At 37.7% G+C, this 68,310-nt stretch overlaps 12 protein-coding genes and 2 long non-coding RNA genes across 21 annotated transcripts in view; 6 read left to right on the forward strand and 8 right to left on the reverse strand.

Annotated features, from left to right (window-relative positions):
• Window positions 1-4,045: 4,045 nt before the first annotated feature.
• LOC126587246 (60S acidic ribosomal protein P1-like) lies at window positions 4,046-4,818 on the forward strand. The gene has a single exon (XM_050252282.1). The coding sequence runs from the start codon at window positions 4,225-4,227 to the stop codon at window positions 4,558-4,560; it is 336 nt and encodes a 111-aa protein (XP_050108239.1). The 5' UTR covers window positions 4,046-4,224; the 3' UTR covers window positions 4,561-4,818.
• Window positions 4,819-8,221: 3,403 nt separating this feature from the next.
• Window positions 8,222-9,022, reverse strand: LOC126584429 (putative F-box protein At1g23770). Its single transcript, XM_050248815.1, has one exon. It carries the CDS (start codon window positions 9,020-9,022, stop codon window positions 8,222-8,224), a length of 801 nt encoding a protein of 266 aa, XP_050104772.1.
• A 2,439-nt stretch (window positions 9,023-11,461) lies between these two features.
• Window positions 11,462-14,008, forward strand: LOC126587631 (subtilisin-like protease SBT1.2). Its single transcript, XM_050252712.1, has one exon. It carries the CDS (start codon window positions 11,482-11,484, stop codon window positions 13,777-13,779), a length of 2,298 nt encoding a protein of 765 aa, XP_050108669.1. The 5' UTR covers window positions 11,462-11,481; the 3' UTR covers window positions 13,780-14,008.
• A 273-nt stretch (window positions 14,009-14,281) lies between these two features.
• On the reverse strand, window positions 14,282-15,652 carry LOC126587632 (photosystem II reaction center PSB28 protein, chloroplastic-like). Its single transcript, XM_050252713.1, has 2 exons — window positions 15,472-15,652; window positions 14,282-14,972 (listed from the first exon to the last, which is right to left on the reverse strand). Exons 1-2 carry the CDS (start codon window positions 15,542-15,544, stop codon window positions 14,503-14,505), a joined length of 543 nt encoding a protein of 180 aa, XP_050108670.1. The 5' UTR covers window positions 15,545-15,652; the 3' UTR covers window positions 14,282-14,502.
• An 8,713-nt stretch (window positions 15,653-24,365) lies between these two features.
• Window positions 24,366-32,007, forward strand: LOC126584128 (uncharacterized). Of its 3 annotated transcripts, XM_050248594.1 has the most exons (10): window positions 24,366-24,766; window positions 26,818-27,075; window positions 27,157-27,252; window positions 27,741-27,891; window positions 28,014-28,255; window positions 28,766-29,715; window positions 29,910-30,265; window positions 30,364-30,627; window positions 30,735-30,940; window positions 31,206-32,007. In XM_050248594.1, exons 1-10 carry the CDS (start codon window positions 24,506-24,508, stop codon window positions 31,917-31,919), a joined length of 3,498 nt encoding a protein of 1,165 aa, XP_050104551.1. In that variant the 5' UTR covers window positions 24,366-24,505; the 3' UTR covers window positions 31,920-32,007. The 3 variants fall into 3 exon arrangements, with proteins under 3 accessions (XP_050104551.1, XP_050104550.1, XP_050104552.1); XM_050248593.1 differs by having other exon boundaries at window positions 26,818-27,252; XM_050248595.1 differs by lacking the exons at window positions 26,818-27,075; window positions 27,157-27,252.
• Window positions 25,798-26,809, reverse strand: LOC126584129 (uncharacterized). Its single transcript, XR_007609997.1, has 2 exons — window positions 26,151-26,809; window positions 25,798-26,107 (listed from the first exon to the last, which is right to left on the reverse strand). It is a non-coding gene; the product is annotated as an uncharacterized LOC126584129 (long non-coding RNA).
• A 5,061-nt stretch (window positions 32,008-37,068) lies between the features above and the next one.
• LOC126586543 (MDIS1-interacting receptor like kinase 1-like) lies at window positions 37,069-40,755 on the forward strand. The gene is made up of 2 exons (XM_050251396.1): window positions 37,069-39,924; window positions 40,018-40,755. The coding sequence occupies exons 1-2, from the start codon at window positions 37,293-37,295 to the stop codon at window positions 40,425-40,427; spliced, it is 3,042 nt and encodes a 1,013-aa protein (XP_050107353.1). The 5' UTR covers window positions 37,069-37,292; the 3' UTR covers window positions 40,428-40,755.
• Window positions 40,756-40,764: 9 nt separating this feature from the next.
• Window positions 40,765-43,503, reverse strand: LOC126586544 (auxin-responsive protein IAA11-like). The gene is made up of 5 exons (XM_050251398.1): window positions 42,795-43,503; window positions 41,957-42,270; window positions 41,519-41,645; window positions 41,238-41,299; window positions 40,765-41,151 (listed from the first exon to the last, which is right to left on the reverse strand). The coding sequence occupies exons 1-5, from the start codon at window positions 43,127-43,129 to the stop codon at window positions 41,102-41,104; spliced, it is 888 nt and encodes a 295-aa protein (XP_050107355.1). The 5' UTR covers window positions 43,130-43,503; the 3' UTR covers window positions 40,765-41,101.
• Window positions 43,504-46,071: 2,568 nt separating this feature from the next.
• LOC126584838 (uncharacterized) lies at window positions 46,072-48,507 on the reverse strand. Of its 2 annotated transcripts, none has more exons than XM_050249205.1 (4): window positions 48,272-48,507; window positions 47,876-48,065; window positions 47,010-47,197; window positions 46,072-46,557 (listed from the first exon to the last, which is right to left on the reverse strand). In XM_050249205.1, exons 2-4 carry the CDS (start codon window positions 48,043-48,045, stop codon window positions 46,367-46,369), a joined length of 549 nt encoding a protein of 182 aa, XP_050105162.1. In that variant the 5' UTR covers window positions 48,046-48,065; window positions 48,272-48,507; the 3' UTR covers window positions 46,072-46,366. The 2 variants fall into 2 exon arrangements, with proteins under 2 accessions (XP_050105162.1, XP_050105161.1); XM_050249204.1 differs by having other exon boundaries at window positions 47,876-48,016; window positions 48,272-48,502.
• An 833-nt stretch (window positions 48,508-49,340) lies between these two features.
• Window positions 49,341-53,134, reverse strand: LOC126586749 (hypothetical protein At1g04090-like). 4 transcript variants are annotated; one of them, XM_050251690.1, is made up of 3 exons: window positions 52,656-53,134; window positions 51,331-51,415; window positions 49,341-51,133 (listed from the first exon to the last, which is right to left on the reverse strand). In XM_050251690.1, the coding sequence occupies exons 2-3, from the start codon at window positions 51,380-51,382 to the stop codon at window positions 49,530-49,532; spliced, it is 1,656 nt and encodes a 551-aa protein (XP_050107647.1). In that variant the 5' UTR covers window positions 51,383-51,415; window positions 52,656-53,134; the 3' UTR covers window positions 49,341-49,529. The 4 variants fall into 4 exon arrangements, with proteins under 4 accessions (XP_050107647.1, XP_050107649.1, XP_050107648.1 ...); XM_050251692.1 differs by lacking the exon at window positions 52,656-53,134 and adding an exon at window positions 52,131-52,507; XM_050251691.1 differs by lacking the exon at window positions 52,656-53,134 and adding an exon at window positions 51,924-51,940.
• Window positions 52,894-53,430, forward strand: LOC126586751 (uncharacterized). Its single transcript, XR_007610892.1, has 2 exons — window positions 52,894-53,028; window positions 53,128-53,430. It is a non-coding gene; the product is annotated as an uncharacterized LOC126586751 (long non-coding RNA).
• Window positions 53,431-58,713: 5,283 nt separating this feature from the next.
• Window positions 58,714-60,310, reverse strand: LOC126584430 (uncharacterized). The gene is made up of 3 exons (XM_050248817.1): window positions 60,246-60,310; window positions 59,026-60,167; window positions 58,714-58,790 (listed from the first exon to the last, which is right to left on the reverse strand). The coding sequence occupies exons 1-3, from the start codon at window positions 60,308-60,310 to the stop codon at window positions 58,714-58,716; spliced, it is 1,284 nt and encodes a 427-aa protein (XP_050104774.1).
• A 4,544-nt stretch (window positions 60,311-64,854) lies between these two features.
• Window positions 64,855-67,337, forward strand: LOC126586024 (uncharacterized). Of its 2 annotated transcripts, none has more exons than XM_050250711.1 (4): window positions 64,855-65,112; window positions 65,673-66,528; window positions 66,697-66,869; window positions 67,104-67,337. In XM_050250711.1, exons 2-4 carry the CDS (start codon window positions 65,731-65,733, stop codon window positions 67,231-67,233), a joined length of 1,101 nt encoding a protein of 366 aa, XP_050106668.1. In that variant the 5' UTR covers window positions 64,855-65,112; window positions 65,673-65,730; the 3' UTR covers window positions 67,234-67,337. The 2 variants fall into 2 exon arrangements, with proteins under 2 accessions (XP_050106668.1, XP_050106667.1); XM_050250710.1 differs by having other exon boundaries at window positions 64,856-65,112; window positions 65,687-66,528.
• Window positions 67,338-67,454: 117 nt separating this feature from the next.
• Window positions 67,455-68,310, reverse strand: part of LOC126586023 (nuclear transport factor 2-like) — a 5,387-nt gene continuing 4,531 nt past the window's right edge. Inside the window, exon 9 of the mRNA XM_050250709.1 lies at window positions 67,455-67,919. Within this exon, the coding sequence (XP_050106666.1) occupies window positions 67,774-67,919 (146 nt within the window). The 3' untranslated portion in view covers window positions 67,455-67,773. The remainder of the gene's footprint in view (window positions 67,920-68,310) is intronic.

Consider the following 68,310-nt stretch of genomic DNA (forward strand, 5'->3'; position numbering starts at 1 on the left):
GGGTACACTCAATCTATCTATGATTACGATGATGGCGAAGACATTGTTTCTTTCTCTTTTGGGCCACTTTTCACTAATCTAAGATTGAGTGAAGGGTGCAGTTGGTATAGGCCATCATTATTTTAGTCTCTAACTAAGTATCTCACTTCACTTGTGGCCCAAAAATATAATACGGAAGAAGTCATGATATGTGACATCTAAACCATTTAATTTCCCAAAATTGTTGAAGTGTTGATTAACAAACATAAACCACACTTTATGTAATTGATGTTCTATTCAATAGATGATGTGAGAGTCCAAATCACCATTCATATAGTTATCGATGATTTGTTCTAATTTTTTTTAAATGTTGTTTCTTATTAACAAAAAGTGACATTCAAACTTAAAACGTATTACGAAATTAAATTGAGTCATACAATTAGACTGTCTTAGAGTTAGTTTATAAGCGGTTACCATCAAAGATATGTTTTAGTACTAATATTACAAATGATAACACCTTATAAGGAAGAGAACACAATTTCTTGTGCTCAGATGACCGTATAAGTATAGTGGACAACAAGAGTGAGATCATAAAAGAAGGAAGATGAAACCTTAATACGAAAAAATAATGTGTCTTGTATGTATGACCAGACAACTGTATAATATAATCACAATCTAAGAACTAAGACCTGATCTTATAAAAATAGGGGTGTGATTCCACACACCTCCATTTTACTTCTCTCACACATTTTTAATTTTCGACCGTCGGATTAGATGAATTGAAGAAGATCAAATGACATAAATTAACTAGGGTGTGGGAGAAGTAAAAAGGGGTGTGTGGATATCACACCCCTAAAATTAAACACATGCTTTGTGATGTATCCAAAGTTTTTAGAAAAAAGAGAAAGACAATTACTTAAATAACACTCTCACCAAAGTTAAAACATAAACACATACTAAATTTTGTTTTGATAATGCTAGAGAGACTAAATTTGTAGACTAAATTTTAGAAATTAAAGGACATGAAAGTTGTTGATTGGTTTATTACTTAAATGTTGATAAACGTGCTCATTCATATTAGTAACACATTATTTAGTTTATAAATTTAATCTCCTTAGCATTACGTTTTCGCTTTTAATGATTCTTCTAAAATAGAAGAGAAAATAAAAATTGTTTAAAGTGACACACACATGACCCTCGCATGGTTTATTCCAGTCACGTGTCCCGGTGCAAGACTCATGTGTGACTCTGCAAGGGAGTAGGATTATCTCCCCTCTTTTTTTTCTCTTCCCTTCCCTCCCCTCCTATTTGAACGGTCATGGTTAAGCCACGTCAACATCTTATATTAATTTTTTTTTATAGAAAGAGAAAGACATAATAGAGAATGTGAGAGGAGAGGATGGAAGGGGATAGAAAGAGGAGGGGATATAATCCTAGTCCCTTTGCAAGACTTTCTCTATGTGCCTAAGGATGGGCATGGTGCGGTTCCACCCCTAAACCAGAACCAGAACCTTAAAATATCAACGGTTTGGTTTGGTGCAATTTCGCTTAAATTTATTACTAGAACCGTACGGTTTGGTTGACATCGGTTCTGATTTGGTTCTTGCCGGTTTACGGTTTTGAATATTAAATTATTTGAATACCAAATTATCATGCATTCAAATACATCTTCTAAAACTGTTTATATAAAGTTACATACAACACATATCCTTTTTAATGCAAATGCCTTTGTCATTCACATACTTATTGAAATTGATCCACAAATTGATCCAATGAATTTGAAATCCACATAAGCAAAGCCGTATAAAACCTAAATACAAAACTTACAGCATATTCTAACAATAAAACAAAAGAATAAAACGGTTCGGCGACATGTGTGTGAGTGAGCCCTAATTGGAATGAGATTCATTGCTTTGCAACTTGGTGAAACTAATTTTTCAACCTATTATACCATGACATGTGTGTGTATATATATAATTTATTTATTTATTATTAATAAAACGGTTCGGTTTGGTTCCGGCCGGTTCCTGTTCATTCAAAACGGGAACCGAAACCAATTTGAACGGTCCGGTTTGGTTTTTGACTCAAAGTTGACTTTTCTGGTCAACACGGTTCTTTTTGGTTTTTTTTTCATACGATTCGATGCGGTTTTGCGGTTTGATGGTTTTTATGCCCACCCCTATGTGTGCCCTCATCCAAACCAATTCCAACATCCCATTTACCCCACACTACCGCTGGCGCGTAACCGTCATCCACCTTAGCTCGTAGATCACAATCTCTGCAGTCGTTTCTCAAGCGTTAACACCGCATCTCTGCAACCACACCAATCCCTCCGTATACCCTATCATCGAAACTGTCAATCAAAATGACTCCCACATAACTAACCATATCAACCGCTTACAAAAACTCATGTCCCTATCATGAATGCAGAGGTCGCAGACTTCTGGCTCCCAATGTTACAGGCCCGCTTTTCAAAATTTAAATTCTCACTCAAACCAAACGGCGCCGTCAAACTCGTCCGTTATCTCATCCCGCTATAAAACCCCAGACCTTAGTACCTAACTCTCTCAAACCCTTCGTCTTCTTCCCTGACCATTTCTCCTTCCTTACTCCCTCTGTCTCTACAGTAACTCTCTCTCCTCCACTGCTACGTATAAGTGGTTAAAAAAACCATGAAAGTTCTCTAATAAAAAATTATGTTAAAATTTTATTGAATGAAAAAGACTTAAATTTTAATTAAAAACTCTTAAATTTAAAAAAAAGGACAAAAAAACTTTAATTTTAATGAAAATACATAATTTTAATATTAAAAAAAAACTGATGCGCGGACCCACGTGCTGCTCACACAAACTGTTAATGAAACTTACTATACTATTTATGAAATTTAATGGTACTACACTGTTTATGAAATTTAACGGTACTATACTGTTTATGAAACTTAACGGTACAACATTGTTTATGAAACTTAACGATATTACACTGTTTATGAAACCTAACGGTAGATGCTTGTCCCAGATTTTCAAGTTCTTTCACCAGAGAGCAATAAAAAGATTAAAAACAAAAAAAACAAAAGCATGATAGAGATCAACGTCCACACCATTAAAGTCATGCATGGCTAATATCTCAATACCATTACTAGAAAAATAGGTGATGAGTCCAACGATGTTGCCCCACCCCTACCCCCAACCATCCCAAAGCACATCTGACCGACTCCTTCCCAACCATACTACTCCATATGTGGTTCTGAATCGAATGGACCCACTTCAATTTGAAATTTTAATTTTAGAGGAATAAAATATGCTTGGATTATGTTCAAGGGTTATGCAACTGAATGATTGGTTGGGTGCTCTTTGCACGCGCATTTAGTTAGATATTTTTGTTTTTTGTTTTTCTCTTGTCCTTATTATAAAATAAAGTTATATAATGGTTTTTGGTTAAAACTCAAAGTTTTGAAACTCTTTTAATTAGTTTTTCTCTAAAAGAATTGCTTATGACATCTTCTTTGGATGATTTTTATTCACACACATATTTGTAAAGAGGGTAGCTGGGGTACTAATTTGTTAGCTTCGTTTGTATATGCGATATGTGCTTATTGGTGGTCTATGAGTTTATTATTTGAGGCGTCTGCTCATTGTCAAGATTTGTCTTTTTGTCCTACTTATTGTTTTCACTGATTTATTTTGTTGCGTGGGTTTTGGCTTAGTCCACATAGTATCTTTTCTTCTCTTATTATGAATAAAGTTTGGTAGAGAGGGGACATACATGGGGTTTCTGGATGGAATGGTCCCTCCATTCAGAGCTTCGGAGAAAAGTCAATGCCTTGAACACAACTATTTAATCTCGTCTAAAAAATCCTCCTCTATAAAAGAAAAAGATAAATTTGACTGGTTGAAATGAAACAGCTTAAGTATCTTGGAACAACTTGTTCCATGACTAACAGATTCCACAGATAATGGGATATCCCTACAGACTAGGCAACAAATAACGAAGTCCCATAAGAAAAGGACAACAGTACTTATTCAGCAACATAAATAACGGCAACCCTTAACAATGCTTAACAATTAAAAAGACTATCAGATAAAGAAGGAAGAAAACAAGGATTAGGAATATCCCTAAAACTTCAAAGCTTTCATCTCCATCTATAAATACATGCATTTTGTCGTTCAATAGAGATTTAGCTTGACAAGCCTAGAAGAGACCCCTCAATCTCAGATATCTCTTGCCCCTAATTTCGGTAAAAAAACTATGTCGGCTTCAGAGCTTGCTTGCAGTTACGCCATTCTAATCCTCCATGACGAAGGCATCCCCGTCACTTCTGAGAAGATTGTAACATTGGCAAAAGCTGCCAATGTCCCTGTTGAGTCTTACTGGCCTGGCTTGTTCGCCAAGCTTGCTGAGAAGAGAGACATTGACGATCTTATCCTCAATGTTGGCGTTGGTGGCGGCGCTGCAGTAGCCGCTGCTGCCCCAGCTGTCGGTGCAGCTGCCGCCCCAGCTGCTGCTGCTCCTCCACCAGAGGAGAAGAAGGAAGAAGCCAAGGAAGAAAGTGATGACGAGGGACTTTTCAATTTGTTCGATTAGGAGCTCCATTCAAACATGACATATACATAGTCCATTTTAATTTGCTGGTTTTTTTTATTTAAATTTGCTGGTTTTTAGTACTTTGAGATTAGGTACCTTATCAATATTGTAGAAGGGCTTTGTTTATTTATTTTTGGCTTTGATTTGTAGACTCTGGGTTTAATGTTGAGCATCTAATTTTGAAGATCTTTTGTTTAGAGAAAGACTTGAATGAGTTCAAGTTGGAAAATCAATAATAATATTGAACTTAGAATTTAATATTAATATTAATATTATTTTATTACGTGAATGGAAATTAATTAGAGGGAATCATTTTTCTTCCAAACGGTATTAAATCGGGTACTTATAATCTCTTTGAATGAAAGGGTTGCATCTATTCTGCCTTCTCATAAAAAGGCATATTGGTTCATGCAAAGGCATGACAATGCCTATATAAAGGATATTAAGTCAGCTGTTCAAGGATGAATTCTAACCGTGGAATTTTAGTTCAATAGTTAAAGACAGAGTGCGTTCTCATACTTAGTAATTAAAGTATGTATTGAGAGAGTTCAAACACTATCTGGTTCGATCGCCGTATTTAGAGGATTGGAGTGCTTCTTTTGTAAAGTGATAGGTCACTGTATCTTAAGACACATTTGCCAATGCAAACTTTAAAGCACTAGTGAGAAGCAATCTTTGTCTTAAGGACATAGTATCAAATATTAGACTCGATCTCAAATTTCAAGTTTTTCTAGTCCACACTCATTAGTAATGTGTTTGCTAAAGGATTTGCAATTGACCATTTGGTATTTAATTGCATAAAATATTTCTTGTATTTTTTATGTGATAATTAAATATAGTAATCAGACATAGTTTTTTCAATATTCACTTCCACATGTGGCATCCTGATCCAATTATACATCGGGCAGATGGTTCCATCGAACGACATAAAGCTTGTCTAGTCACCAAGGGTTTTAATTAGACCGAAGGCATTGACTATTATGACACTTTTTCTCCCACTACTAAGATGATCTTCGTTCGTTGCCTTCTTGCTATTGCTGCCAGTTAAAAGTGGTCTCTTCAACAACTTGATGTCAACAATGTTTTTTCAATGGCAACTTAGATGGAGAAATTTAAATGTCCCTTCCTCTTAGTATTCGGAGATAGGAGGATAATCTTGTGGTTAGCCTCAACAAGTCACTTTACGGCTTAAAACAAGCTTCAAGGCAATGGCTCGGTAAATTCACCGAAGCCATTATTGCCATTGGCTTCACCCAATTTAAGGCCGATTATTCACTTTTCCCCTGTAGTTCTGGAAAGTCTTACACAGCCTTATTGATATATGTTGACAATATTGTAAATACAAGCAACGATGTTGGTGCAATAAACTCTCTCAAAGACTTCCTTCATACTCATTTTCGCACTAAAGATTTGAGAAATTTAAAATATTTCTTGGGGATTGAAGTTTCTCGTTCCAAAGGGGGCATCTATATTTCACAACGCAAATATGCACTTGAAATACTAAGAGATCAAGGTTTTTTTGGGAGCTAGACCAGTGGAGTTCCCAATGGAAGATGTCAAACTTTCAGATAAAGGCGAATTGCTCAAGGATCTTGCCCAATATTAACGTTTGGTGGGCCGGCTAGTTTATCTCACTATCACTCGTCCAGACATCACTTATTCCTTACATGTTCTTAGCCGTTTTATGCATGAACCACAACAACCTCACATGGATGCGGCTCTCCGGGTTGTCTGAAACCTCAAATCTACTCCTAGGCAAGGATTTTTTTTTGGGTCTGATAATAAATTAAATTTGGTTACTTATTGTGATTCAGATTGGCCTAGTTGCCCCCATGACTCGTCATTCAACCACAGGGCATTGTGCTTTTTTGTGTAATTCTCTCATCTCTTGGTGCACAAAGAGACAGAAGACCGTTTCTTTATACTTTGCCAAGCCGAGTATAAGGTGATGGAAGGTACTTGTTATGACGTCACTTGGCTGAGATTTTTATTGGAAGATTTATGGTTGTCTCATTTAGAAGCTTCACTTTTATTTTGTGATAATCAAAAGACTTTATATATAGTAGCGAATCTAGCTTTTCATGAGAAGACACGACATATTGAGATGGATTGCCACTTTATTTGAGACAAGATAATTGATGACACGACCACTATACTCGACATATAGCATCTTCGCAATAGCTAGCAGAAGTTTTTACAAAGCCGTTGGGCAAGGAGAAGTTCTCCGTTATGACACGCAAGTTGGGAATTCTTGACCTCCCCTCTCCAACTTGAGGCGGAGTGTTAGAAAATCAATGTTCTTAGTTAGGAGGTTTTAATGTGATTGATTGTAGGAAAAATTAGTATCCGGTCTCTAGTTACTAATGTTCATTGACTAAAACCTTATTAGTTTTCAGATTTTGATCCAAGTCTCTAGCATTAATATAATAATGAATTTACATATCAGTTACATAATTTTTTTTAATAAAAATTAATAATTTATTTATAATTTTAATACTCACACCTTTATTAAACTCCTAACTAATTTTCAATTCAAAACATTTTCAAAATAAAAAAAAATAGAATAAGTTTGTACCCATTAACTTTTTAAAAAAAATGTTTTTAATTTTTTAATCTTATATGTACCCATTCATGTAATTTTTTCAAAATTTTAATCTTAAAATGTATCATTCTTAAATATACCAATTTGTTATATTTAAAATGTACCCTTTTTTTTATATAAAATCTATTCAATTTTTAAACTTCTATGGGTACATTCTTTTTTCTTTGATTTGAGAATGTATCCATGTCAAGTTTAATCGAATAAATTTACTAATGTTATTAACCTAATATCTTTTTCTTTTTTTTTGTGATTTTGAAGAATGTACCCATGTTTTGGTACAATAATTTTTTGGTTAATTTTGATGAATGTACCCATGTATATATGTACACACACACACAATAGTATAATTTATTTTAATATTTTTAATCCCACAAATTATGGTTTTTATTTAAAATCTCATTAATATAAACAACTATAAATTTCAAATTTTAATTTAAAAAAATATGGTAACATACATAGAAATAAATTATCACATTAATTTCAGGGACTTCGATCAAAAATTGAAAACCAACAATGTTTTAGTCAAAGAATATTCATAGCTAGGAACCACATCCAAAGTTTTCCTTGATTGTATTTGATTTTGTATTTACGATTGCAATCCTTAGATTGCAGAATTACCTATTGTACAAGGAAACATGATGTATATATTCCTAATCCTAACAATCATGAGGCGTAGTTCCACCACCTTCTTCCCTCCACCTCCTGCTTTCATGGACTCCACAAACTCTCTTGGAGCTAACACTCAGGTTACACAAGTATCCGAGCCACAAAAATAGAACACCTCCTACTTGCTAAATAACAGTAGGAGTAGCGGTTCACCTGTGACTCCCACATGGTAAATAAATTGAGATGAAACTCTTAGAAAATTGTACAGTAATAAAAACAAACTTATCCATATAAAATACTTGTTAGCTACTCCAATTTGTCTTTAGATAAGAATGAAATTGTAGAACAAAGACAAAATTCTTCTGCTTTCTCCTTCACTAATGAAAATCTAACATTCATGAAATTAACACTTGAGTAAGTGTTGCACCTTCGTACGGTGTACGCAATATTATCTCAGCCTTCCACTCTCGAACGAAACTTGTGCTTCCAGAACTCTTGATCATCATTAACAACATTTCTCAGCTTCTTACAAACACCTGGCACTTTTAAAATGTCAACACCAGAAAGTGACTCGAAAATCTTCCTTTTTATCTCCGGCAGAAGGTCCATAAACACCGTTGGAGCCGGTAAACCCGCCATCGGGCAAAGCTCAATCAGAAAAGGCAGTACAATCTCATCCATGGAAATCTTCCACAATTCCAAAATTTCTTTTTCAGGGGACTGGTACTGATGCAAATCCCTATCTCCAAGATCCACATCCCTATTAGCCCAAAGAAATTCAATCGCGGGGCAAAACCTTTGCTCATCCAAACATAGGTGATGGATAGGTGAGTAAAGCCCTAATCGGTAACCGGACAAAGACGGATAGACATTGACAAAATTACCCCTACTCTGAATCATCAACTGAATTCCTCCTCCTCCTTCAATCACGTTATAATTTCCAGTAATGGTCCAACCTTTAGACTTTTCAATATTGGTCCAGTTTTGCAAAATCTGAGGGAGAGTGTAGTACACCCACATCGTCTGACTTTGATCCAGTGTTGACCATTTATCCAACAGATGAGGACGATCCTGATCATCGGTTTGCTTGCCTGAAATCGGATCGATTGGGACGAAACCAGACTCTAAGAGCACGGCATGGACTGCGATCACCAACCGCTCGTGATTACTTCGCTCATCTGCCAACTCCTCCGTCAGCGCCCTCCTCAAGAACATGATCTTCTTTGCCACCGACCCACCACCAATTTCTTCCATATTTTTATGTAGTAAAAAAGAATAAAACCACTAGGGTTCGACTTTGACCTAGTAAAGAACACTAGGGTTTTGCATTCAAACCGTGCACGAAAACGATCTCTCTGTTCTGAAGCAATTGAACCAGCCGTACTAGATCCCTTGTGTTTTGTTGTTGGAAATACTATATATCCTTCTTTAACTAGGGTTTTTTATTTTTTGTTTTTGTTTTTGTTTTGTTTTGTTTTGTTTTATTTTGGTGAGGAGGTGAACGATCCAAAACACCACTTTTCCCCGAAAACTGGTGAGAAGGCCTTTGTTAACTACGATTTTTTATTTTTTATTTTTGGTTATCTTATATTCTGTATGTATGAAGGGAGAAGACAAATTTGGTGAAACATTTATAATTCCAAAATTGCCCTCTCTCATTAAATTTTCAAATAAAATAGAAATTCACAAAAAAAAAAATTAAAAAAAAAACTAACTTTATTTAAAAAAAAAATTTATATATATATATATATATATATATATTACTTTGTTTTTCTGTTTTTTGCTTTTTCAAATAAAAAATAAAAATAGTCAATTGCCACACGTGTGCCAAGAGGCTAATTTCCCTCTTTGTTTTTCTGTTTTTTGCTTTTTCAAATAAAAAATCAAAAGAGTCAATTGCCACACGTGTGTGCCAAGAGGCTAATTTCCCTTTAAGTTAATTATAATACACTTATAAATGGGAACGCTTGCGAGATCTCAGGTTCGAATGGTCAGTTTGAAGACCTAATGATTATGATTGGGTTATTGTGTAGTCTAACTCAAATCCGCCCACCCGTTGAAGGAAATTACAATATAAAGCCCTCATGTTTGGATCACTTTTAGAAACAGACACAACATTTCAATTTTTCAGTATACCTGAAGTACTAAAACTTTAACAGTTCAAGTCATTGTTGCGTTGGACAAAAATAGGACCAATCCTAATGATCATGATTGAGCTTGAGCCAAGATTAAGAACCTTCGTATTGGTCTTGGCTCTTGGATCTATTTCTTTGCAGTGCCCCATTTGGGAGAGAGTACATTGTAAAAATGGTCCCTCAACTTTAATCAAATTGGAGCAATGGTCCCTCAACTAAAAATCCATTACCTTTGGTCCCTCAACTTATCAAAACGTGCAGCTATGGTCCCTCAACTAAAAATCCATTACTATTGGTCCCTGAACTTTAATTCAAGTGGAGAAATGGTCCTTTAACTTTAACCCAATTGTAGCAATGGTCCTTCCAATATAACTCGTTTTGACAAATTTTTTGACATAGTTGACAAAAAGAACCATAATTATACACTTTGATGAGTTAATGAACCCTAATTATATAAATGGTCATTCCAACATAGCTTATTTTGACAAAATTTTGACAAAATTGATGAAAAGGACTATAGCTACACATTTTGATAAATTGAGGGACTAATGGTAATGGATTTTTAGTTGAGGGACCATTACTCCAATTTGATTAAAGTTGAGGGACCATTTGTACAATTTACTCTTTGGGAGATTAGTTAAATTGACTGGTGTTACAATTTTAGGAATTTTTAACGAAAATGGCTTCACACAAATTTTTTTTATTCAAAAGCATTATTGAATTTTTATTAATAATAAGGATAAAATCTAGAGCAGTGGCAGTATTGTAAATATATTTTGAATTTGGGAAGTAATGGCAGTATCATAGTTAAGTTGAAACTTGTTGGCAGTATCATAAATAAGTAGAAATTTGGTGGCACTGACAAGTATTTTTTCATAAAATAAGGTAATTGTTTATTGTGAACCTTCGAACCCAAGACAGAAGGGACATGTTATTCACATAGCCGCTAGGCTCCGAAGTAACAGTGAGTAGTCTTTTTTTTTTTTTTTTTTTGTTATTTATATTACTATTTCATATTGTTTTATTGTGATGCACGAGTTTTTAATTTAGTAGTACTTCTCTTTCCAATGCTAAAAGTAAATATAAGATGTCCTCATTTCGAATTTCCGCTTGTTCAAACTAGCAGCAATGCACATGCTGCATGTGGGAACGGAGCCAGGGAGACCAAAGTAGAGGCGAGAGAGCGCGTTGGTAAATGCAGAGCAGCATGAAGGGAGATCAGCATTGAAAGGCCAACTGATAATATTCTATGAAATCCAAGCACCAAACTGAGAAACAAAGATTCATAGAATTGCTTTTAACGTAACTGCCTTCCATGGTAATAAATGAAATAAATCTTAACCATAACATCCCGTGAAAAGCTTTTAGCTCAAGCTCAATCTCTCCACTCTTCACCACTACTAAGGATCCTCGTGATGCAGAGCTCTTAAATTTCACGAGTTTTGTATTTCAACTCAGAGCTCTCTTCTTTATTTTTTTTGAATCCTCCCCCAAACTCCTTCAAATACCCCATCAATTCTTCCTCAAAATCATGCACTTTCAGCAGCCTAACCTCCGTTGTGATCTTAACCTTCAACCATGGAACTCGAAGCATTCAAAACCCGTCTTTTTGTTTCCATTCTCTTCGTTTGCTTGGTTTCGATTCGTGCAAACACTCTCCAAACTTACATTGTTCAGCTCAACCCTCAAGGTGTGACCAGCTCCTCTTTTGCTTCTAAGCCGAGGTGGCATCTCTCATTTCTTGAACAAACAATGTCTTCCGAAGACGCTTCTTTGCGGCTTCTCTACTCTTACCATTCTGCCATGGAAGGATTCGCTGCTCAGCTATCTGAGTTGGAGCTTGAGTCCTTGAAAATGCTGCCGGATGTCATTGCAATTAGGCCTGACCATCGGCTCCAAATCCACACCACTTATTCTTACAAATTCTTGGGACTTGGCGCTTCAAGTGAAGGTGCTTGGTACAAATCTGCGTTTGGTAGAGGCACGATCATTGGGGTGCTTGATACTGGAGTTTGGCCTGAGAGTCCAAGCTTCGATGATAGTGGAATGCCAGCAGTTCCCAAGAAATGGAGAGGAATTTGTCAAGAAGGGCAGAACTTCAATACTTCAAATTGCAACCGAAAACTCATTGGCGCCAGGTTCTTCACTGAAGGCCATCGCGTAGCTTCATACACACCAGATGGAGGTCGTGAGTATGTGTCACCACGTGATTCTCATGGGCATGGAACTCACACATCATCAACAGCAGGGGGCGCTACTGTCCCAATGGCAAGTGTTTTCGGCAATGCAGATGGTGTGGCTCGCGGAATGGCCCCGGGAGCGCATATAGCGGTGTACAAAGTCTGCTGGCTCAACGGATGTTACAGCTCTGATATCCTAGCTGCAATGGATGTTGCAATTAAAGATGGAGTAGACATTCTCTCCCTCTCTTTAGGTGGGTTCCCCATTCCACTTTACGACGACAGCATTGCAATTGGAAGTTTTCGAGCAGTGGAGCATGGAATTTCAGTTGTGTGTGCAGCAGGCAACAATGGTCCAATCCAAAGTTCAGTTGCCAATGAAGCTCCTTGGATCACTACCGTTGGTGCAAGCACAATAGACCGAACATTTCCAGCCATAGTTCAAATGGGGAACGGAAAGTACCTCTATGGAGAATCTTTGTACCAGGGAAACCATCTTAAGAGAGCAGGGAAAGAGCTTGAACTGGTTTATGTGACAAGTGAGAATAGTGGAAGTGAATATTGCTTCAAAGGGTCACTTCCACGAGCAAAAGTCCGTGGAAAAATTGTGGTTTGTGACCGAGGTGTCAATGGAAGGGCGGAGAAAGGCGAAGTGGTGAAGAAAGCTGGGGGTGCTGCAATGATTTTGGCAAACACAGCGATAAACCTAGAGGAAAACTCCGCCGATGTCCATGTCTTGCCTGCAACTCTCATTGGCTTCAAAGAATCAGTTCACTTGATGGCTTACATAAACTCTACTAGGAGACCGACAGCTAGAATTGTATTCGGAGGTACAGTTATAGGAAAATCCAGAGCACCAGCAGTAGCTCAATTCTCCGCTAGAGGACCGAGCTATTCAAACCCTACAATCCTCAAACCGGATGTGATTGCTCCCGGGGTCAACATCATTGCTGCTTGGCCTCAAAACTTAGGCCCCACCGGCCTTCCAGAAGATTCTAGAAGAGTGAATTTTACTATCATGTCGGGGACATCAATGGCCTGTCCTCACGCCAGTGGAATTGCTGCTCTTATACGCTCAGCTCATCCCAAATGGAGCCCTGCAGCCATTAAATCTGCCGTTATGACAACTGCTGAGGTAACTGACCATTCAGGAAAACCGATAATGGATGGAGACAAACCAGCTGGAGTTTTTGCAATTGGTGCTGGACATATCAACCCCGAAAGAGCCATTGATCCCGGGTTGATTTATGACATCAGGCCGCAGGATTATGTCACGCATTTATGCACTCTTGGATACACAAAATCAGAAATTCTTACTATCACTCACCAGAACGTTAGCTGCCGTGAACTTTTGAAGATGAACAGGGGTTTCAGCCTCAATTACCCCTCCATTTCAGTAATTTTCAAACATGGTACGAGAAACAAAATGATCAGAAGGCGAGTAACAAACGTCGGGAGTCCTAATTCCATTTACAAGCTGGAAGTACTGGCACCGAAGGAAGTAAAAGTGAGAGTTAAACCTCAAATGCTAAGGTTCACAGACATCAATCAGAGTTTGAGTTACAGGGTATGGTTTATATCAAGGAAGAGAACAGAAAAAGGGAGGATGAGCTTTGCACAAGGGCAGCTGACATGGGTGAATTCTAACAATGGCTTGAACCGGGTTAAAAGCCCCTTCTCGGTGACTTGGAAGTAAAAGGGCTCATAACACTCATGACACGAGAGTGATCGTGGTAGTTCTACTCTAGAAATCAAAAATCCATTGCTATTGACTCATTGGATTCACATTTATGACGATTCAAGGGTGAATACCTTATCCTAGCTTTTCGGGGGAGAAAATTTGAGATGTAAACTGTGTTTTTATCATCTGATAAAAGGCAGATGCTTTTATTGTATTAACTACTAGTCTTTTATGCTGTTGGAAATCTTTCGACTTATAACTCGTTCTACTTAAAATGTTTCTGCAGTGATAAAGATTCATGTTACCGTCCTACTGAAATGAATTTACATATAAATCTCAGTATCTTGTATAAGAAACCCCTTCTTAAATCATCTATGTCTAAACTTAACAGAACATGTAACAAAATTTTCAATGCAATATGAAATACTAGGCAGATATAGAAAGAAACTTACACGGTGTCAACGCCTTAACAAATCTGCATTCTGCAACGACAAGATAAATGGTTGAACACATAGGCTGGATCGTTTAATCTGTTACCTTCATCGTATCATTCTTCAAATTACAACAGAGTAATTAAAAGAAAGAAGGCTTTGAAATTTGAGCTTTCTCACCTCTATAACTCAAAATACAGAGTACTGGCATAATTCTCAGTTAAGAGCAGAAAAATTGGTTGAATACAAGACATGTGTGGACTAATAAGATTTTCGAGTAAGACAACAGATAAGGATATACATTGCCTCATTTTTTAATGAAACTCAAGCCATTGTCATTTGCATAGCGTTCCATGAATCTCATGAATCTGTCCCAATCTCTCGGAGTTCGCATTATGTACTTTGCTTCAATTCCTGCAGGCTTTCCGTTGACAAATTTGGCGTTAACATCAACCGATGAAAGGACGCCTTCTTCGTCAATCATGTAAAAGCCAGTGATGTCACCAAACTCACCAGAGGAGTCAAACACAGAAGGCTGCTCAAACTTGAAAATTGCCACACCATTTGTACCATCTTTTGATTTGGTTAGCCTCACATCTGGTATTGTCTGTTCATCGGTCCCTTGGATGAACTGAATTTTTGGTTTGACCATCATTTTAATAGACCTGGATGCTTGAGTACACCGTCTTAATGGCGCCCATTGGGGACGAGACACGCGCAAAGACTTGCCATTGAATGTGGATTCTGCACTTCTATGAACACCCCAACATAACAAGCCTACACAATCAGAACACAAAACATCTTATGCTATGTTCATAATCCATCTCTTGCTCTTATCACTAATTCTCAATAAGTACATAATTATAGGAAATAGAAAACATAGAAATTATAATTATAAAAACCCAATTAACAATTTGAGTGTTTCAATTGATCATGAAGAATTGAAAACCCAATAAACCCTTTTTGCTAATTCCTCAAAACAATCTCATCAACTTGAAAACTGCTAAAACTGACACAAAGTTTGAAACTTTAACAAAACTCGTCAAACAATTTCACCCCATTTGTCCCTTCACCTATAATTTTTCCAAGAACACCACACAGACCTTAATGTACGGAGTTAAATTATGACAACAAAAGAAATCAAAGCATTAACCACAGTAAAATTTCTGCTTGGTATTAAATTATGACAACAAAAGAAATCAAAGCATTAAACACAGTAAAGTTTACTGCTTGGTAGTGGAATTACAGCACATGCAGTAAAAACCAAAAAGATTACCCGAATGAAGGCGTGGTTGCTGCAGACATTGTGAGAGTGGAGAAGAGAACGCAAGTGACTGCAGGGTTGCCATTGCAGAAGTAGACGGTGAAGAGAGAGAGAGAGGGAGAGTATGTGTGTGTATGTTAAAGAGGAGAGAGGAGTTGTGGTTTGGGGATAGAGTGGTGTGTAACAAGGACAGCCATTCACTCTCATTACATTCTTGGCTGTTCAAAGGATTGGTGGATATACTGGAGAGAGAAAGAGGTTGGCACTTTCCAATTCGGATTCTTGGTAGATCTTTTTTGTGAAGATCCTGATTCATGAATCATATTTGTGAATCGTATATTATGCAGTTAAAAATTATTTTAAATATTTTTATTTAAAATTAAATAAAAACAGCACCTAATAAAAATTGATTGCACATTATGCGATACACAGATCTTCACAATTCTCATCTAAAGAATTCGAAGAGGATCCTGTTGGGACACTTTCAACTCGCTAGATTCTTGAATCTTGTTACTTGGCGTCTTGGTCCATGAATACCTGGCAAATCACCACAATTGGACACGTGGCCTGATATATTGCTTTGGGTCCAAGCCCAACAAGGCTTCTTAAATGAGGTCTAGTAGCCCAATGTTTCTACTCTAATATAACTCAACCCAATTAATTCGGCCCTCAACCCGTAGGTGTCTTTTCTCTAGCGCACATCAAGTTTGTCACTTAGTACAACGGTTTAGTTGTATTTTTCTTCATTTGTAAGTGAGAAGTCTTAGGTTCGATTTTCACCAAAGACGAATTTGAACGACATTATTGCTAGCCTATTGTGAGGCTTAGTCCACCCCCTCCCTCTTAATGTAGATGATATTATTTATTTTTTTAAATTACACTATGAAACAGCCACTTTATACTACTATCTAATGATATTCTTCTTCACTTGTAAGTGAGAGGTCTTAGGTTGGATTCTTTTTAAAGGCAAATTTGAACCACATTCTTGTTATCTCATTTTGAGGTTTAGCCCACTCTCCAACTCATTAGTGTTAGATAATATCGTTTGTTAAGTTAAATGTGCAAACTTGATGCAAACATGACCGATCTTTCTACGGAACAAAAACTGTTAGACCCATCTTTCTAAGTTTCTTTTTTTGTTTCGTTGTGTAAGTTGAATGTGCAAACTTGATGCGTACATGAGAGTTCTTGGTTGTGCTAAAAATTAATATAGATGAAAAAATTTTGATTTAGTTCAGTTTAGACTTTAAATACCCTTAACTGAATAAGATCATTGTTTAAAGTATTAAAATGTGATACAAATATATGATAAGCCTTACCATTACTCAAATGAGTAACTTCTAAATCAAACCGAATGGCCAACGCATTAGCTTAAAAGCCACAAATCAACCTTGAAACCCATCTAACTATTGTTGAATTTCATATGATTTTGGGAAAAATGCGATATCATCCTATATGATATCATCAACCAAATGATGACTTACAAGCCTTGCCACTTGTGAAAAAGCGAATGGATGAATCATATATAGGTCGCTTAATCATTACTTTTTGTGTGTCGTCTACGACTCGTGTTTCCAATCTCACACGATTTTTGAGTAATTTAGTTTCTGCAATAAGAAAAAAAACAAAGGAAACAGAAAGTGAAAGGAATGGGGGGTTTTCAACATGTAAATTCAGGCATGTTAATTTATTTGGTTGTTAACTAACATCTTCAAGCTATATGCATGTGATTCAATATTTCTAGTGGATAGGATGTTTGGTTTCTATCTATACGTCCTGACTCGAGACTATGAGTTCGAAACTCTTCTTTCTTTTAATTATTATAATATTTTTGAACTCTTCCTTTTCCCTTGATAATAATAAGGGCGTTTTGACATAGGCGCCTCGTTTTTCAATTTCGTTGTTCAAACATACGTTCCTTATAATTAGAATATCTTAAGTTTAACTATCATAAATGACAACATAACTTTGGATTCCTAATTACAGTTGATCTATTGTATGACTTGGTCAAATTCCTAACCCCTGAATATTATTTCAAAATTGTCTTCTAACCTTTTGGTTGTTTTATGGGTGTTGAATCAAATTTAAGTCCAATTGTGAAGGGGCTGGGCGACTTAGTTTGGGTTCGATGACCCTCATCTTTGTTTGTTGGTGTTAAATAAGCATGGATTTCCATGTCCTTCAAACTATTTTCTGGTTCTAGTAGGTTGTAAAGGGGGACGCGGAGGAGTCTTTTTTCCTCTGTAATTTGGTCTGATGTGTTAGCCCCTTGTGGCTTTCTATACTCTTTTGGCTGCGGCCCTGGAAATGTTATTTCCAGTTCTCTCAAAAAAAGAAAAACAATTGTGTAGGGGTTTGTCATTGGTGTAAAATGGTCTTTCTATAGGAATTGAAGTTCCTTTTTTTTTTTGGCCTTGAATAAATTGAAATATGGTATCCGCTGGGGAACACTGACCAACCTTTTTTTTTTTTGTCAAGGGATCTGATCAATCTTATTTTTTTGTCTTTCTTCATCAACAATAATCAAATCCTAGTCACCATAAAACCTTTTCAGCATTAGTAATTTAATCCTAATCACCAAACATGTCTTTATTGTGATATGAAAATCAAAAGCCTCTTCAATATTAAGGGGCATGTTATATAGGAGGATGCTACCAACCTTTTTATTTTGACATTTCCATTCTACTTTCTCAACTATTTTTATCATCGTCCAGTGTTACTTAACGACCAAAATCATTTAATTTCTACGATATTTTTTAGATTTCAACTTTGCAAAAAGGATCAATCAACATAAAAATTGTTTAAACATTCAACGAACATAGTCAAAATTTTAGTTTTTCAAGTCCAAATGAAAAAATTGTTAACAATTAACATGAAGACGCAAATAATAGAATAAATGTGGGGGGTGTTGAGAATTAAGCTGCCTACAAGCTTTGGAGTTAACCTGCAGAAGCTAAGCCTGCAGATGAAATCGAAGGATGTTGAGAAGTTTGAAGAATGAAGAACTTGCTAATTGTAGAAAGGAGCCGTTGAGTTTTAAAATCTTAACGGCTAGTTCTCTTTCTTGTTTTAGAATGTTTACAGCTGTTTGTTTTGTCTTAAGCAAATGTACTATGCATTCTCTCCCCCGTCCAGATGGATGGATGATATCCTCCGTTGCTCTTAGTGGCAGGAGATGAGTACTATCTGCCTAGAATGTAGGATCGTGGTCTTTGACCAGTTTTAGATGATATATTTAGTCTCTGTAATTGTTTTTGGGATATATTGAAAATAACAGCATTCTCTTCCTCTCTCTACTCTCTCAAGATAGCAGATTCTTTGAAAAACATTTTTTGTTCAAGTGAAGCCTTTATCAAAAATATTGAAATCATCATGATGCCTGGTACCATTTCAAACATGGTATCAGAGCCATTGGTCTGATTCCGAAGAAAGGGCGTTATACTGTGAGCGAAATCCAACTCCGAAAAAAAAAACCCAGAAAACCTTAAAGGTGGTTCTTTTATTGTGACTCTTCGTATTCTAGCTCAAGAAATGGCTGGATCGAGCACATCTGGTGGTGATTTACGAACACCACAATTTAATGGATCAAACTACGATTTTTGGGCCATTAAAATGGAAACCATTCTCATAGCCTACGATCTATGGGATGTGGTTGAAGCTGGGTTACCTGAACAACAAACTCCCAGAGAAGAAGGCTCTGAGGAAGAAGGAGAAAGCGAGACGGAAAACATTCCGGTTGAAGCTCCTGTTGTTACAAAGGAGGAGAGGATCAAGAATGCCAAGGCGTTGAGTCTCATCCAAAGTGCAATCACTGATGAGCTTTTTCCCAGAATCCGAAATGAGAAGACTGCAAAGGGTGCCTGGGAAATCTTGAGAAGAGAGTTCAAAGGAGATAAAAAGGTACGAGCTGTGAAATTACAAGCCATTAGAGCAGATTTTGAATATTTAAGGATGAATGATGTTGAATCTCTGGATGACTATTTGGCTCGGTTCTTTGAGATAGTAAACAACTTGAAATCTCTAGGAGAAGATGTAACCGAAAAAAGGATTGTTCAAAAGCTGTTGATGAGTCTAAATAGGAGATATAAGTCCATAGTGTCAATCATTGAGGAAACCAGAGATCTGGACAGTATTAGAGTTGAAGAAGTCCTAGCCTCAGTGAAAGTCTATGATAAAAGAGAAGACTTGCATGATGAAAGAGATAAATACACTGGTACAGAGAGGGCCTTCAGCAGTCTCAAGGTTGGAGGAAACGGAAGCAGTAATGGAAATTTCAAAGGCTCTCATTATAAGACAAACTCAAAATGGACTCAATATAAAAAGGGGAAGAACTGGTCTCAGAATGGGAACTGGAGCAATACCAGTGGATCAAACTGGAACAACAACTCTGGAGGAAGTTGGAACAATAAGTTCAATCCACAGAACAAGCAAGGGAGTAATAGTCAAAGTGGTGTGAAACCACAGTGTCAAGTCTGCGAGAAATACCATTTTGGTGTGTGTAGATATAAAGGAAAAGCTAAGTGTGGAAAGTGCAATAGGTTTGGTCATATGGCAAAAGACTGTGATAACAACAGACAAGTGGCTAACTGTGCCAAGGAAGAAGATGTAACCACTGGTACAATGTTCTATGCTTGTCACTCAGCATCAATAGAACAAGATAAATCTGTGTGGTTTGTGGATAGCGCTTGCAGCAATCACATGACTTCTCAAAAGTCTCTTCTATTGAATCTTGACAGATCAGTGACTTGTAGAGTTAAAATGGGGACTGGAGATTTGGTTCAAGCAACATGCAAGGGAACACTGGTAGTAAATACAAAGCATGGGAAGAGATACATCAATGAAGTCCTGTTGGTTCCAGGATTAGATGAAAACCTGCTGAGTGTTGGTCAAATGATGGAACACGGCTACTATGTTCTGTTTGGAGGCAACATGGCTGTGATCTTCGATGACAGCAACCTTGAGAATGTGGTAGCCAAGGTAGTAATGACAGGGAACAGATGCTTTCCATTGTCTCTTGAATCTATAAATCCAGTGGCCAGAAAAGCATCAATTGAAGAAGAGTCTTGGATCTGGCATAAAAGGCTAGGTCACTTGAACTTTGCAAGTCTGAAAAGGATGCAGAAAGAAGGGTTGGTGCTTGGTTTGCCTGAACTATCTGAAATGAAAGAAATCTGTGAGAGTTGTGTGTCTGGGAAGATGCATAGGGAACCATTTGATAAAGAGAAAGCTTGGAGAGCTAGTAATCCATTAGAACTGGTACACACAGATGTTTGTGGACCAATGCAGAATGAATCCATTGGTGGCAACAGATATTTCATAACATTCATAGATGATTTCTCAAGAATGTGTTGGGTGTACTTTCTTAGAAACAAATCTGATGTGTTCAATGTGTTTAAAAAATTCAAAGTCCTTGTGGAACTACAAAGTGGTTTTAAGCTCAAGAAGCTGAGAAGTGACAGAGGAGGTGAATATACATCCCATGAATTCTCAGACTTCTGTTCCAGCACTGGAATGGAGAGGCAATTGACAGTAGCATATTCTCCTCAGCAAAATGGAGTTGCTGAGAGAAGAAATAGAACCATTTGTGAAATGGCAAAATCTATGATGGCTGAGAAGAACATTCCTGTGATTTTCTGGGCTGAAGCAGTTGGAACTTCAGTATATCTGCAAAATAGATGTCCTACAATCTCAGTAAAGGGCAAGACTCCATTTGAAGCATTCACAGGAAGAAAGCCAGGTGTAAAACACATGAGAATGTTCGGATGTATCTGTTATAGTCACATTCCATCCAAGCTTAGACAGAAGTTTGATGACAAAGCAAGCAAAGGAATTTTTATGGGGTATGGCAGTTGTGAAAAAGGTTACAGAATCTATAATCTTCAAACAGAGAAGATTATTCTCTCAAGGAGTGTAGTGTTTGATGAGAATAAGACCTGGAACTGGCAAAGCAAGCAAGATGAATCTGTCTACATACCTCTCACTATTGGAAATGAAAACACTGAGATGACAGAAACTGAAGAACATTTTCATGAACCTCATAGTATTGACTCTTCAAATCCTACTCAATTAATCTCAGATGATGAACATGTTCCTGGAAGCAACATTGCCAGTACAAGTCAAGGCTCAACACCAAGCAATACACCAGTAAAGCTGAGAAGCTTGGAGGACATTTATGCAAGATGTAACATGACCATTATTGAACCTGAAACTTATCATGAAGCCATTGAAGACAATGCATGGAAGGAAGCAATGAATTCTGAGATTGAAACCATTGAGAAGAATGGAACTTGGGAGCTGGTGGAAAGACCTACAGACAAACCTGTCATAGGAGTCAAATGGGTGTTCAAAACCAAACTGAATTTAGATGGATCAGTTCAAAAACACAAGGCTAGGCTTGTGGCAAAAGGGTATGCTCAGAAACCTGGTATTGACTATAATGAAACCTTTGCCCCAGTGGCAAGGTTAGATACAATTCAAACTTTGATTGCACTTGCAGCTTAAAAGGGTTGGAAATTATTTCAACTAGATGTGAAGTCAGCCTTCTTAAATGGAGTACTTGAGGAGGAAGTGTACACTGAGCAACCTGAGGGTTTTGAAGTTGAAAATGCAAGTCATAAGGTCTACAAATTAAAGAAGGCTCTCTATGGATTGAAGCAGGCTCCTAGAGCTTGGTACAGTGAGATTGACACCTATCTCACCAGCTGCAATTTCAAAAGAAGCATCAGTGAGGCCACCTTATATACTAAAACTGATGAAGAAGGAAACCTGATCATAGTCTCTATATATGTTGATGATATAGTTTATACAGGTAGCAGTGACTCATTGCTCAGTAAATTCAAAAGGGATATGATGCAGAAGTATGAGATGACTGATTTAGGACTCCTACATCATTTCTTGGGGATGGGAGTTCTACAATCTGAGAAGGGGGTTTTCATACACCAAAGCAAGTATGCAAAGGCCTTACTTGCAAAGTTTGGTCTCGAGGATTGTAAGTCAGTGTCAATCCCTCTTCCCACTGGTGAGAGACTAAAGAAGGTGGATGGAAGTGAGTTAACTGATGAAGGTTTATTCAGGAAAATAGTTGGAAGTCTCTTATATCTTACTGCAACAAGGCCTGACATTATGTATGCAGCTAGTTTGTTATCAAGGTTCATGCATGGTCCTACAAAGAAACATATGGGAATAGCTAAAAGGGTTCTCAGATACATTCAAGGAACTTTAAGTTATGGCATTGAGTTCACAAGGGACCAGGATGCTGTTTTGATTGGATTTTGTGACTCAGATTGGGCTGGCAGTGAAGATGATAGTAGAAGCACATCTGGATATGCATTTAGCTTTGGAAGTGGTGTCTTCTCTTGGGCCTCAGTCAAGCAAAACACAGTTGCATTGTCAACTGCAGAAGCTGAGTATGTCTCAGCATCTGGAGCAACAGCTCAAGCAATCTGGCTAAGGTTTGTGCTAGATGATTTTGGTGAAATGCAAACTGAAGCAACACCATTGTTCTGTGATAACATGTCAGCAATATCGATGGTCAAAAATCCGGTCTTTCATCAGAGAACTAGACATATAAACAGGAAATATCATTTTATTCGAGAAGCATTGCAACAAGGAACCATTGCTGTGAAATTTTGCAGAAGTGAAGAACAGTTAGCAGACATTTTTACAAAGGCTTTGCCCAAAGATCGATTCAACTATTTAAGGCTGAAGTTAGGAGTGAAGCCAGTAAGCAGCTTAGGAGAGGCTGTTGAGAATTAAGCTGCCTACAAGCTTTGGAGTTAACCTGCAGAAGCTAAGCCTGCAGATGAAATCGAAGGATGCTGAGAAGTTTGAAGAATGAAGAACTTGCTAATTGTAGAAAGGAGCCGTTGAGTTTTAAAATCTTAACGGCTAGTTCTCTTTCTTGTTTTAGAATGTTTACAGCTGTTTGTTTTGTCTTAAGCAAATGTACTATGCATTCTCTCCCCCGTCCAGATGGATGGATGATATCCTCCGTTGCTCTTAGTGGCAGGAGATGAGTACTATCTGCCTAGAATGTAGGATCGTGGTCTTTGACCAGTTTTAGATGATATATTTAGTCTCTGTAATTGTTTTTGGGATATATTGAAAATACACAGCATTCTCTTCCTCTCTCTACTCTCTCAAGATAGCAGATTCTTTGAAAAACATTTTTTGTTCAAGTTTCAGCCTTTATCAAAAATATTGAAATCATCATGATGCCTGGTACCATTTCAAACAGGGGGTGGGTGGTGGGGGAGGAATTTCAACACCTTTAATCATGAGCCTGACACAATGATATATATTTATTATGAGCTTGACACAATTTATAGCAACATGACGTTTAATCTGATTTTAATTCTTGTTGGTTTGAATGGTCTCTGAATCTAATCTGGGACACTCTCTTTGAAAATTGTAATCGTTCTTGATCTCCTTAATAAAATTTGATGTCGTTCACCTCAAAATTTTGAAAATTGGATGTGCTTATGACTGAAAGTGCTTTTAGATGAATGTTTTTTTGGTTTCAAAAGCACTTAAAGTGTTTTCTGCAAGAAGCACCAGTTATGTGCTTTTTCCAGGAAACACTTTTAAGTGCTTTTCCAGAATTTACTTGTATTTTTACTAAGAATTGGTTCCAAAAATATTTTCACCAAAAACGCATTTAGTCATTTTAAAATTACATCCAAACGAGCTAATAGTGTTTACATCCGCAGACATTGATGAAAATCCAAATAGGCTCAGATATCTTTCATGATGCCTTCCTCCACACAAACTAACCTGTTAGAATGTGAAATTGACCAAATTGTACGCGCCCACCCCAATTCCAAATGTGTGCCTAGTACTCAATTCTTGGTCAATTAATTCACGTTATATGAATCGCAGCTAAAATTAAGTAAAAGAAGAAACAAAGATGACATGAAACGCAAGCTCAGTTTATGAGAATTGTCAATAGCCCAAAAGTTCAGACTCCCTCCAAGTTTGGCTGATGGAAATATATCAGCCTTTCCGTATAGTTGAGTGAATTTTTCTATCTGGACTTGGAATTAAGAAAATGGAGAAATTACAAGGAAGTAGTTTTGGTGATGGGGAAGCCGAAGAGTATGATGTGGTTGTTGTGGGGTCGGGCTACGGTGGTTCTGTGGTTGCCTGCAGGTTGTCAATGGCCGGCGACAGAAGCGTTTGTCTGCTTGAGAAAGGCCGCAGATGGGAAGCTAAGGATTTCCCAACAGACAGCTTCAAGTTGTTATCAGCTTCGAGGGTTGAAAGCCGGAACTTAGGCCTTAGCCTTGGATCCAAAGATGCACTAATCCAGGTTTGCATGTCCTTAATTTTCATGTGTACTTGTAAAAAAAAGTAAAATTTATATTTAATTCTCATATTTATTAGGTGTTCTCACATAACCCCTTGATAACATTGATTTAGAGACAAATACTTTAAGCCTTTTTTTTTTTTTTTCTTTTTTTTTTGTGGGGGTGGGGAGGGGACCCAACTACTTGGTAATGAGGGAAGTAGGGTTTGGATGAGGGACTATTAAGTTTCATAAAACTTAAGGTAAATTTGTTAAGAATGCATGACTAGCTGCTATACATACGAGAGAACTTTAAAATAGTAGTCATTTTGATTTTTGAAAGTCCTCGTTTAGTGTTTTGAGTAGTTCAAAGTTTGATTGTAGTATTTTTTAAGAATCTCAAAATTTCTTGGGATTTTGGAAGTACCTAATGATGACCTCCAAACATAGCATAAATAAATTTCACAACTAAATATTAATTAGGCATGAGGTCTCTCTCCTCGCTTCTCTTTGAAAAAGCTTCAAAAGAAAACCCTTCTCAACCGCCGGCCCTAGCCTTTGGCTTTTGGGTCGATGGCAATCCTCATTCTCTCTTCCTTTCTTCTACTTTTCCTTCTTCTCTTCCTTTTCTTCTCTGTTTCCATGTTTTTTTTTTATGAGCTCTGTCTCATCTATCTGAGCTCTTGTCTCAGTTTTGTACCCGCTCCTCGTCCAACTGCTACTCATCGCCATCCCTTTCATCCCTCCCCATCACACCCTTTTCTCCTACCTCCCTTTTCCTGCCCTTCATCTTTTCGAACTCTTAACCAAGAATTAAATCTTGGAGTGTTGGGTTCTATCTGGACACAAGGCCCAACCTTCAAAGCTCACTGTCAATTTGGCTTACCGAAAAAATTGGGCGAAGTGTGGAACGATTCACGTCGGAACAAGGGTGTTTTACACACCCCATTCGCCCTCCCCCTCCTCCTGTTACTTTTTGTGACTTTTCTTGCAGTTGTGGCTATGGAGGCTTTGGGTCTTGGTGGATTGACTATGCGTAATACTCTCATATCTAGTTTTTGGTTAGGGTGCATTTTTCAGTTTGGTGTGATGTCTTCCTTCGTGGAGGTAGCAGCAGTTGTGGCAGTGGTGACTGATTTTTGGCGCTTGGAGCTTAGGGTTTTACTGTTCACTGTTTCTGTTGTAGCCTACGGGCCTAAATTTGTGTGGGCCTCCCTTTGTGGCTGGGGTTATAGCTCTCTTTTTTGGGCTTGTTTTCATGGGCTTGGTTTCTATTTTATGTTTGCTTTGTTGTGTAAGACTTTGTGCTTTGTTTAGGTTTAGGCATTTCTTAACACAAACTGTATTTCTCTTTCATTAATGAAGCTTCATTCTCGTTTTACCAAAAAAATGAAGATTCATTCTCGACCCAAAAAAAAAAAAAGTATACCCTTATACCCTTAAATGGCTGCCATTGTACTAAGACTACCTCTGTATCATATAAAAATGGGTGTCCTGGGGTTTGAATGTAGATTCGCAAAGGCATGGTTGGGAGTGTATTGGTAGTTCTCACTTTGAACGCCATGGTTTGGAGTTGAGGTTGAGTGCGACGGTGGTCTTAGATCCCGTCAACGGTATTGATTTCAAACCTCATTGGAGTTGTTGAAGTTAGACCCAACCGTCGTCGTCTCCATTCTTTCCTTGGGAAAGGGATCCTCCGGATCCCTTCCTCTTAGTCCAGAAAGTCTGGGAATCCGGGCCATTGAAATTTGATCTAACGGCAGGGGCCCACTTTAAAAGTTAAGATAATTTTAACCGTCGGATCAAATTTCATAAAACACAGAAAGTTAATAAATCTTAGCAAGACATGTTGTAGAAACATTTTTGTGTAATAGCCGTGATGTTACTTATTATGTGTTATAGTATGAGTTTTTTAGAAAATGTGTTATTTCATATAAACTGTACGATATAATTAATAAAAAGATAGCATGTTTTATAACATGAGTACAATAATAAGACCAAGTGGTGGTACAATTTTCACATCGACAAACTATACCACATAGAAAAATAACTCCACATATATCTTGCATGTGTAGGTATATGAGCAAAACGATTCTGTAGCAGTAGTGGGTTGCGGACTCGGTGGAGGTTCACTAGTGAATGCAGGAGTTATGATGCCGACACCAGTTCGAGCCAGACGGCATCCAAAATGGCCAAAGCAATGGGAAAAGAATTGGGATAGTTGTGAAGCTTCTGCAGCTGCCATGCTCAAAGTACAAAGCCTTCCTGACAAGTTTTCTGTTGCGAAAGTCTTGGAAGATCATATCACTAGTGAAGAAACTTTTGAGACTCCGGTGAAGCTGACTATGAATTTTGACTTGGAAGATGGTCAACGTCCACTATCCAATAATAATCCAATTAAGAAGGTTCAACAGATGAGTAGCTGCTTAGCCTGTGGGAATTGTCTCTCTGGATGTCCTTATAATGCCAAAATTTCTAACGACAAGACTTATCTACTTTCAGCAATCCAGGCATGTCGATCTTAATTATATGTTAATTTTTATATTAATGAATCAACAGTATTAGAAACACCAACTCATTGTTCCAACTTTTGGTTTTCAATTAATGTGACAATTTCTTATTTACTGTATAAAAAATAAAACAATGTCACATCAGTTAAATTCTTAAAAGTTGAAGTATAGTAAGTTAGTGTCTCTAGCATTAGTATCACTTAAAAGAGGATTGAACTTTGGACATCCTCTAAAATAGAAAAGAGAAATACTTATCTAAAGAACTAGTTGTTATTGTTAATTGATCATGGCTTTTGATGACAATTGACAAAGCCAAGAGTGCTATGTTGTCCAATTAATGTTAGTATTTTCATTTGATTAAAATGATGTTGCATGAAAATTATATATATATATATATATATGCATGCATTGATTAATTCATGTTAAACCAGTATGTTTTTATCTAATTTGCAGACAATTAACCAAGCTTAAATAAATTTGTGAAGCAGGAGGGATGCACGATTAAAACTCAATGCCAAGTGCAGTACGTGATTAGAAATACGTATGACGATGAGGGCAAATGTGGCAGAAGAAATAGAAGATGGCGTGTTTATTTGAATGATATTGATTATTTAACATCCGATTTCGTAATCCTATCAGGTAATTAATAAACAGTAAAATTCGTACAAACTACGTAGTTAATTATTATCTTGGAGAAACTTTTGTCACGTTTTAAGATTTTAATAAGTTGAATAATCATACATCTCGGATTTTTAACCCAGGAGGAGTTTTTGGCACGACTGAGATCCTCTTTCAGTCACAAATGAGAGGACTAAGAGTTTCAGAAACACTTGGTTCAGGATTCAGCTGCAACGGAAACACTGTTGCCTATCTCGCGGGAAGCCCGATGCCGTTGAATGGTTATGGACTAGATAAGAAGCAACTCTTTAAGATTCCATTTCAAGCAAGGCCAGGACCATCCATCTCATCATCGTACACTTCTTCGCTGGGGTTTACAATTCAGGTAAGAGAAGATTATCTTATGATATATATTGATAATATAGATTTTCTCGGATTAAATACACTTTTTTAAAATACGGGTATATCATTAATATTTTGTCAATATTTTTTATACTGTCAAAGTTTTGACCTTATAGTTATGTGGATATGATGAGAGTGATGTCAACATTGTGACCTTATACTGATATTTTTTATATATCTGTGGACATTATTGTACTAGAGTCTAGTGATATGTCATACTTTGAAATACGGAGACAAATTTAATTTATTGGTTTATCGTGTATTGTATGTGGTTTATTTACATTATTGTACAAGTGAAATGTTGTCAATAAAATAGACCGAAGAAAAGAGTACTACATATAGTTTGTAACAGCCATGCACATATAGATGTTAATTAATTATATTTGAACATAAAAGTACAAAAATTTTGTATTAAATCTAGGAGGTCCGGATTAATCATCCCAAACCCAACTCTTATACGTGCACTTAATTTCGCATTGTGATCAAACTGCAGAGTGCAATACTTCCATCAGCTTATCCGAACCTTATGTTTAAAGGAATTGTGACTTATGGATGGCCTGCCGGGTACTGGTTCTTTCATGGGATCATTGACAAGATAAAGCTTGCAATGGGTTTTAAAGCTACCCATGCAGTGGCTCTTCTTGCGTTGGGATATGATGAGAGTGATGGCAAAATCATGTTAGAAAGGGGCACCAACAAAATCAGCTTTAATCCACCTCGTGATCCCCTTCTTGCCCGAAAAATTACAGCTTTTCAAAAGCTCACTAAGAAATTAGGAGGAGTTCTCTTCATGTCGAAGTACCGAAGCACAGCTGTTCATCTTTTAGGTGGGTGCAATGCATCATCAAGTCCGTTACATGGTGTTTGCAACCATAATGGGCAGGTTTTTGACCCAGCTCATGATGAGTTACCTGCCGCTGCAGTACACCCCGGCCTATATGTGTGTGATGCTTCTTTGATTCCATGTTCTGTTGGCATAAATCCATCTCTTACTATTGCCACTGCAGCTGAGCACATAAGTAGGCAACTTGTGAAGGATGTTCTCGAGTACAGCACCAACAATATCGACAAAAAAGGTCCAGATTCCCTCACTGATAAAACAAAGACTATAGCTATAGGTAATGGTAAAAAATCAGATCTCGCGTTCAAAGAAACCATGAGAGGACATGTTGGGGGTATGCCATGCACAGCTTATCTCAAAATGAAGATGAACCCTAATGATGAGAACCATATGGACTATGACAAGTTGGGTACCAATATTCGCCGTGAGTCCCATCCCCTTCTAAGAGGGAAAGTTGGAGGGCACGTAGAACTTAGAGGCTTTGAGAAGGATAATTTGCATATCATAGATGGAGACGTAAATTTGTGTGAAGTAGATTGCAGAACTCCTTACACACAATATATGCTTTATCGTCTTTGCCTTGTGGCTTCTACTGGTTCAAGGTATGTACCTGAATATCTTTATCTCCATATCTTTGTATTGGCGGATTTATATTGTCTAACTGTGAATCAAACCACATATTTTGGCATAATCAAACTGATCTATGATCCTAATATATTCCACCACGCACATATATTCCTTCATTTGTTTTCTTTGTCATGACAATTTAAGGACTCCCACAATTTAATGAATGCAGGTATATTCTGCACGGGAGAAAGATTATGAATCCTTATCTCTTTGCATTATATGCTTGGAGGGAAATGACCACAATGCATGTAACATTTGAAAAAGTTCCCGAGAAAAACTCAGTGGACCATGATCATGAGAATGTGATCTTAAAAGGGGAGCTTAGTATTTCCATGATGGAGCTTCTTAAGAGCTTGATGAGCTTCGAAGGAAACAAGAAAATAAAGTTCTTATGCCTCCTATCAGGGACTTTCTTGAGAACCTATTTCTTGAAGATACCTCGAGGGAACCAAGAGTACTTTAATTTGTTAGACTGTGAACATAAATATTCTTATCCAAGCAGCACCCTGCACGATATAGAAACAGGTATGTAGCAAAGATTCGATTCATTTTTTAACATTTAAGTGACCAGAAAAATATCATAACATTTAGAAGCCTGAAAAATCAAATCTATGCATATGCAGAAGATGGAGTCGTGATCAGTTGCAGGCAATGGAATTGCCATGATTTGTCAAAATTTAGAGGATCAGATGGACAACGAAACCCGATTCTCCTTGTTAATGGTTATGCTGTTGAGAGTTACTGGCTTCCGACGGAGCCAAATGACTTGATCAGAAGTTTACTTGAAAAAGGGCATGAAACATGGTTATTACAATCCAGGCTGCACGCTCGTACTCCTCCAAACACTTTTACCCTAGAAGATGTTGGAAGATTTGATATCCCTGCTGGTAATATATAAGACTTGACAATTTCTCGTAATTAATACTTGCATGCAATTACTTAGCCAATAACATGTGATTTCTTGCTAATTCATTTTTTTCTTAATAACTTTCAGCAATTAATAAGATGCTTGAATTGCTTGGACCGAGCGTAAAGGTGCATGTAGTTGCACACTGTGTTGGAGGCTTAGCTATTCACATAGCTCTCATGGGAGGTCATGTCTCTGGAAACCATATAGCTTCTCTGTCTTGCACCAACTCTTCAATGTTCTTCAAGCTTAATGCTTTGTCCAAAGTCAAAATGTGGCTTCCTATACTGCCAGTGAGCTCTCTCTCTCTCTCTCTCTCTCTCTCTCTCTCTCTCTCTCTCTCTCTCTCTCACTCTCCCTCTCAAATTTGTTAAGTAATTTATATAGAAAAAAAAATTAGCTCCTTTTATGAAAACGCATATTCCTCTTCATAAATGAATCACAGTTTTAACAAATGTACATAAGAAAAATTAGTTATTACTTTTAACGAGTCAAAATATATGACTGGAAGCGTAAGGCGCCAAGTAGTATTCTAATTTATATTATATACATATGTAGATATCCATGTTGATACTTGGAAATAACAAGACACTTCCGCTTGTGGAAACATCAACGCCAGTGAGCTTACGTCATAGAATCTTAAAACTTGTAGCGCGCTTGATACCGCGTTACGAGAGATGCACCTGTAATGAATGTGAAGTTGTTTCCGGCATATTTGGAAACGCATTTTGGCACGAAAATATAAGCCCAACTGTGCACCAGTGGTTGAACAAGGAAAGCTCAAAAAGGCTTCCTATGGCAGCATTTCCCCACCTCAGAAAGATATGCAAATCTGGTTTTATATTAGACAGCAATGGTAACAACTCCTACTTGATCCACCCAGAAAGAATGGCACTCCCAACACTTTATATATCGGGCGGGCGGTCTCTCCTTGTGACTCCTCAAACATCTTTTCTTGCTCATAAATACATGAAGTTGCACCAACCAGGGTTTAGACATGAAAGGGTAGTTGTGGAGGGTTTTGGGCATTCAGATTTGCTGATTGGAGAAGAGTCTTGCAAGAAGGTCTTTCCTCACATTTTATCTCATATAAGAGTAGCTGAGGAAAAGAAATACTACTGCAGGAAAGAGGCCTCGGATTCAGAAGCAGATCATTATCAATATGAGGAAGGATTTGGAGCATTTGGAACTTGGTTTTCTCCTTTTATTATTCTTCTGCTAGCCTTTATATCCCTTTCTTTGTTGGTCCGATTATTTTTACTATCAAGTTAACTTTGGCTAGTGTGTAGTTGTTTGTTTCCATCAAATTATAAGTTAATTGAACCAAGTTATACTTTTTTCCTAAATAACCTTTATGCGATAGCTTTTTTTTTTTTTTAAGAAATTCAAAACCAAGTTACTTTTGCTCACGGTTTTTGTGAAAGATGCCATTATTTAGTTTTCACAAGAACTTTTTCATACGTTAATTTTAATATCGCATCTAAATGATTTATAATATTGGCAAATTCATCAAAAGATCTTGCAAAAACTTATCAAATCTAATTTTCCACATAAACTATGAGCTATTTAACTCATGATTTTTAATTGCTATTGCGAAGTTCTACCATAACAGAATTTTTTTATTTTTTAATGAAACAAAATAAATTACAACTTGAATCCACTTGGGATTCCTGCTGAACTATAGTCAAACAACACTTTCGAAGTCACTACATGAAGAAGACTGGAAAACCAAATACAAGGATTTTGTATATTTTGCCCCCAATGAGGCAGAGTGTCAGCTACTGAATTAGCCTCTCTTATGTTGAAAATAAAAGCTATCCAATTATCATAGTAGAGTTTGAACATCTTCCACCTGCGACAAAATTCTCCACGGAACTGAAGAAGATTAATGGTTGGCTAATGAATCAATTAAAATTTTCTAATCACCTTCATAAGGTTTTTATAACAAAAATAATACTGTTATTACATTTGTACCACCTTTCTAATAAAAATAAGACTTACATGTGTTAGAGGGTTCTACCTCTATTAGAAAGGTGGTATAAATATGGTATGAAAAATGTGATAAGTGTAAATTACTCTTTTTATAATGAGTAAATTGTAGCAATGGTCCCTTAACTTTAACTCAATTGGAGCAATGGTCCCTCAACTAAAAATTCATTAACATTGGTCTCTCAACTCATCAAAACGCGAAGCTATGGTCCCTCAACTAAAAATTCATTACCATTGGTCCCTCAACTTTAATCCAACTAGAGAAATAGTCCCTTAATTTTAACCCAATTGTAGCAATGGTCCTTCCAACATAACTCATTTTGACAAAATTCCGACGAAGTTGACGAAAATGACCATAACTACATGTTTTGATGAGTTGAGGGACCCCAATTGTAGCAATGGTCCTTCCAACATAATTTATTTTGACAAAATTTTAACGAAGTTGACGAAAATAACCATAACTACACATTTTGATGAGTTAAGGGACCAATGGTAATCGATTTTTAGTTGAAGAACTATTGCTCCAATTTGATTAAAGTTGAGGAACTATTGTTATAATTTACTCTTTTATAGTTATGTCGTATAACCTATTGTAAACCTTGATTTAGACCATGGATCTCGGCTTGTTGTACTGAGGCAAAACCAATAGGAAAAGCACCCGCTAACAATACATTCCTCATATGATTACGTAAAACAAAACCAGCAGCCGCTTGACCTAATTAACTACAGAACCATAATTTGATTTAACATGACCAGAAAAAGGTGGATTCCATTAACGTTATTAGCATTTCAAAAAAATATATATATATAATTTGACATTTATAACAAGAAAAGAGACATCAATATTTTTATTTTGAAAACTAAATTTATTCCTAGCATCTCCCAAATATTCCAGCAAACTGTGAAAAAAATTCAATTGATAATTTAGGAAGTTTAGACCAATAATTACAAACGCAATCAATAATTTGAATGAAGGATCCGGATTAAAATTCCAAATTTTTTTGTAATTGGTTCCAAATTTGTTTAGTTATCCTACAATCGTAAAACAGATTATATGTAAGTTTTTGGTTCTTGACCACACAAAGGAGAAAGAGGGAAAATGGACATGTGCTTCGCTAATCGTCCTCACCTAAATTTCATGTGCTAACATTCTGGAGATGTTCTTACCCCCTAAAATCTGTTTCTAGTTCTCTTTTCTATTTGTTCTGTTTTCCAGCTTAAAAATTCAACAGAAAATACTCATGGGTTTCTTTAATCGTAAAGAAAGCAAGAGGCTTGTAACAGTTAAAAGTTTTTTTTTTATGCACTCAAGGTTCTGTTTTCGTTTTCCTCTTCCCAATTTCGCTTCTAAAAACATAAAAAAATAATTTATAAAAAGGCTATATAAGAGATGATAATATCATGTCATGTTGTTTCTTGAAGCCCTTGTTCTTGTTCACTTCTAAACTCAACTCTTGAATCAAAATACTATTTCCCGAATCAATAATCATGATTGAAACAATGAACTACAATTAGTACCAAAAATGAACAAGATACGGTCTTGGCACACTGGGGTTGTATTATTGGTATGCACTATGCACTCACTGGGTATTTCACTTCAGATTAGTCTACCAAATGTGGGTCCCAAAACATCATGGACCCCCAACTCATGCATGTGGGACACGTGCAGCCAGCCACAAGCCCCTTGAAAATGTTTTGGGGGTGCCTTGGTATAAACCCATGTGAAAACACGTAGGCATCCATACCTTCTTCCCATGGGGTTCTTCTTCCATTCTGCAGATGAGAAGGGTTAGCAGCAGATCCACAGATCAATTAACCCACCCAATATTCTCTTAATCCACCCAGAAAATAAATTCTTTTTTTTTCTCTCTCCAATAAAAGGTGGAGGGACTTCCCAAGGAAGCTGCTGTTTCACATGGCCTTCCTATCTGTTCTAATTACAGAATACCTAATATTGTGAATTAATTATAAAAAGTGCCACTACTATATGATATTTTGACTATTTTAAATGAACTGCCTTGCATGTGTGCATGTGAAAATTTGCAATATAATAACAAAGAAGGGGGGAAAAGGAGAAAAAGGGGAGAAAAAAAAAAAAAATTTGATCTGAGAGAAATGGTAGTTGGTGGGGTTCAGATCACCATTGATAATGTGCTCATCACTTTCTTCCATTTCCTCCCGTTTGCTCCCCCCTTTTTGTACTCCTTTTCCTTTATAATTTACTTGGGAACTCCCTTTTGAGTTATCATGTTACTTTGGTTTAATGTGTAAATTTAGTCCTACGAAAAGGAAAAAATAAAAACCGAAAGAACTAACTTTTTTGAATGCAGATATGCAGAGACTGAATTATAAATAAAATTTAGGGGAAAGCATACATTAAGCCTTACACAAATCACAGTTTAGAGTAGGCCTGACAACTTCTTGCACAATCCGTTAACCTGATAGGAAACAAAATAAAAATGACAAATTAGTTAACGATTCGGGTCATTGTCGGGTCACTCACGTTAACGAATCACGCCATTATTGGGTCACCGGTTAAGAACACGACCTGTTTTGAAGGTCTAGACATTAGACATGACAATTTCTTGTATGACTCATTAACCCGATACGACCCGTTAACGAGTCCGGTCGTTATTGGGTTACCTATTAAGAACCCTTTAAGATAACAGATTTGACACAATAAAATCTGTTAAAATAACGAGTATAACACAAAAACAACAAAAATACAATAAACACAATCCGTTTGCCAGTTTAGAGCCCTTTATTATACGTTGAGTCTCCATCCAAATGTAATTTTAAAACTGATGGGAATAGTTCTCTAGTTACCCAGTAATGGTTGATATCAATTTGTATTAATTGTTTGTTTCACCTTGTAACATGGCATGATTCCCTCGTATCAATCATGAGGAATATATGACATGTTCATTTGAGTTATTGACTCTAATTTAACCATATAAATTAACTACATAATGCTTATGAACTGGCTATGATTCTATATTATTTCAACTTTCAGACAAAAAATGCACAATGAAGGTTCATAATTCTTGTAAACTTCTTATTTCTCATCATTTTTTATGCTGCATAAAAAAATGTTTATTACAGTTAGAAATTAGTTTACTAGTAGTGAGCAGCGACTAAGATGATTAGGGTTTGATGTTGGCAAATACATACGCTTTGATATGTTATTCTTTTTCTTTTGATTATACAATGATAGATCCACTTTGGGCATCATTTTCTGAATATTTGTCATACTTATAAGTTACTCTTTACAAGCTGAAGAAGGAAAGGAAACCCTAAGATCGTTGAAACCCAAATCATTCGAGCATATGTAGCTTTGGGTTCCACATCCTTTGTGTATGCCTTAAGATAAAGTGGCTTTTCCATGTACTAGGTATAACTGTTTTAATTGCTTTTGACATAAACGTGTGGAACATATATTTTTGTAAATATACATTCATAAAAGAACAATGTTAAGGTCAATCGCAACGTGTTTGCATGAGTAACCTTCAACTATCAATTTGTTATAAGTCATACAATGCATCAATGATTGAGAGTCGTCCACGCATAATGTAATGAAAGTTGTTTTCAAAAAAATTATTAAAGGCACTATTAAGTTGAGCATCCATGGGCATGTCAATGATTTTCACCGGTTAATACTTTTGAGTTTCACAATGCAACGCATCAATAAATGAAGGTCATGCAATTGCACGTACGTGAACGCCTATTGCTAGCAGGATCCATTCATAATTCAACTGATTGAAAGGAAAGGCCGCAAGAGTTAAGCTCAATTGGGTAACTTCCATTATCACACTGGGATCAGGACTTCCCACAAACCCCAAGATCAGTTATGAATAATATGATACTAGAGATAAACAGTCATATCCTACTGTTTAGTCTCATTACTTTTATTAAGAAGTAATTACTTAAATCAGACAAAGAATTAAGAGAAAAGGAAACATTTTATTATGTTTTTATGATTATCTACTCAATTCACTCAAGTTGACTAAATATGATATAACAGATAATAAGAGAAGAACACTCGCACTGCATGGGACAAGAAATTTTCAGTGTGCCGAAAACACAGCTTGTATTATAATATATACTTAGTGTACTGAGTCATATTCCTGACACATTGAATATTGATAGAGAGAGAGAGAGAGAGAGAGAGAGAGAGAGAGAGAGAGAGAGAGAGAGAGAGAGAGAGAGAGAGAGAGAGAGAGAGAGAGAGAGAGAGAGAGAGAGAATGGTATTCACCACATTCTCTGTCCCATGTTTGGTGTCGGAGAAACTTCCAATAAGTCCAAACCCTTCCCCGTCATTACTCGCGATTAACAGCCTGTTGCAGTCCCCAAGATCTCACGAGCCCCTCATCTTATTACAAACTAATCCACCCCAATTATTCACTATTATTTATTTATTATATACCATCACATATACATTAACCAATCTCCTTCTTTCCACTACTCATACAACAACAGTTAGTTACACTCTCTCGCCTTCTCTCTCTATCAGTTTCAGAGACTGAAAATGGTGGAAAACCAGAGCGCATAGCATTGGTTACGAGCGTTTACCCTTGCACCCGACCTCCTGTGTTCGAATTCCACCCTCCCTCGTGTCAAAGAAAGACAAAACCCAATAAGGAGATTTAGTCACAAGATGCAGTTGAGCAAAACCCAAATGCTGATCTTCTTCTTTTTGTGCTGTTCTTCATTTGGATTTGCAGCTGTGGCCAATGATGAAGTTTCCGCTCTGCTTTCGATAAAAGCCGGTCTCATTGATCCACTAAACAGCCTTAAAGACTGGAACTTTCCAGAAAATGAAGCTCACTGCAACTGGACAGGCGTATGGTGCAACACTGAGGAGCACGTAGAGAAACTTGATCTCTCCCACATGAACCTCAGCGGCCCGATATCCGGCGACATCCAACGTCTCAAAAGCCTTACTTCCCTCAACCTTTGCTGCAGTGGCTTCTCCTCATCACTGCCAAAATCCATCTCAAATCTCACAGCATTGAAAACTTTTGATGTGAGTCAAAACTCGCTTGTTGGTGAGTTTCCGTGGGCGTTTGGAAGAGCAGGAGGATTGACAGAACTTAACGCTTCGAGTAACAATTTTTCGGATTTTCTTCCTGAGGATCTCGGCAATGCCACAATGCTGGAGACTCTGGATCTCCGAGGGAACTTTTTCGGGGGCTCGTTTCCAAAGTCATTCAAGAACTTGCAGAAGCTCAAGTTTCTTGGGCTTTCCGGGAACAATTTCACCGGGGAAATCCCCGCTGAGCTTGGAGAGCTGTCCTCATTGGAAAGTATGATTCTTGGGTACAATGAGTTTGAAGGTGGGATTCCAATGGAGTTTGGGAATCTTACCAACCTCAAGTATCTTGATTTGGCAGTTGGGAATCTTAGTGGTGAGATTCCAGCCGACTTGGGGAGGCTGAAGTTGCTGGAGACGGTGTTCTTGTACAAGAACAATTTTGAAGGCAAAATCCCAGCTGAAATCGGCACCATTTCTTCGTTGAAATTGCTTGATCTTTCCGATAATGTATTATCGGGGGAAATCCCAGCTGAAATTGAGGAGCTGAAGAATTTGCAGCTTCTGAATGTGATGTGTAATCAGTTATCAGGTTCGGTTCCATTAGGAATTGGAAGTTTGAGTCAGTTAAGTGTTCTTGAGCTATGGAACAATTCGTTTTCAGGTCCTTTGCCCAGTGATCTTGGCAAAAATGCCCCATTGCAGTGGTTGGACGTCTCATCCAACGCGTTTTCCGGCGAGATTCCATCCACATTATGCAACAAGGGCAATCTCACCAAGCTCATCCTCTTCAACAATGCCTTCACAGGTCCAATTCCGGCGAGCCTATCCACTTGCCCTTCGCTTGTTCGTGTTCGAATGCAGAATAATTTTCTTTCCGGGACAATCCCAGTTGGGCTTGGCAAGCTTGAGAGGCTTCAAAGGTTAGAATTGGCAAACAACAATCTCACTGGTGCAATCCCAGATGATCTTTCTTCCTCTACTTCACTCTCTTTCATTGATATCTCTCGAAACCGCCTCCATTCTTCTCTTCCTTCCACCATTCTCTCTGCTCCAAGCTTGCAAACCCTGATGGCCTCGAATAATGAATTGGTTGGCGAAATCCCGGATCAATTCCAGGACTGCCCTTCACTTTCAGTGCTTGATCTCTCATCAAACCATTTCTCAGGAATCATCCCAGCAAGTATTGCTTCATGTGAGAAATTGGTAAGCTTAAATCTGAGGAACAACCAATTGACCGGAGACATCCCGAAATCAATTGCCATGATGCCCACATTGTCCGTTCTTGATCTGTCCAACAACTCTCTCACTGGTGGAATACCTGAAAATTTCGGAATGTCACCGGCCTTGGAGACTCTCAATGTCTCATTCAACAAGCTAGACGGTCCTGTCCCAAAAAACGGTGTACTGAGAACAATAAACCCGAGTGATCTTGTGGGCAATGCCGGTCTCTGTGGCAGTGTCCTCCCTCCATGTACGCAAAATCCAGCATTGGCATCGAGGCATAGGAATGTGCACACAAGGAACATTGTTGCAGGATGGGTGATTGGGATCTCATCAGTTTTAGCAGTTGGATTTGCACTTTTCAGTGCTCGAACTCTATACAAAAGGTGGTACTCAAATGGGAGTTGCTTTGGAGACAGTTTCGAAGTTGGCAAGGGAGAGTGGCCATGGAGACTGATGGCATTCCAGAGGCTTGGTTTCGCAAGTACTGACATTCTGGCTTGTGTGAAGGAATCCAATGTGATCGGAATGGGAGCTACTGGGGTTGTGTACAAGGCAGAGATATCACGATCAAACACAGTTGTGGCAGTTAAAAAGCTGTGGAGACCGGCAACAGACATTGAAACTGGAAGCAGTGATGATCTAGTTGGGGAAGTGAATCTCTTGGGGAGGCTAAGGCATCGAAACATTGTTCGGTTATTAGGATTTCTGAACAATGATACGAATTTGATGATTATATACGAGTTTATGCCCAATGGAAGCTTAGGAGAAACCTTGCATGGCAAGCAAGCAGGGAGGTTGCTTGTAGATTGGGTTTCAAGGTACAACATAGCAGTGGGGGTTGCACAAGGTCTTTCTTATCTCCACCATGACTGTCACCCACCAGTCATCCATAGAGACATCAAGTCTAATAACATACTGCTCGATGCAAACCTCGACGCGAGGATTGCGGACTTCGGGTTGGCACGGATGATGGTTCGAAAAAACGAGACAGTTTCCATGGTGGCTGGATCATACGGTTACATTGCCCCTGGTGAGTTTGAACTTTCTAGTTTCACATCTCAATCTTTACATGTTTCTGTAGTTTTCTTGTCACTGACAATTCTGGGACTGATTCTTCGATCAGAATATGGATACACATTGAAGGTTGATGAAAAGATCGACATCTACAGCTACGGCATGGTTCTATTGGAGCTTCTAACAGGAAAGAGGCCTTTAGACCCCGAGTTTGGCGAATCAGTAGACGTCGTGGAATGGATTCGGACGAAGATTAGGGACAACAAAAGTTTAGAAGAAGCATTAGACCCCAGTGTAGGAAACTGCAAGCATGTTCAAGAAGAGATGCTCTTAGTCCTTAGAATAGCATTGATTTGCACTGCCAAGCTTCCCAAGGACAGGCCTTCCATGAGGGATGTCATAACGATGCTCGGAGAGGCGAAGCCTCGGCGGAAAAGCAGCAGCAACAACGATCCATATGCTGCAGCTAAAAAAGACCAGCCTGTGTTTAGCACCTCACCTGTAAATGGCCTTCTCTAGGGACAGAAATTTGAGTTCCGTTTTTGGCTGTTATTATTCTGATTTTTAGATATTTCATGGTGTATGTAAGATTAAGATTTATTTTTTCTGTTAATGTTTGTAATCAATGGTTCAAATTGGTGTAAGAAGCGTATATCCAAGTAAAAAATAAGTCGAGCTTAGATTTTTTTACTCTTAACTCAACAAATCGCAATTTGACATGTGTATAAAAGTTTCTACTTTGTTATTTTAATGAGATATATTTTTGTACGTGTCAAACTGTACTTCGCGGATGCAAATAAAGAAGAATGTCTTAATAGTATTGAAATTTCAACAAGTCCTGCAATAACATTGATAATTTCATTACCAAACAATTTCTCTCCATTAAACAAGGGGGAACTGAAGGTTGCCCCATCTGCTGAACAGACAAAAGCATGTGAGTGTGCCCCCATATATACAACAACATTCACCAAAGTAAGCATACGTATGTATCGTATTACATTGAAAACTAAGATTGCTCTCGGAGAAGGCGTAACAAAAATGAAATGAAATGGCATTCGACAGCATAAAAAATGAACCGAAAAACCAACGGTTTCTCCCTCTTCTTTCCAAAATGCTCCAACTATAAGTTTTGTCCACTTTGTACACTTTCAAACGTAGGTTGTCTCTTCTTGCTTATCTTATGAGAAAAGGATCTAGGTTGGCTTACATCTTTGCCTCACATTCTTTTCCTGTAACAGGGGAGCTGCAAATCAAAATTAACGGAGTTAGCATCGGGTGAAACTGCAGGTTTCGGAGGCAAATTTGATTTTCCATGCACAGTCTACATACCAAGTCCGTTAGCCTCAGATGTCCTCATAATCCTTAACCTCTTGACAGTACCAAGAAACATCCTGAATGAAAAATAAGCAGACCCTGATAAGCTGTAGGCAAAACCAACGACTCAAAAATCATATACTTCAGCTCGGTATGGCTTTTAAAATTTTAGATACCGGATTCCACAAACACCCAACTATGTTTATAAGAACTAGCAGAACAAGTCAATAAATACTTAATTCAATCATAGTATTACGCAGGCACCATATGCTTCACGTTTATTGAAAAAAACTTACTCCCAAGGAACATCTCCCACAAGCATCCAGTCTCCATCTTTATCTTCATAAGTGAGCGCAAACTCAAATGATCCATCCAGCAACTTTGAGGGTCTTGTTGCTCCTTCCATCTCCTGACCACCTGAACCTAATTAATAGATATAATACCACCATCAGTCAAAAGGTAAACATTTCTATCCCTAATCGGCTAAGGTAAATAAATTTGATCTTGTCCAAATGAAAACCATGATTTCAAGTGATGGAGTTTATACATCCAGAATACCAATAACTTTTAACCTTCACAACTGGAAAAGTTTCGGCAAAATAAACTAAAATTTGGAATTTTTCTTGATTCAATTGACATTCCAAGAAAGCTTGGGAAGATAATTCGAGTTCCACAGACCATTGTGCACAACTTAAATTTGAGTTGCCTGGATCTGGGAACAATAAATGACTAACCATGTGTCGAGGGCCCAAACATATCCTCCAATTTTTGTGCTAGCGCTTCATAGGAACTATGCGCACTTAGATTAACCTTTCGACCAATAGGAATCCCGTCCATATTCACCTTCACAAACAGTGAACCCCTCTGCTGCCCTATCTCCTTAGCATTTCCATTGGACTTGTGACCTCCATTGTTAACCTTCTCCGCACCGGTCTTGTACTCACTTTTCTCATTTACTGAGTTAAGTCCTTCAGTGGATGAAGATTTCGCTTGGAGAACCAAACTATTCATTCTATAAGCTCTGATAGGAGGCCATCCCACAACCTGACTGCTTTCAACCAACAAAAGATACAATCCCATAAGAGAAGAAAGCAAAACCGAAAACCTTATAAAAAGCGGGCAAGATTACAATATCTCCATACAAACAACTCAACAACCGGCCACTATAGAAGTCCTACTACCTCCAACTTCAGAAAAAATCCGCTTTAACGTTTCACGGTGACTACAAATCGCAAGTTTAAATGTTTGTACACTACAGTTTTAATCTAGAGCCATAATTGTGTGTAAACCAATGCTTCCAGCGAGGATGTTTGTGAATTGAGATAAACAAACAGAACACTGCCAAATACAAATACAGGTTCTTAAATCCGACAACAACAGATGACAAAATCAAATCAATGGCAGAAAATAAGATTGCAACAGAACATCATGGTACAGAAAACATGGAAAATCTAAAATAGTAACAATAATTTGTGATGTGCAATAAGATAACCCAACCAATTTCTAAATCAATGGAACTCATAAATAAAAATCCAAAAAATAAACATAAAAAATCTATTTCGATTGTCTTACCTGGCACCATTAGCAGCAGCCACAGAATCAGCACTTCTCTTGGTTCCAGCAGCAACATTACCGCTGCTCAACGAAGAAGTAGAAGACGACGACTCGGAAGCCGACGAAGAAGAAAACCCCACAGAAGGAAAATCCTTAGCAGTCAAGATCCTCGCAAAGTGACCCCTTTGCCCCTGCTGATCCTTCCCTCCACCACCACCAAGGCTCAGCCCAAGACAGAGCTCGAGGCCAGACTCCTCAGGGGTAGAAGAGTCCTCAGAAGACATGGCAAAATTCTCCTCCCTGGACAGCGTTGACTTAGTCAACGACCCACTTGCAGAACCTCCACTCTCCATTGAAACAAAAAAAGCTCCCTCCTTTCCACCTCAAATCCAACCAGAAAGCTCACAGGATCAGAACCCAGATGATAAAATTTATAAAATTTTCAGGTGGGTTGGTTGCATAAAAGAGGGGACAAGGGTTAGGGTTTAATTTGGGGATAAACTGAAATTAGGGCAAATTGATTGAGATAGAAATTGGAAAATTGAGCAAGTGGGTTTTGCTTGGGGCAGTGAACCGTTGCATAGTTGACACAAAAACGAAGGGCTTGTCGGGCGATTGTGCGCAATTTCGTAGAGCAAAGAAGAATCCTTTATGCTTTTTTGGGTCGGTTTTGGGAAAAGGAGAGATGGGCGGGGCAAGGGTTAGGTTCTGGGGTTTGCTTTTCAGGTTGCTTAGGTGGTGGGTGGTGATAGAACAAAGGAAAGAAATGGGGTCCACTCATAACTCCATTGTGGGCAGGGGACCCATTTCTGTCTGCTGTCTGCTTAATGCGCCTCCATCAACATCCTTGCTTGCTTCTAGACTATCTCAATTTCTCCTTTTCGTATCACGATTCATGAACGGTTGGCTAAAAAGTAAAAAATTAGGACAAAAATTGAATCCGACCATCTCAAAACCAGTTTCGATTTTGATTTGAAAAATAACAACAATTGAAAAAATCAGATCGAATCAAACCGTACGAGTTAGTAATAATTTCAAATGAAACCGTACTGAACCAATATTTTTTTTGTTCCAATTGAAGATATAACTGAACTGAACTGAACCAAACAGGACCTATCTCTAATTGTTGTTACGTCGGTTATAAAAATTAGGAGATAATTTAACGAGCTGAGAAAATGAAATTCTCATGCTTTTTAGGTAGGAAAGGCAACAAGAAATGGAGCCCACGACCCATACACTCCAAACGACAAGCCGACAAGGTAGGTCCACCCATCACAGGTATCAACACGTTGGAGTTAGGACCGCATGGGGCCCACCCTTCCTGTGGACGTATCTCCTGACACGTGTGGACTGACGGAACATCGGAGTTCATGTGGACAGATCAACGGACAATCGGAGAGACACGATTGGCCAGTACTTGGGGTCCGGATTTTGTGAAACGTTGACAAGTCCGCAGGATGTCACGTGGACTCCTCTGCAGTTTATGGTTGACACGGCGTCGTGCAGGCGGGGGACGGTCCGTCAACGGAGGGGAAATATCGTATGCATACATCATCATTTATTTCCCGTGCTCCCCCGGCAGCCATTCACTGTCAGATGGTGACAATTAAAATGATGGGCAATTTTGCCAACCAAAATTAAATAATGGAAAATGATGAGAAGAAGGTAAATGTGGGCGTGTTTAATTCGATCCACATCTCCACTAATCAAATGCAGTAACTTAAAGATGGGTTTAAGAATGATTAGAGATAATGATATGTAATAATAATGTGGACGTTGAGCAAATATGTTCTTAATATTTTTTTAACTAAGTTTTGTTTACGAAATGATGTGTCAGTTCGTCATTTATTTGAATCTAAATACAATGCATACAACAGGAGCAAGAACGTTAGCTCGTTTTTTTTTTACTGGCTCTCACTTATCACTGGTAAAAATTCAAGTACATACAAAGGTTTCATCAGCTGATTTTCGACATTGGCACTCCACAGCGAAACACGCAAAAAGTAGGGTAGTCCGGTTTGTTGAGGAGTTGCGAGCTACTGAAGCAGAATTTGAAAGAGATAATATCATTGCAATAATTGCTATGCAACATTAAGGTGATGATACCTCTAATTTAGGGTTAATAATTTATAACATACACTCATTCCTTCATGTTTTCTCTCAATTCAAACTTAGTCATGTTAGACGAGAAGCAAATTAGGTAGCACATAGGCTTGCAAGAGCATGACTTGGAGAGTAACGTGAGGTGGCTTGGTTTGAAAAACCACCGGACATGGTAGCAAACATATTGATGAGGATAGTTCAATCTATTGAGTGATTACATCTTTTTTCTCGTTTATTTTATAATGGTGCCCTTGTTTTTTCCTTGATTCCGGTTTGAATCCTACAAAGGTCATTAATACTTCCTAAGAAAACTTCATTAAGTGATCAATACCTTCATAAAAATATATAAAAGAAAGTATAGTGCGTTTGAAAACAAACCTATCAACTTTTGGTAGGTTTAGATTTTTAATGTACCAAGAAGCTAAAGGTTACCAATTTTTTTTTTGGATGTCCATGTGTAGTACAAATCTAGACACACCGCCTTTGACTTTAAGTTTTGTCTTTCCATGAACGGACCACCCATCATTATTTTGTATTTTACTTCACGTTAATATTTAGGTTACTTGAACCTTCGAGGCCTTGCATTTTATACAAGATTTAGAGTTTGTTTGAAAGTCATTTTAAAATAACTGAAATTACTTTTAGTGAAAATAATTTTTAAACCAATCTTTGATAATAATGCAAGTAAATTTAAAAAAAAAACATTTTAAATGTTCCTAAAAAAGCACATAATTAATGTTTCTTGAAGAAAGCACTTCAAGTACTTTGAAACTTATAAACATTTTCTCTAAAAATGATTTCGGTTATTTTAAAAGCACTCATGAATAAGTTTTAACTGTTACCAAATTTCATTGGATTCATATATGCAAGATTAACTATTGACTTTCCGAACAAAAGAAACTTCACTTTTTATTCCATCAAATCCCTATTAATTAATGAAACCCTCTTTGTCAACCAATAGAGGTAAAAAGACAACTTAATCTTCTATCACACAAAAAAAAATTATGAGCAATAATATAATTTTACAGGTCTAAATTTTACCTTTTTTTTTATTGAAGCCTCACCTATATGTGATATTAAACTACCTCCAATATTAAAATAAAAAAAAATAAAATCCCACTCCCCCCACGTTCTCTCTCTCCCACTCTCATTCTCATTTTCTAAAAAACTCTGTTAATACATACAAAGTGTGTAGGCAAATACTAGTTACTTATTAAAGAAAGAAGAGAAAAAAATCTGAAGGAAATGTTTATGGGCTTTACAAGGAAATATAGCCCAACTCTTCTCTACCGCTCTACTTTCTAAAACCCGGCCCAAGATTAAAAACCGAAAGCTTTCCCTCCGGTCACGCAAAAAACTGAAACACAAAAACCGGACAAAATACTCAGGTGAGAAGCCTCTCTGCTATTACAATTCCGTACCAAGTTTTGTATGAAATGGATGATTCAAAAGTGCAAACACTCTTGCCTACCGATGTGTTTATTACTTCAGTTCTTCGGACTCGCCGATACTTGAGTGGGACAACCGGTGCATGCCGTGCAAGCAGGACCGGGGGCACTGTCGGAAATACCAATTCGCACCGTTCGCTGCTTCTCTTCATTTCCGGGAATATGGACGAGGGCATCCATGATTAGGATGTCCCAATCGCGAGGGATGAGATACGAAAGCCAGGTGTCATCTGCAAACGAGAAATCTGATCATTAATATACTTAAAGGGTTATCAAAACCCAAGCGATATATGTAAAATGTAGTTTAATGCATCAAACAGAAAAGTCTAGCTAGTTTTTGAACATTCTTCGCAAAACTTTTGCAGCACAAATCGGATAGCCTGGTTGTTTCAATCAAACCAATTCAGAAAAGATCTAACACTGACAATGAGTTTAAGTGAATATCAGCATAGGATGTTGATCAATTATACGGTGTTGGATACAAAATCATGTACCATTATTATGTTTTACATGTAAAATCAAGTAGCACATGAGCAAAATATGAAAGTGCGTTTAGAACCCAAACGTCAAAATAAGCAGGTGTGAGTGTACACGAGCACATGCACACGATGTATGTCTTTATGTGTATGTGCTTGTGTGTTTGCACGTATATGTCTGGTTTTTTATTTAAATCAATACAAACCTCCATTACGTACAGCCTTCACCTCCAAGACTCCAGCACCTCGCGGTCCAGACACAGGAAATGTGCAAGATACAGAATGCCGTTTATGAGCTACTGCAAGCGATGCATTGTACCATGGGCCCTTCACAATAGGTTCCCCTATAGCCTCTATGATTGCTGGATTCTTACTGGCTTTCTCCATGGCCTTGCTGCAAAGTTTCCAGGAATTGATTAAAACATGAAACCTTAAATTAAGTATACATATGTAACATTGAAACGGTTTAAGGTTGTTTTTTGAATCCCTTCAAAGAAAACTCACATTTCTCCCTCTTCTTCCCTCGTTCTTCATTCTTCCTACACACTACTACGAACGAACAACCAGCCACCTATGAGTAAAACCGCCCACATTTCCTCCTTTATGTGGGGGCATTATGTCATGATCTATGTAAGGCGTTGGGTAATAGAACTTACATCAACCAAGCAAGCTGCTGATACATATGAAAATTATTCCACGGGCTGCATTGTTTATGTATAAGATGAAGCAATCCAAGTCGCCAACTAGTTTTTTTCTCACCCTCCCTCCCTCCCTCCTCTACAATCAAGTTTGTAATCTATACGTTTTTAACAAAGCTTTTCGAGAAGAAGTTTCTCATAAGCTATATTACAGATGCTACAAATACAATCTCCAAATTCATTTGAACACGTTGTTGATCAGAATGTCGTTGATCCCAACTATTCGCAAACCAAAAAATGAAAACCCCCTTTACAAGTTCAAGCATAGATTCAAACTTAGACCAGCAATACTTCCCTATACGAGCAAACAGATCAATCATACCATTTAACACAGAAGAGTTAAAAGTCCCATCTACTTGGAGTTGGAAAGATACCTGCTGCAGCTTTGATAAATCACAAGATCATTAAGAGCACTCAACGCAACACCGCCGGTAGTGGTAATCAGAATAAAAGACAACGCTTTTCGACCAAAAGACGACGTGCTCTTCCCTTCATCCACCGTCTTCGCCGCCGAACTGTGCAAAACCCATCTTATTAGCCACATCACACTCCATCAAATTCAGCCTAATTAGAACAACACAAAATTCATATCATATAATCTCAAAAGTAGTACACTAGAAAATGGATTTGACAAAAAAGCATCAAAAATTTGATTTTGGTCAAATATATCAGGTAAATGCTGTAACTAGTGGACTTTTTGGTCGAACAAAGCAAGATATGGAAATGGAATTTGATCAGAAATTGAAGAGAAAATAAAACAAAAGCTGAACCTGGAAAAGAGTGGTGCTGAGGAGCTCCTGTTGAACAATGAAACCATCCTCCTCGCCAGCATTTTCTCTGCTCCGCTTGCTTGTGCTGCTGTGTGTTGGGTTGTACTACTGGCGTGGTGCGGTGGTGCCCTTCGGCCTTCGCTTCAGAGTTCCAACCTTCAAGCACCCACCGACTGGACCGTTTTGTCCCTATCAAAAGCAGAGAATATGGGCCGGTACTGATCTGGGGGTGAGGTCCATTTCGTCAAAAGGCCCGTGATTCATAATTTGCTTGTTTGTTATTAAACAAATTAATGGAGAGAAACATTAGAATTTTAGGTCTTCCGACATCAAGAAGAGGGAATAGAATTCTATCCGGATCCTATTTATGGGGATTCAGATGATCAATTATTTTGAATTTTTTATTTAAAAATAAATATAAATACTATATAACGAAAACTGACTGCACGATGTACGATGAACGGATATGATTGATTGATCTTTTGGATCCCCACAAAGAGAATCCGAAGAGGACTGAATTTTCGGTAGGGGTGTCACGTAGTCAGGCCTATAGAGCAGCTAGTAAGACAACGTTACATTGCTGTGGGTGTGGTCGAATTAACCAAAAAGCAAAGAGTTTGTGGGGAAGAAAACTTCAGTAGGGCATATCACATGTGGCCCCAACTGTAATCTTTTTCACAAAAAAAAAACACACAAACTCTCCTTGTTTTTAGTTAATTCGAGCCCACTCATAACAATGTAACTTTCTTCTTATTGGAAGAGAAGATATCAAGTGATCCGGACCTTTAAAATTTAAACTAACGGCTAAAAACAGATAAGTTAGTAAAAACTTTTAAAAACTATAATAATTTTTAACTGTTAGATCAAATTTTTAAAAGTCCAAATCACTTGATCCCTGGACTTTAAAGGGAAAGATCCGGAGAATATCTCTTTTCTTATTGGAAGGCGTACAATGCCGACCACATGGTGCTTCTATCGAAGATTTACTCAAGGTTTGTGTGTGTTTGTGAGAGAGGGCAAGACCAAAGAAAGGACCCATTGGCGCACTGAAGTTTTTCCCTAAGAGAAATATCAACAAACACTTTCAATTTCTCATTTTACTACGTTCAACTCTATATATTCCTCTATCCGCACAATACATTAAAGGTACAGAAATGACTATAACAGAGTTTCTACTAATCGTATTAATAGCTATGGACAAATATGGATACAGTAGGATTACAACTTACAACAAGTGATTCTTGCCGCAAGCAAAACCCTAGCTTCTCTCATCTCCCACCCAATTGTTCTTCTCTTTTGGCCCGGTAGGACCTTCCTCCCCGTAAAGCTCAACCGGTAACTTACTAAAAATGTCCTCCAAATTATACTTAAACATCACAGGCAAAAGATTGATCACCTTATCAAGCTCAGTTCTTGAATTGTACACAATTGTTGGACCCCACTCTCTCATAAACTGCAGCCAACACGGCTCGGCCGCAACCCCGTCTCCAAGATACTCGGCTGCAACAATCTCATACTGGACGCTTGAATCCACGGATAAGTTACTACGAGCAGCATCGTTCCTTATCCCAATGCCTAGCTTGTCTGACCCCTGAAGGTAAGTCCCCGGATGAGGGTAGCTCGCGTGTCCATTTTTGGATGAGTAGACAATGGCTTTGTTCCCATCTATGTACTCCAAATCATATGCATCCACCCATTTGCCACCGCTGTGCTGCGAGAAGTATATGCTCCAGAGCTCTCCCGAAAAGTTGCAGATGCGGAGTGTGAAGTGCTCCCAGTCACCGACATGCTGTCCAATCTTGCCAAGAGGGAAGTCCATAGGCCCAACTTTGAGAGTGGCTGGTCCATTGAAGGGACAAAACACCCACATTGCAATGTCAGTGAAAGTACCACCAAGAGCCGGTTTCACATGAACATAAAGTTCTGCACTTTCCAAGTTTCCGCGTTTTATAATCTCTCCTCGTTCATCACTTGGCAAGTCTATCCAAAACCCCCCATCATTTGAACCACCGCCAGGCAAATTTGAGCCACTGCCATCAATAGGCTCACCAACTGACGTGCCAGTCTTGAACAGTAGTGCTCCACTTTTGAAGAACCATAAAACAGAAGATGGCAAGTAAATCTCATCTGGATGAAAGAATACGGTAGGACCATAATGATGGATGAGTGAATGAATTTGATCAAGATTTGGCATTCCAGGTAGCTTCGAATTCAGATTCTTCAAGCAACCAATATGCTTCAGATCCTTTCTAATGCTCATGTCGCTACTGCAGAAAAATGTACCTGCACAAACCCCCTTCCCCATCGTTCCCCGATGATGTGGTCTCATAGACCAAACTTGAAAAGGAAGATTTAGAGATTTTGTAATGGCATTAAGAATTGGGCGGTAAGTTTCACAAACATCAGTCAAATCAACTCGAACACATCTCACTTCATCCAACCTAGGTTTATCAGGCCTGCTAGTCACTAAAAAGCCCATTGCTTTGTAACCTTCTGGTGGCTGAGGATGCCAAAAGTAACCATATGCACCATAATTGTCCTCATTCCCATCATCAGGGCTCCATACTAACTTGTAATCAAGCGGCTCTCGAAGAGCTGGCAACTTGACAGGCTCCCCAACATCAGCTGTTTCTGGCAACTCTGCCTCTTGAACCACAAGAACAAAACCATGTAAAGGCTTCTCCTTAGATTGGCAATAGTGACCAATGCTATGGAATCCATCAGGTATTCCCACCGGCTTATAAAACGTAACAGTTTTTTGCTTGTCCTCTGATGGAGTGCAGGCCCAGATAAACTCAAATCTGGTTATCTTGAAAACCTCTATTTCTCCGAGATTGATTCTTCCAGAAGCAAAACCTTCACCTGAGAAGGAAAATACATCCGTAAATCATTTAGAAAAGTAGTCCAAAATTGTAGTTCAAATAATTAACTGGAATCACAAGAGCTATGGACATATTCTTCTCATCATTCTATACTACGAATTCTCAAGCAGTATGTGTTTCTCATTGACTTTATAATTTTTTTCAATTTTTTTGCATAAAGTTAATGCTTAGTCGTACTTGAAGAGATTCTTTCTGAATTTGCACAACCTCCAAAATTTTGCATGTTCATCAATACTCAGCTGCAACATAGGTGAATACAAAACTACAAAAAGAAACGAGCTAGCTATTATTAAGAAAACAAAGAAGAAATACACCATAATCTACTAAATTCACAATTAACACCAAGCATACTAATGACCCAAAAGAATGAAACCATCTTAAAGATAAGGTGAAGTTTATAATCCGTTGTGGCACAAAAGAATTTAAATCTTTAACCCCTATTTCATTTATTCAAGTAAAGGAAGAATAGATAGACCCTAACTTCTGGAGCTTTGAAGTCAGCGATCATGTAGTTAGAGAAAGAAAATATGTACCTATTACCAATATTGACTAGAAACTCGTAACCATAACCAGAACGAGCAAAAATAATATCTAATAGTTCCTAAAATGACAACCTTCTACAAGCCTTGACAGACTGAAGATGCCCGTTAAGGGCATTACCTATCAGAGACCATTCTAAGGGGAGAGAAGCTTCAAGAAGGAAACGAAGGAGAAAAAGAGTGTTCAAGTAGAATCATTAAACAACAGATATCGAGTTAAACCATGCCTACCAAAAGGTACATTCTTTTGTTACCATGCATCATATTTAATACCATACAACTTATCCCCAGTCTGAAGCATATGATCAATGAACTGGCCCCTTTCACACATCATCCACACTTCCGCTAAAAAACCGAGTAATCAAAGCAACACTGTTGCTTAGACCCATTTATGATTGGACCGTAAAACTGCGAGTATCAGCATGTTTACAAACTTACCAGAGCATACAAAACAACATATACAGACAGAAAACAGGTCGATGATGAAGAACAATTTCCCCCTAAATCGCATAGATTGTAATTTGCATATTAGCAATGAAGGTCAAATTCAAACAACCAGTGGAGCTTCATCATGATACCCAAAATATGTTTAATTCAGATTAATTACTGACCATACAAATCACTAATTCCCAATCAAGCACTGATTAGTAGTTGCAAAAGCAAAATAACTTCAACTAGAAACTTAAAAAAAGGAGAGACTTTCATTTTTTTCTAAAAGTTACAGTTTCTGTCCAAAAAATGAACGGCTATTATTCATGAATCATGATCCATTAACCAAAAAAAGCAAACTTTCATAGCCTTACAACTGCTTGCATGCAGCACAATCCGCAAATCCATGAATCCAAATCAATAATCCAAATACTAATCAAATCAGCTAAAAAAATAAAAACCCAGATCATAATTTTCAAAAAGAAAAAGAAAATCCAAAAAAGATGAGAGCTTTAGCAGTAGAAGTTTTCATACCTGAAGGCCATTGAGGGATGGGATCAGGCAGAGAGAAGGGCTCTTCAGGCTCAGGTGGGAATAAATCGGTGAGTTGATTCCAATGGAAGCACTTGCACCCGAACATCACTTACCCGAAACCGAAACCGAAACTTTCTGCTTCTGTCTCGGCCTCTGGTATGAAACTCGATTTCAGAATTATCGGAGTTGTGATAGAACAGTTGTGAAAGTGACGAATAGAATGCTTAAATGTGTGAGAGGAAATAGTCATGTTTGTGGGGCCGATTCCCACAATGCACACTTAATTTTTTACAATGGATGTTGATGATGATGATGAAAGATGAAAGATGAAAGATGAAGATGATATGATTAATGAATTTGTGTTCATGGCGGAGTGGGTTTCCTTTCCTACAAAACTTACGAGTATCGAATATTTTACATATTTTTTTATTATCAAAATATTATTTATTGATAAATAATAAATATCTAACAGGTAATCCTCACGAGATGACTCAGTAATTGATGATGAATTTTATGTTCGTATTCCACACAACACGTCCTCAGTACTTTTCTTACCACCAGTGAATCGCACGAGCTTCGAGACTGTATGCCGCAGAAAAGAAGGGTATCTTCTTGGTTTGCAACATGAAAACCTCCATTCATTAGTGTTTTTTCTTGATGGTGCTTAAGCCGTCTTCAAGTTCTTTATTTCTAATTCTTTTTAGAGGAAACTTGATATAAGTGTAATTTTATGAGTTTTTGTCTATTTTGTTGGGTTAGACCCATTCATTGATTATCTACAAACAAGAAAGTAGAGACTTTTCGAGGAAATAAGAATAAGAAAGAGGGCTTGCCCTAGAAGAATATCCCAATGAAAAATCTGTTGATAGAGTTGGTCTTGATTGGTGAGCCATTTCACCCAAATTCAGCTTTTTATGACTCGTTTGGAAGTGCTTAAAATAACTGAAATCATTTTTGATGAAATACTTTTGGAACCAATCTTTAGTAAAAATACAAGTGAATCATGAAAAAACACTCAAAGTACTTATTGGAAGTAGCACATAAAAGTACTCCAAGTGTGTTTGAAACTCAAAAATATTTTCTCTAAAAGCGCTTTTAGTTATTTTAAAAGCATTTCCAAATGAGCCCTTATAATCTTTTGGGCTAATATCAATTTATTACCCTGAAGTTTCATGGTTTTCAACATTTGGTGCATGAAGTTTTTGTCATCCCGGAATCATACCTCAAGTCTTAATTTTGTGACAGTTTCATACATCCGTTAAGTTTTCCGTTAGAACTTCTGTTAACTGATGACGTGGCGCCACGTGGATAATAAATGAGCGCCACATGTCAATATGGATCCACTTCAATATTAAAAAATTAAAAAAAATAAACCCCTAAAACCTACCCGTCTTCTACCTCCCCCAACCCCCTCCCTTCCTTCTTCCCTCTGCAACCCGCACCCTCTCCCCCAAAACCTCCCCCAAGCTCATTCCAACCACCAAAACCAGCCTCCCCCAACCTTCTTTCACCACCAAAACCAGTCTCCCCCAACTCGCACCCTCCCTTCCTTCTTCCCTCAGATCCAAGCTCACTCCCGAAATGATAACCTACGGCCAAAATGACGACTTCACACAACTTCGCGATCCGCATACAGAATATATCATTGGTCACCGAGTCGGTGCTCCTATTGACCCAGCCGCCGCCGTGAAACTGCAGCATGATCAGTAATTTTTGACCTGGCCGGCAAGTAGCCTTTGTACACTCCTATGCCAGCGTTCGCCATCAAGTTCAATCCCTCCATGTCCTGGTTGGGCTCTCTATTGAGATCGGATCGCTTCGGTAAATTGTTAACGCTAGGCTTGGAAGCGGGTTCGGGTAGGGTGAGTGTTGTAATTTGAAGGTTTTTGTACATTATCAAAAATGTGAAAAAATACAAGAGAAATGGTTACACTATATAGACAAGGTGGAAGACAACCTTCTGACCTCCCACAACACACGCCCAAGGTATTAAATATCAATGATATAGGAAATATCGGTAGTCCGAAAACACGGAAATATCGATGGAAATATTGGGATATTATCGATATCGATAAAAATAATATGGAAACCACGGAAATTGTAAGAAAAACTTGGAAATTTTTATTGAAACTTTGCAGGATGTTTATTTAGTCAATTATCTATTAGTTTATCACAAAAAATTGGAAGGAAATGTATTGCATGATGGATTTAACATTATCAAGTTGATTATATAGCGAGCTGGCAAACATTGTAAGTGTAGAAAATATGTAGTAATTAATTAAAGAAGTTTAAACACACCATAATCATTTATATATAATGAATTAGTACAATATTTTACACCTTATACATTGCATGGTAAGATACATGAGTGACTTAGTACCACATAAAGTTCCTATGAGGTTCAAAATTTTGACTATCTTCATCATCTCTATGTGTAGAGTAAGTGTATTGTGAAAAGTAGTCATCAAATGATAAATCCCCAAAATAGTTTTGCATGTAATTGTTAACATGTCACCCATATGGATCCGAGATTAATTATCACCATTTGTTTTTTACAAAAAATAGATCCGCAAACTAAACACAATCCAAAAAAAAATTTAATTTTGTTCAACAAAAGATTTAAGAGAACCAAAAATTTTAATTTTGTTCAACAAAAGAAAAGAACATTAATGTTTTTGTTCTAGCATGTGTTGAAACATTGGATCCCTTTTCAATTGCCTTGAGCCATGAACAATTCTCATTTTCAAACCAACCCGTGTATAAAGAAAAAGGAAATGCTTTTCAGATTCCCAACCACTCTCTCACTCTCTCTCTAGAATATGAGAGATGCTCTCATTTCTCCAACCTCAAGCGCAGCGCCCGTTCTTACAGCCTTCTCTCTCATAGCTCTTCATTATTGTCTGCAACCTGAAGCCCAGCAACATACACACCTCCGTGTCTCTATAATCATGAAAACTGAGATGCATGAAGGTAAATCCCTCCTCCATGTGTGTTAATTTTTTTTGTTCTTTCGTTTCAGATTTATGTGTTGGACTGAAATAGAGTGAGATCTAACACATGCATGTGCTTTCGTTTCATATTTATTTCTATTTTTATTCTTAACCTCTGAATATTTCCATCAATTCTGGAGGGTTTTGATTTAGTTTGGTGAAGGAATAGAACTGATTCTAACCCTGGACAATTTCTACATCTTCTCTGCAGAATCTGGTAAGCTCCGGCGATGTCAAAGATCTGGAGGATGAGCGACAGAGCAAGTCTGGGAGGCGATCCAAACGACGCAACCTTGGCTGCCTTTTCGACGACAGAGCCACGAGATTGTTTCTCGATATTTTCAATATTATCGATAATATCGCGATATTTTGACGACAATTAGAGAATACGTGGGAAAATATTGGTTTCTCTGATAAACGATAATATCGGCAATATTATCGATATTTTAGTCATTGCACTCGCCTAACTACTTTAACTCTACAGCTAAGAAAGCTCTCTTGAATTAATGACACAATATGTTAGATATCCCTTGAATTAAGGACACAAGACAGCAACCTTCTTACATTCCTTAGCTGATGTAAACAGCCAACCTCCTTACACTCCTTCCAATAACTTTAACTTTACAGCTAAGTAACTTTAATTTTACAGCTAAGAGAGAACTCCTTCCAATACTCCCCCTCAAGCTGGATCAAAGGGGTTGATTGATCCAAGCTTGTCCAAAATACGCTGAAAACCAATAGAAGCAAGACTTTTTGTGAAAATATCCGCTAACTGATCATAGCTTCGCGTGTAGTGAGTATCAATGATATTGGATTGAACCTGGGTGCAAACATAGTGACAATCAACTTCAATATGCTTTGTGCGTTCGTGAAACACATGATTGGATGCAATGTGCATTGCAGCTTGATTATCACAAAACATAGACATGGGTTGAGTATGAGAGAAACCCAAATCACCAAGGAGACCTTTAAGCCAAATTAGTTCACAGGCAGTGGATGCCATGGCACGATACTCAGCCTCTGCGCTTGATCGAGCCACAACACTTTGTTTCTTGCTTTTCCAAGTGACCAAATTGCCACCAACAAACGTGCAAAAACCTGTGGTTGATTTGCGATCAATAGAGTTGCCTGCCCAATCTGCATCAGTGTAGCCGATGATTGTTGTATGATTGTTCTTCTTCATCAAGATGTCTCTACCAACTGAATCTTTGAGATAACGAAGAATGCGATGTACAATCTTCAAGTGAGTTGTAGTTGGGGAATGCATGAATTGACTAACAATGCTCACGGCATACGAGATGTCAGGTCTTGTAATGATAAGATAAATGAGCTTGCCAACCATTCATTGATAATAGCTCAAATTTGTGAGTGGCTCTCATTGAATGTCTAGTTTAAGATTGGTGTCCAGTGGGGTGCGAACTGGTTTGCATGCTGACATTTCAGCTTCTTACAGGAGATCAAGAGCATACTTTCGTTGGTTTAGGAATAAACCTTTGCTAGAATGAGCCAGTTCAATGCCCAGAAAATACTTGAGAATACCAAGATCTTTGAGAGCAAATTTGTTACGAAGATACTGCTTAAGGGAATGAATCTTAGATAAGTTGTCACCGGTCACAATAAGATCATCAACGTAAATGAGTACAACAAGTTTTCCAGTGGAACCAATTCGAATAAAGATAGAGGAATCAGCATTACTCCGTCAAAAACCAACATTTTCCAGCACCGACTCCCCACAGCCTTCTTTCCCTTAGGAAGTTTGACCACTGTCTATGTGTGATTGTTATGGAGAGCCTAAAGTTCTTCTTCCATTGCCCTTCTCCATTCGTCATGAAGGTTTGCCTCATCAAAGGTCTGGGGCTCATGAGCATTGGTGATTGCCGTTAAGAAGGCTGCATGATTAGACGAAAACTTCTCATAGTCAAGAACACTTGTCAACGGGTACTTTGCATTATAGGTCACATAATCATGCAATCTAGGTGGGGGGTTTCTTTGTCGTGAAGGATTACGACGAGCTTGATTGGCAGGTTGTGGAGTTGGTGCCATTATTGAGGGGATGGTATCATTTGGACTGGGCGAATGTTCAAGTGCCAAAGATGTTTCCTGCTCATCAAGTTCTTCCTGAACAATAGAAGCTACTTGGCTTGGAAGAGGTTCTAAGACATCATGCTCAATAGGACCCAAGTGAGGCATGGGAAAAAGATCCATCAAGTGCTCCCCCTGACTAGAATAGTAGTTGGCCGAGCGAAGTAGGGCATGTTTTCCTCAAACTTTACGTCTCTTGAGATCACCATTTTTTGTTGTTGTTGGATTGTAACATCTATAACCCTTTTGAGTGGAGGAGTACCCCAGAAACACACACTTTGTAGCCTTCGGATCCAACTTGTCGCGATGAGGTGTTTGAACATGAACAAAACATGTGCAACCAAATACTCTCAAGTGTGATAGATTTAGAGATTTTCCTTTCAAAACTTCATGAGGTGATTTGAAATTCAAAACTCTACTTGGTAACCTATTAATAAGATAAGCTGCAGTAAGCACTCCTTGGGACCAAAACTTCTTTGGTACATTCATGTGAAACATAAGAGCCCTAGTTTTCTCAAGAAGGTCCCTATTTTTTCTTTCGGCAATCCCATTTTGTTGAGGTGTTCCAACACAACTTGTTTGATGTAGTATACCTTATGTGCTCATATAGTGTGACATCTTATTGGACATATATTCAATGCCGTTATCTGATCTTACGATATGAATTTTTGATGAAAATTGAGTAGTGCCAAGTTTGTGAAAATCTTGGAAAACATCCATAACTTCACTCTTAAATTTCAAAAGGTACAACCAAGTGATCCTTGTGAAATCATCCACAAAGGTTACAAAATATTTGTATCCATCAAAAGACTTTAAAACTGGCCCCCAAATATTAGAATGCACGATTTCAAAAGGATTACTAGCCCTAGACATTGAAGAAGAAAAAGGTAACCTAGCAAACTTAGACAAGTGACAAACATCACATTGGTTGACATTTTTGCATAGGTTTGGAAACAATGAGGTCAAGACCTTTTCAGAGGGGTGTGCTAATCGTTGGTGCCACAAAATTTGTTCTTGAGCTTGGCTTGTACTGACTTGAAAAGCTTTTGGTACTTGGATTTCCCTGGACACATAATAGAAACCATTTACATAAAAACCTTCACCAATCTTCTTCTTGGAGACTAAGTCCTGAAACACGACATTGCATGGAGAAAAAATGGCAAGACATTTGAGTGAGTTTGTGAGTTGTCCGACAGATAAAAGTTGGAAAGGAAATGAAGGGACATAAAGTGCATTTGACTCAACATTATTGGACATCAAGTTTATTTTCCCTTTTCCTAGAACTGAAGCCCCCTTACCATTGGCAACTGACACATGAGAGGGTGCGAATATTGTTTCAAAATTATGTAGGTTTGTAACCTTATTCGTCATGTGATCAGAAGCACCTGAATCTACAATCCAATAATCATGTGCACTACTAACTGAGAGGGTAGTTGAAAAAGATTTCAAAATACCTGGGATGTCTTCAGAGGCAATGTTCTTATTTTCAGCTAGAAACTCTGCAAAACACCCAAGTAGAGCTGTTTGATGTGAGGAACCTTCTTCACCATCTCTGACTCCTTGTTTCTTATGAAAGAAGGTGACAAACTCATTGATTAGAGTTACAGGATTGGCAGTGAATTTTGACATCTCATCCGGGGTGACAAAAGCTACGAGATCAGAGGCTGCGAGGTTAGCTTTATGAGGTGATCCATACGCAACCTTTAAGAGAGCCTTGTGATCTCTCAAGAATTTAGGTTTTAATTCTGGATGAAGGATCCAACACCTATCCCTTGAGTGACCACCATTATTACAGTAGTTGCACTTCAAATCCCCTCGCTTTCCTTTGTAACTCATTTCCTCAATAGACTTATAATTTGAACCATAAGCCCTAGTTTTAGGTAGGTTACTTTTCACCTCCATGTTCATCACCTTTCTACGAACTTCCTCCCTTTGAATAGTAGCACAAATGCTTGAAAAAGAAGAAAGATCCACGTTCATGAGAATGTGACTTCGAAGATCCTCAAAGTCTGAACTTAAGCTTGCCAATAGTTGGAATATTTTGTCTTCCTCGGCTCGTTTCAACAGCACTTCAGCGTCGATAGTGTGAGGGCGATAGACATTGAGTTCATTCCACATCATTGTCAGCATTCCAAGATGGTGTACAAATGATTTCCCTTCCTGTTGCAACCCAGCAATGTCTTTCTTGAGTTGGAAAACCCGAGCAGCATTATTCTGGTTTCCATACATCTCTTTAAGATTTTTCCAGAGATGCATGGAAGATTCGGCATAGCTGAAGATCTCAGCAATCTTTCGTTCCACAGAGTTGAGCAACCATGACACAACAAGTTGATCTTTGCAGAGCCATGCGTCATACGTTGGTGAGTAGACTTCAGGAATAGGAATAGCTCCATTGACATAGCCGAGTTTCGATCGTCCTCCCAGAGCAAGTGTTACAGCTCTTTCCCATGGAAGATAATTAAATTCATTTAATAACACTGAACTCAGACGTTAGTTTGGGTTTACATCAACGTCGGACAAGATGGAAGACGGAGAAGCATGGGAGCTTTTTGCCTCCAGAATAACTGGACTCTCTTCAGCCATTGTAAAAGGTTGATAAAGAGTTTTAACACACAAGGATATGTAGAGACAGACCTGTTAGGGTTACTGCTCTGATACCATGTTGTAATTTGAAGGTTTTTGTATATTATCAAAAATGTGAAAAAATACAAGAGAAATGGTTACACTATATAGGCAAGGTAGAAGACAACCTTCTGACCTCCCATAACACACGCCTAACTACTTTAACTTTACAGCTAAGAAAGCTCTCTTGAATTAAGGACACAATCTGTCAGATATCCATTGAATTAAGGACACAAGACAACAACCTTCTTACACTCCTTAGTTGATGTAAACAGCCAACCTCATTTTCCAATAACTTTAACTTTACAGCTAAGTAACTTTAATTTTACAGCTAAGAGGGAACTCCTTCCAATAGTGAGAGTGAACTCAGGGAGGAAGATTCGGATCAAGAGAGAAGTGTTGGGGTCGATGTGGATGTCCTTGGTGGCGACTCCATCATTGAATATCATATTGGGGGCAGCGATTGTTTCTTCAGGTCGGGAGGTGACACCAAACGGGTTGAACTCATCGGGTTAGGTATGGATCCGGTTCTGCAAACGGTGCTTCAAGAGGAACTTGAAAAACACATTGTAAAGCTTCACAACTATGTTTGGCATTTCTCTCTTTCTCTCTCCTCTCTCTTTCTCTCTCTACAAATTGGGAGATTTGCAGAGATTGGAAAAATGAGAAATGAGGGGTGGGATTTTCTGGGTTGTCAATGTAAATTCATGGCGGATTAAGGATTGAGATTAAGGGTTAATTAGTCTCCTTTTAAAATCGGATTCACATGGATTAGGGTTTTTGTAATATGAGGGGGAGAGAGAGCTTGAAATCTAAATTCTGATGGCTTCAATGGCGTGAGAGAGAGAGAGAGAGAGGTGTGAGAGAGGCTACGACAAAGAGCAAAATCCAAAGTGGAACCCTGGATCCAAGTTGTATGACGCCTTGGCCTTTTTCTTTTTTTCTTTTGTATTTTTTTGTATTTTTAATATTAAAGTGGGTCCATATTGACACGTAACGCTCAGTTATTGTCCACGTAGGCGCCACATCATCAGTTAACAGAAGTTCTAACAGAAAACTTAACAGATGTATGAAACTGGTCCAAAATTAAGACTTGATGTATGACTCTGGGATGAAAAAAACTTTATGTACCAAATGTTGAAAACCATAAAAATTCAGGGTAGTAAACTGAGATTAACCCTAATTTTTTTATTAAATTGTGATGAATGTCATCCTTATTTGAATTTGAGTTTATGAGTCTAATCATTTCAATGCACATAGCCAAATTGTTAAAGCTTAAATATGAGTTTTGAGTCCAATGCTTTCTCCACTCCTCCAATGCAAAGCTTCAAATCTTAAGGCTCAAACGAAAATATATTAGGGTGTGCTATCCACACACTTGTTTTTACTTCTTTCGCATCCCTTGTTAATTTATGTTATTTGATATTCTTCAATTTATTCGATCAAACAACCTAAAATTAGAAGGGTGTGAGAAAAGTAAAAAAAGATGTGTGAATACCCTATCCCAATATATTAACCCACCGTCCTTTTTAGATCCAAAGAAATATAAACCTAAGTTTTTGCATTGAAGATGCTCGAAATGAAAGAAACAGGATGAAGCCGTGTTACTGGTAGGACATGATTTCTAACTTGCAAATTTTAAAAATAAAAATGTTCCACTTACAAATGAGAAACACAATTTCCAATTAAAAATGTTTAGAAGACAAATACTATAATGCCCCAAGGCTCAAATCAAATGCATTTGAAAAAGAAACTACAATGCATCATCGAATGAAATATTCTTCAGAAGATTTTTGTCACTATGTACCTCGTGACGGTCCAATCGTAATTTTCCAGTCTAAACAAAACAGACAGGCAGCCACTGTGTGAACGGCTGTAAGTGACCTGGACAACAAGGACAAACCACATGTGTTTTCAACTTCAACGACTCTTCGTTTGGTTGATATAGTCAACTTGGCTTTCCTGCAAGGCAGGCCAACTAGTCTCAATAATTTCAATTTCTACATACATTCTATGTAATGTATAATCATTGTTCTAACTCCTAATAGTCCTGGCTAGGAGAAGCCATTGCCATGATTAATTACAGGGGTTTGAAAATTAGGATAGAGCGCTTAGATTCGCATAGATCGTGATTTTCACTTAGACAAAAAATAAATAATTTTTTTTTAATAAATTGTAAAAGATTTGTTAAATACTTGAATGATCAATCATTATATGATTGTTCTCCATATTTTCAATGTGTTCCAATACTTTATAATCTAGGCTTAAATGTAAAAATGGTCCATGTGTTTTACTTTATCAGCCAATTCAGTCCTTGTGTTTTTAATTTGGCCAAATTGGTCCATGTGTTTACATTTGTTAGCCTATTCATGACATTCTATTGAATGATCAATAAGATTGACATGTGTCAGGTACGTGAGAGGATAGAAACATAATTTTATGTACACCCACTAAACAAATACGATGCCTATCTTTAGAGATTGTCACTTGTTCAATTGACTTCAATACTATATGCAATTTAGGACATGTCAATTTTAACTGTCTTTTAACGAATTGTCTTGAATTGACTAACGGATGTAAATATAGGGACCAGTTTGGTCAAATTGAAGACATAGAGACTAAATTGGCCGATAGAGTAAAACACAGGGACCATCTTGACAATTAAGCCTATAATCTATATATATTTTATTTTGACGTATCACAATACAATTAAGTATTTTTTTAAGTATAAGTAGACATTTATTTATAAGTATATAATAATAAAAAAATGACTACAAGCTAATAAGGTTCCCCACTTTGCAAGGATCTGGCAGAAGAACGTTTATCATACGCAGCCTTCTACTTGCTTTGCAAATAGGCTGTTTCCATAACTCGAACTCATGACTTTTCGGTCACAAAGTAGACATTTATTATATGTTATAATATATGTAATTAAAATTAAAAACAAACCACCTAGGCCCCTTCCCGTCATCCGACTAGCGACTAACGACTTTTAGAATCTTGTGTATGGTTAACAAAATTAAAAAGTATAGAAAAAACTGTTTTTTCTTATTTTTCTTTTATTTTAACAGAATTGTTATTGACACTCTAAAAATTAATCATGCACTCAAAATTTTATATATTTACAAAGAAAAATACTGTGCACAATTTCCCTAATTTAATGACATGCAAAATATGGACAGATAATAGCAAAGCCATAAGAATTTAAGATCTTGTTGTATCAATGTGCACGACAAGGTTGTATTGTATGAATGTGCCACCTCTAATATATATAAACTATAATTATGTTTAGTTTTCGGCTAAGAGTGTGTTCATGTTAAAATTTCTATTTCATTAAGAATAGTAAACTTTTAGGACATAAATAATACATATAGATGAAGTTACCTATGACACATTCTGATAAAAGCACGTTTAAATACATTATCCTCTTGTTGTGAAAATGACTTTTTTTTTGTTGTTTAAAATTTTTATTTTTTACTTATTTTCGATATTATTGTTTTTTTGTAAAATATATTTAAAAAATAATTAATATAATCACCCACACTCTCACTATAAGAGTTTATTTTTTGTGAATTTTGTTTTTTATTTTTTGAAATCCTAATGGGAGAAAGATAATTTAAGTATTATGAAAGCTTTACCATTTTTTGCATTCTTCCTTTATATATATAGTTTACAACAAAAAACTAAAGTTCATGTGAACTTTGTCTACCTTTTGTACTACGTACTTGAATGAATGTGTACAAAATAACAGGAACACTAGAGTATGCTATGGTGCATCTTATAAGATCAGAATTTATAGTTGTTAAATCTCCGTTGTTGGATTCTTAATTAAGGATCTAACAATGAAAAATTTCGTTGTATCATATATACTAGAGCATATTACAAAATTAGTAAACCAAACTCATAGTGTATGTAATTACAATTGTACACTCTAAGGTTAAAATTTGAGAAGAACAAAAAGCCTACTAGAATTATACAATGTTTGTATGTCACTTAAATTAGTTTTTGCGTTTTAAAAAGTTAAAATGAACTTTTTTAATATAAAAGTTTTATAAAGTGATTTAATATAAATTGTGTAAGCATGAAGGGCCTTAATATGAATAACTCTTAGGAAATCTCTAAATAACTATCATATCATAAATCTCAAAAATTTCTTATACATCTAAATGCTTTGAATAGCAGAGTATTAAATACTCCGATACACTTAGCCTCACGACGCCCACCTCGTATATCGATCATGTGGTGGGTAACAAACAAGCCACATATATCTATCGTTTGAGACTTAAAACTCATATTTTTTATATGGTATAGAATCAAAGCGCAGAAAAATCTTGAAGTATGGTATCAAAACGTTACAAATGTGTTAACTCAATGAGAACGGTTGGTCGTTGGCGCCTTGTGACACATTTACATGCTACTTGCTTATGTCAAGTGTCATGTGATTTTTCTGATAAAGGTGGGTGAGAGAGAGAGAGAGAGAGAGAGAGAAGTGTATACTATTCATTTCTCATCACCTTCCACATTTTCCAGCCTGCCAAATACCAAGCAAAACTTAACAACCTGTTCTCCACCATGCAAATATTATCATAAATTTTTATTTTCCAAGTGAAAAGGCATATCAAATTCATCAAGAACACACGTTTCCAACCGCCCCTTTATACATCAGAAGAAAGGGTGTCCAAATAAGACTCAAAGATAATTAAAATAATTGTTTGTCCTTTGAACCACTGGAAGCGTTTGGAACTGGAATATCCCAAAAAGTGGTAATGCAGCTTCTTCCCTCTCTCTCCTTCCTCATTGCAATTTCACTTTTCTGAAAAGAGCTGATTGAATTCAAAGGTTTTCTTCATGGGACTCTTATTCTTTAGTTTCCAATTTTTCTTCTCTCTTTGTTCAAGATTCATTGTTTTTCAAGTAAAATATATATATATTTTGGGATTATGACAGCTTCAGCTTCTATTTCTTTCAATGTGTAACTGGAAAGTATGTTTGTTTGAGACTATTTTTGTAAGAAACAGTTATCCAGTTATGCTAATAAGTGCTTCCACTAGAAACACTTTTGTTATGAACATTTTTATTAAGATATTGTAGAAATCTTAGTAAAAAATCAAGTGTTTTTAACCCAAGAAAAGCTTTTCAACCCAAAAACACTTTTGATTCACATAAAAGCTTGTAGCTCTTTCATAAGCACTCCCGAACATGCCCTCCATGAGCTATGAAAATTAAATATATTAAAATTTTGGCTGAATATTGTAATAATTGAGCTTCATAATACAAGCCCACCATGTGTGTGTGTATATTATATTGTTGCTGACTTTTACAGAATTTCATCATCAGAATCAGAACAGAAGGCAAAGAATCATCAGCAAAAACTTTCAATCATGTTGCTAAGGAGCTCATCAACACCAGTAATTGGATCTCTCCTTACATCCTACGTCTCAGAAAGTCCTAACATCATCAGCAATCATCACTCTGATCCCAAACCAAGCACCTTCCACCAACACACTCCCACCAAGTTTTCATTCCACCAACCTGGATCTCTCAACATCTCACACAACTCCTCACCAATCTCTCATTCCTCCCTCGATTTGGACCGGCATTCGCTAACCGGGTTCCGAAGGGCTCAGTCTGATGGGAACTTGGAAGGACTGGCCTATGCTTCTTGTGACACCGAAGATCAGTTCTTGGATTCAAAACTACCCAACATGTTCTCTGCAAGATCCAAGTGCATGATGCTGGAAACTATACCGTCTTTTTCGTTGCATAAGTCGGGAGGTTATGAAGATGATGAGGACGATAGTGACGTGGAATATGAGGAAGAGGAGTTTGGTGAGGAGAATACGGAGAGAGTTGTGGCAACGGAAGGCAAAAATGTTGGTTTAGAGGAGAAGAGGAAGAACGTGAGCTTAACTCAGGATTTGAAATTTTTGGACAAAATATGGAGCGCAGGGATTGAAGAAAAAAGAGAGCTTGCGAGTCAAGAAATGTATCTTGCAAAGGGGCTTGGGGTTGGTGGTGGTGGCAGCGGTAGCCGTGGTGGTGGAGAGGTTAATTGGGATGGCTATGGTAGTGATGGAGGAGATGACAACCGTGGGGCAGAGGAGTATCACAAGAAGCTGGTTGAGGAAAATCCAGGAAGCCCTTTGTTCCTTGGAAATTATGCTCAATATTTGTATCAGGTGAACTTTCTCCGCTTCTATAACTTAGTGTTTTCGACTTTCTAATATACGGGATGACAATTTGACCTCGGGTTAAGAGGATGGACACACTGTTCCGGCCAACCAACCTAACTCACGTCTAATGTGTTTTTGACTTTTTTTATACTGACATCAAATGTTTGTTTTCAGACCAAGAGAGATCTTCGTGGTGCAGAGGAGTACTACTCTAGAGCCATCCTAGCAGATCCTAATGATGGTGAAGTTATGGCTCAATATGCTAAGTTGATATGGGAGTTCCACCATGACCAAGATAGAGCCTTGAGCTACTATGAACGAGCAGTCCAAGCTGCACCTCAAGACAGGTACTTTGAATTTTAGCTCAAAAAATTAACGGAAATGATTTATGTACGCCATTTTTCTCGTGCACGCCTTCCTCTTGTCTTTGTATTGAATAAACAAAAGAAGAATCGTGGGACGAAAATAAAGAGAGGTGTGCAGGAGGAGAAAGCGTGTGTGCGGTCTTCAGATAAAGAGTTTAAACTGGAATGAATTTTAAGGCACCAATCTTGACATGACTTACCATTTTCCAATTTCAGCCATGTCCACGCAGCATATGCCAGTTTTCTCTGGGAAGTAGAGGAAGACGAGGACGAAGCCGATGCAGAGCACAATCATTGCGTGCCATCGTATCTTCGCGAAGGAATCATGACATCTGCAAGTGCCTAAAATTGTTTGCTAGCTTTGTAATGGTGACTAGGTTGCCAACATGAAAGTTCATGACCTATGTATAAACATTTTTCTGAGATGAATGGTTGTCCTCTCAGTTTTTACCTCTTCCGTTGGCGACGATGGACTCGGAATGAGAACGGAAGCAAATCCGATATCCCGAAAGAAGAGAATAATTGCCCTTGAAACAAAGGGACGAGAACACAGAAACACAAGAAACATATCAACGAAATCAGAAAAGCTTCATATGGGAAACTGGAAACAAATATCTTATCACATTCCCTCACAACTGGGGCTTGAAATGCCCAAAATTCCCCGCTTGAATCGCATGATAAAAACCATCCAAGGGGAACGAAAACTTGTTAACTGTAAACAGAGACGGAAGTTCAAATAAACTTTCATGTGATACTCAAAAAGTACAAATACAATTTGACGAAACTATCTAGGAATCTTCTGCATTCGAAAAGCTTTCTACCGCCCCAGGTAAATTTTGCTTCGATTTTCTGCCCGTATGGACACAGAACTAAAGTCCTTGCTGGCTTATCGTGTGCCACGCTGATGGAAACCATTGCCTCTCGGTCTGTTGTAATCTCCATCCTGGTAACTACCCCTGCCTGAACTCCGACCACCAAAACGCCCCCTTGTGGCCTCAGTTTGGTAACCTCCTCTGCCCCTGCCCCTTCCTCCTGGTTGAAAAATTCAAAATCCACGTAAGAAGACCAAAAGTTGAGCAAATTAAATGTTCTCTCTAATGAAAACAGATGCATAGATGCTTAATAGTTTGGTAGATCACATTCTAAATGCTGGCTATGCCAATAGACTCAGTAAGCTCATGAACAGAAATGATTTGGTTCCATGAAAAACCTTGACACTAGTAATGCACATCGTACTGACAGATTAGAGTAATGCACATCTAAACAACATCTTAGAAGAAGGAAGATTGCAATGCAAATTTGATTCCGAGACTGATTGGGAAAAAGCATGTTCTCTATCTCTAACACAGAAAATTTCTAAGATTTATGAAGGCAACACCACTTCCTTGCAGCAGCTACCAACATTAGGACAAACACAGCCGTA

This window comes from Malus sylvestris, chromosome 10, assembly GCF_916048215.2.
Source record: "Malus sylvestris chromosome 10, drMalSylv7.2, whole genome shotgun sequence".
In the NCBI taxonomy this organism is placed as follows: Eukaryota; Viridiplantae; Streptophyta; class Magnoliopsida; order Rosales; family Rosaceae; genus Malus; species Malus sylvestris.

Coding starts and splice junctions, on each gene's coding strand:
- LOC126584838 (XM_050249204.1), bottom strand. CDS start 48,333: ATGCTGGCGAGGAGGATGGTTTCATTGTTCAACAGGAGCTCCTCAGCA. Junction 48,017..48,271: donor TCAGCACCACTCTTTTCCAG/GTTCAGCTTTTG, acceptor GGTTTTGCACAG/TTCGGCGGCGAAGACGGTGG. Junction 47,198..47,875: donor ATTTATCAAAGCTGCAGCAG/GTATCTTTCCAA, acceptor GAAACTTTGCAG/CAAGGCCATGGAGAAAGCCA.
- LOC126586749 (XM_050251689.1), bottom strand. CDS start 52,761: ATGTTCGGGTGCAAGTGCTTCCATTGGAATCAACTCACCGATTTATTC. Junction 51,134..52,655: donor CATCCCTCAATGGCCTTCAG/GTATGAAAACTT, acceptor TTTCCTTCTCAG/GTGAAGGTTTTGCTTCTGGA.
- LOC126586024 (XM_050250711.1), top strand. CDS start 65,731: ATGTTGCTAAGGAGCTCATCAACACCAGTAATTGGATCTCTCCTTACA. Junction 66,529..66,696: donor ATGCTCAATATTTGTATCAG/GTGAACTTTCTC, acceptor GTTTGTTTTCAG/ACCAAGAGAGATCTTCGTGG. Junction 66,870..67,103: donor CAAGCTGCACCTCAAGACAG/GTACTTTGAATT, acceptor TTCCAATTTCAG/CCATGTCCACGCAGCATATG.
- LOC126586543 (XM_050251396.1), top strand. CDS start 37,293: ATGCAGTTGAGCAAAACCCAAATGCTGATCTTCTTCTTTTTGTGCTGT. Junction 39,925..40,017: donor ATACGGTTACATTGCCCCTG/GTGAGTTTGAAC, acceptor TTCTTCGATCAG/AATATGGATACACATTGAAG.
- LOC126584430 (XM_050248817.1), bottom strand. CDS start 60,310: ATGGCTGAAGAGAGTCCAGTTATTCTGGAGGCAAAAAGCTCCCATGCT. Junction 60,168..60,245: donor GCTTCTCCGTCTTCCATCTT/GTCCGACGTTGA, acceptor TCCATGGGAAAG/AGCTGTAACACTTGCTCTGG. Junction 58,791..59,025: donor TCATGTGTCAGTTGCCAATG/GTAAGGGGGCTT, acceptor TTATGTGTCCAG/GGAAATCCAAGTACCAAAAG.
- LOC126584128 (XM_050248593.1), top strand. CDS start 24,506: ATGGAGAAATTACAAGGAAGTAGTTTTGGTGATGGGGAAGCCGAAGAG. Junction 28,256..28,765: donor CGCTGGGGTTTACAATTCAG/GTAAGAGAAGAT, acceptor ATCAAACTGCAG/AGTGCAATACTTCCATCAGC. Junction 29,716..29,909: donor GTGGCTTCTACTGGTTCAAG/GTATGTACCTGA, acceptor TAATGAATGCAG/GTATATTCTGCACGGGAGAA.
- LOC126587632 (XM_050252713.1), bottom strand. CDS start 15,544: ATGGCAACCCTGCAGTCACTTGCGTTCTCTTCTCCACTCTCACAATGT. Junction 14,973..15,471: donor GCAACCACGCCTTCATTCGG/GTAATCTTTTTG, acceptor CTGATTGTGTAG/GCTTGTTATGTTGGGGTGTT.
- LOC126584429 (XM_050248815.1), bottom strand. CDS start 9,022: ATGGAAGAAATTGGTGGTGGGTCGGTGGCAAAGAAGATCATGTTCTTG.
- LOC126586544 (XM_050251398.1), bottom strand. CDS start 43,129: ATGGAGAGTGGAGGTTCTGCAAGTGGGTCGTTGACTAAGTCAACGCTG. Junction 42,271..42,794: donor GCTGCTGCTAATGGTGCCAG/GTAAGACAATCG, acceptor GGTTGAAAGCAG/TCAGGTTGTGGGATGGCCTC. Junction 41,300..41,518: donor GTGGGAGATGTTCCTTGGGA/GTAAGTTTTTTT, acceptor TTTTTCATTCAG/GATGTTTCTTGGTACTGTCA.
- LOC126587246 (XM_050252282.1), top strand. CDS start 4,225: ATGTCGGCTTCAGAGCTTGCTTGCAGTTACGCCATTCTAATCCTCCAT.
- LOC126587631 (XM_050252712.1), top strand. CDS start 11,482: ATGGAACTCGAAGCATTCAAAACCCGTCTTTTTGTTTCCATTCTCTTC.